The sequence below is a fragment of the Arvicanthis niloticus genome, chromosome 5, assembly GCF_011762505.2.
Source record: "Arvicanthis niloticus isolate mArvNil1 chromosome 5, mArvNil1.pat.X, whole genome shotgun sequence".
Classification (NCBI taxonomy): domain Eukaryota; kingdom Metazoa; phylum Chordata; class Mammalia; order Rodentia; family Muridae; genus Arvicanthis; species Arvicanthis niloticus.
Window position 1 is genome coordinate 85,874,260 of NC_047662.1, and position 72,089 is coordinate 85,946,348.

Consider the following 72,089-nt stretch of genomic DNA (forward strand, 5'->3'; position numbering starts at 1 on the left):
CCCTGGAACTGGAGCTAGAGATAATTGTGAGCCACCCCAAAGGGGTGTTGGGAACTGAATCCAGGTCCTCTGCAAGATTAGCGAATGTTCTTTAACCTCTGAGAAATCTTTCCAGCTTCCCACCCCAACCCCTGAACTTCCAACCCTGAAGTTCACTAATCTCAGAGATGGCAACTGTCACTCAGGGGGCTTATACTTGTGCCAAGTATTGAGTTTGATGCTTTACATACCCGATTGAGGCTAAGGTTCAAAATAATCTGTCAAAGTGTATATTGTTACCCTTCATTTACAGGTAAAGAAATGGAGACTCAGAGATTAATTGTTCATAGTCATCCAGTTAAGAAATGGGGCTAGGGTTTGTACTTGGGAGCACATGATACCTTGATTCTTCTGGAGCACTGTGGGAGGGAGGACCGATGAATCCCCCACTTTCCCACTGTTAAAGGCAGGAAGGTACCAGTCAATACCAGATGCACAGTCAAGGAGACCTGTGGGAAGAGGCAGGCTGGGAAGGAGATAGAACCATAGCTTCCAATGCTAGTGTCTGGTGAGTGGTGGGTGTCTCACGCACCATGACATCATACCCTTCCAGCTGGTGATGCTGAGGCTGACGATCCCCTCCTCTAGGATCAGGGTGGCTACTCCAACTCCGTAGGACTAGAATCTTACTCTGCTCCATTCCTTGGACTATCATCACAAATTCACAGTTCTCTCAGGAGAATGGTGCTCTCAAAAGAACAGACACTGACTGAGCCTGCCTCTTTAGATGAAAGGAGGTGAGTCCGAGTCTGTTTTACCTCCCCACCATGATGCTTTGATTTGGTCCTGATGTTGATTTTGTGGATTCATAATCACCCCCTAGGATTGCTCACATGGAGTCACTGTCAGAGCGGGTTTCCTGGGAGCAGCAGAGACACTGATGTACTAGGAACTGTGATCTTTGAATCATCCATTTATTACATAACTAATCGGTACCACAGAGCTTGGGTGTTCACTGTATGGCGCCATAGACTGGGGCCACGCCTCTTCATTGCTGCAATAGCTTCCCTGGCTGGCTCCTGAAGCATTTGGAGATACTAGCTTACCTGCAAGAACCTCTTGCCTAATGATGGCCATTTCCTACCTGTTGGTAACATCTCTCTACAGTGTGAGAATGTGCTCGTGGGCTAGTGTTGTATATTGAGAAATTACTGTGAATTTCTCTGGAGCCACCTTTACCTACAATGCTTCGTACTCATACCTAGAATTATACTCTGCCTATTATCAGAGGGTGAACCCCTGTCCTCTCGGGGAACACAGCCTCAATTATAGGCAGGGATCAAATCTTGACCCCTTTCAGGTCCTCAGAGGTTCGATTTATTTTTGGCATGATCATTTTTTGTTTCTGAATCATCTCCCTGTGTATATGTGTCCTAGTCCTCTCAACGTCATTCCACTACGTCCCACCTTTGCCATTCACATAAGGCCAGCAAATTGTCACAGTGTGACAGCACTGACCCAGCAGGAGGGGAATTAAGCACACCAAGGCTTGACTGACACCAAGCAGCACCCAACCGTAATGCTCCCTTTTAAGATTATATTCCAGCACGTGGCTGGGAAAATGTGAGTGTGTCGATAAAGAGGCAGCATGGGTTTTTATTTTTCTAGAACATGCTAATATTTCACTGGGATTCAGCAACCTCAGACTGTTTTGAAGCCATTAAAATAAAATCCTGGAAGCCAGGCAATAGTGGCACATGCCTTTAATCCCAGTACTCTGGAAACAGAGGCAGGCAGATATCTGAGTTCAAAACCAACAGCCAGGGCTACATAGAGAAACCCTGTCTTAAAAAAACAAAACTGAATAAAGCAAAGAAAGATGCTGGAAAGGAAAGAGGAAGGCAGGGTGACACACTAGCCCAAACCCACAGTTGATTCTGATCCTCAGATTCTCCATATCTCCAGTGGAGCAAGTTGGGCCTGGTTCTGTGAAGGCCGCTTCTTATCCCATTGCACAGTGCACCCTGTACCTGCATGAGACGCCTGCCCCTTTCTCTAGGACCCTGTTACTAAATGTCATGTATGGTGGGTTGATGTTGAGTCATGGAGGGGCTGAGGGAGGCTGGATCTCTAAATCACTAACCCAAGGGCTCATGAAGTATGCTGCACTGGGCCCCTGTCCTCTACTGTTAGAGGGACAACTGAGTTCTAAAGCCCCTCTCACTGCAGTAGTCTTTCTGCCTGAGACAATGGCTGGAGACACCTCCTGATGGTGCATTATGCTCCTGCGTTTCAAGTTTGACAGTGTTAAATGCCTCTAAGACCAGGGTAACCTGAGAGATGGCCTTTTAATCACTCCTTGCCCAATGTCTCATATTACACAGTCACAGAACTCCCAGCCTAGGTCGTTGTCAGGCTGAACAGTTGGTGAATAGTTCAAGTGCTTAGCCTGCAATCCATAAAGGTGTCGTGAGGTGTTCTCTGTGGCGTTCTATTAGAAAAATGAGAGGAGACCTGACAGGGGAGATACCATCTCTTTACTCATTCTCAACCGAGACAGGCTTGCTGGCTGGAACCTGAGTCATCACCTGTCACCTGATGTAGAGAATTCCAGAGAACACTACTTCCTCATTAGGTCATTGGTTCTGGATACTCCAGGGAGAAGAACTTTTTTTAAAACAGAGGTTTGCTAATGGCTGGAATACACCTGCAGAACAAATTCCTAGGAGTGGAAAGGTTAGGTCAAAGGCACGTACATTTATACTGTACTGCCTGTGCCACGTTTTAGGTCTACCAGCAGTGTAGATGAACAATTGCTTTTCTACACCTTTGCAAATAAAATGTGCCTTTTAAACTTGGCCCATGTCTAAGTGGAAATAGTAGAGTCAACAATGAGCTGTGACAGTAACATCCATCCCTTATCACTGGACACTGTCTGGAAGAGGAAACCCGGCTTCTGTAAATGTTGCCCTGGAGCTCACTCCTGCTGCTCTGGATCTTGAGGACGGAGCAGGGTGGAGGTGGGGAAGACGGGCAAAGGACAGTAAGGGGAAGAGGCAAGATGGGAAACAGGAAGCAAACAAAGGGATGAAGAGAAAGAGGAAGAGGAGCAGCAGAGAACTGGACGAACCAGGACAAAAGGCAGGAAGTTACAGTCCTTGGCTTCCCAGCCACACTTCTGCCTTCTCTCTACTTTACTGACCTCACCAGCCAATGTGTGCATTTCCACCAGGACTCCACTTCCTCTAAACAAGGAGTCCTGATGCAGACAGTTCATCTCCCCTGCCACTCTCACATCTCTGGTTATGAAAGCATCTGATGTCCAGGAAGTCTCTGCTAGCAATTTTGCCAAGAAGTTCCGAGTCATGGAAGCTGTAGTACGCCACAGTGTGTCACAAAGTATACCCTTTGTCCACACATCTTTACCCGCAAATGTTCATCGCAATGAACCATGGGTCTGTTTCAAGGCCCCTGGCTTCAGATGGGTTTTGTTTTATTTTATGGTTGGGGGGGGGGTTGCCAAGGTGGAAGGAGGGTACAAAGGGATGGGGAGATAAGTGGGATTGGGGTGATGAGGAGTTCATGGAGAATCAATACAAAGGTTTTTCTTTAAGTATTTGACAAACTGAGTCACCAAGATAGGATGTCTAGTATTCATGAGCTGTAACACATGCTAGTGTCAAGTTTTATGATAGCAATAGTTTTTGAGTCCCTTGTGCTCCTGTAAGCAACTCCTTCTTTCATATTCTGGTAAGGAAGAAGAGGAGGAAGAGGAGGAGGAGGAGGAAGAGAAGGAAGAGGAGAAGGTGGTGGTGGTCAGAGGGAAGGTGAGGTTTCCAAAGCTCTGCCCCAGCTAATGTAAGATGTAAGAAATGATCACACAAAGTCCAGTCCAATCCTAATACCACCCCTGTGCCATTAGTGACGGATTAAAAACTGTTAGAGCAGAAGAGATGGCCAAGTGGGTTAAGGAGCCTTCAGCCACATTGATGACCTGAGTTTGATCCCTAGACCAGTATGGTTGACAGAAATGACTCCCAGAAGTTGTCCTCTGATCTTTACATACATACCACATGTATCTACATATGCATACATACAAGATAAACACAATATAAAAACTATGGGATCAAAAATGTTGATAGTAATTTATGTATGCTATGCATAGTACAGCTGCCAGCAGAAAAGCTGATGTATTTGCCTCTTTGGGGTTCAGAGAGGCTTCTCCACATTACCCCAAGGGTTAGTAGTTTAAGAAGCAGTCTGTAAGGAAGGCCCATGCCGCCAGGTGACTACAGATGGAGAACTAGCACTCAATAACCTCACCCTGGCCTAGAACACAGGCCCGCTGACTAGAAGACAGCTGGTGGAGTTAAGGTGGGTCCTGTATCCACGTAGTCTCTACAGTTGAGGCTATACAGCTTCTCCATCATTTTGGTCTGACTCTTCCATCTTTTCTGAAACTACCTACAGCTCTACCTATCCAAGGCTCTTTCGTCTCCAACCCATCTCACGCCATCCACACACACATGGCTGCTGCACTAGGTCTTTCCATGTTGGCCCGTTGTTGGTGTCTGCTTGCCCCTGTAACCATACTTTCAGACGCCACATTTAAATGTAGTCTACATTGCCTCCAAAATCTAAAGTCTTATCAAATGATACACCTCCTTCTTCTTCTTCTTCTTCTTCTTCTTCTTCTTCTTCTTTTTTTTTTTTTTTTGTTTTTTGTTTTTGTATTTTTGTTTTTGTTTTTCAAGACAGGGTTTCTCTGTGTAGCCCTGGCTGTCCTGGAACTCATTCTGTAGACCAGGCTGGCCTCGAACTCAGAAATTCGCCTGCCTTTGCCTCCCAAGTGCTGGGATTAAAGGCATGCACCACCACTGCCCGGTGATACACCTCCTTCTTAATGGTAGGAACCCCAATGTACTTCTTCACTGAAGGTGAGAACTCAATCCCTGGACTTCACTAGATAATGTATGCTTCAGTGAGCTCATAAGCTTGGGCATTTTCAAAGATTCAGGGGATTTCTTCCCTTAACTGTACGTTTAACCACATACATAACCTTCTACTTGGAGAAGATGAGAAAGGGGCCAACAGCCACATATGTTCCATGGTACAACCATGGTACTATGGCATCTTTTTTTTCCCCTTGTGTAGCTCTGGCTGTCCTGGAACTCACTCTGTAGACCAGGCTGGCCTTGAACTCAGAGATCCACCTGCCTCTGCCTCCTAAGTGCTGGGATTAAAGGTGTGTGCCTACTCGTCTTAAGTGCTGCATGCTTCTTTCCTTCCTTTGGAGGGGCTCAGAGTCTCTGAAATGTGGGGAGCTAAGGCAGGATTGCACTTAGGGGCTCGTGAAGCCTCTTTTCACCTCACTTAGAATTCGGTGGCTTCATAATCAAGTAAAACCTTGTGGGCTGCTGCCCATTGCTTTGATTCTTATCTTAACTTTTTTTTTTAAAGGTAAGGTCTTGGCTTAGCCTTGACTGGTCAACCCTCTTGCTTTATCCTCCCAAACGCCAAGACAATACATGCACCACCTTCTCCAATTAATTCTGGATCTTTTGTTAATTAGACACCAACACAGAGTCAAATTTGACACTTTTGTCAATGATCACATTCGTTTGTTTGTTTATATTTTGAAGACAGGATGTCTGCATAACACAGGCTGGCCCTGAGTCTGTGATCTCTTGCCTTAGCCTCCTAAATGCTGGGATTAAGGGTGTGTGCCTCCTTGCTGGCCCAAGTAGCATGCCTCTAATAGCTCAGTGCTGTGTTGCCTCTGAGCTTTGGTCCCTTCCACCCTTGTAGGAATTGGGTGACGATTTCAGGGCAGGCTCTCCCATTTGCACCCTTAGCCTTCGAGGACTCACAAGGAGTCTGCCTTTCCGAGAAGGAGAATACTTCTCAATGGTTTCATAATATAAGTAAATCGTTAGTCTTTATGGAGGGTCGTGCATGTTGGGTTAATGCGTGGCATATGACATATCCTTTCTATAGTCCCGTTCTTAGGTCTTTGTAGTTCTTCCTGTACATTTACACCCAGAAAATCTTGGCCTGTTTGTGTCACTGCACTGCATCTTAGAGACAGCTTTTACTGAGCAAACTAAGAAACCAACACACAAACAAACAGATAAAAAACTAAAGCCACCCCAGCTGCTCACGGTAGCAACCGTATTGCAAGTATCCGGAAAGAACACACCACTGAAACTTTTAGCATAATCTTACTTGCGCCCTTCTGACCTTCCTCAAGCCCTTGCTCTTCCATATGGGGTTTGCTGATAAGAAAGAGCAAAGATTTAAATTTCCTTTCATGGTTTAGATTCCCTCTGGCTCTGCGGCTCTATGGTTAGTGAGTCTAATGTAAAGACAGCCTGAGAAGATTAGATGTGAAAATTGAGGAAAAAAAAAAAAGGATGAGAAAGAAGGGAGACACACATCATATCCAGTTTCCCAAAAGCCTCATGTGAGGTGCAGTTGAAGTAGCTGGTGTATTGTGGAGCAGTGCTAGAGCCCTCTCTTCCTCCCTCCCTCTCTCCCTCCCTCCCTCCCTCCCTTCCCTCCTTCCTTCCTCCCTCCCTCCCTCCCTTCTTCCCTTCTTCCCTCTCTCCCTCCCTCTCTCCCTCCCTCCCAATTCAAAACCATCAACCAGGCTTGCTCTCTGTTAGCTTATAGGCCATTCCACTAGGCCCCGCCCAGGGATCGAGCAAGGCTTACATCACCATCTACTGCCACTGCCTGCCACCGCCAGGTGCTTCTGGAGAGGGCAACTTGTAACAGGACTGCCCCCAACTCCAGCTCTCTGTGTTCTCATGTGTTTCTGCCTGGTCTCTCTCCCTCACTTTCTGTCCTTCTCTGTACACTCCAATCTCTCCTGCCCACCTCCCCACTCCTTTCTCTGCCCTCATTGCTCTACTCCTGTCTGTCTGTCTGTCTGTCTGTCTGTCTGTCTGACTGTCTGTCTACATCAGCCTCTACAATCTCTCCAGGCCCTCACTCTCTTCCCCTCCCCCAAATAGTTTCCCGTTATACCATATCTGTTGCAACCGGCACACTCACTGGGGGGTGGGGGCGGCAGACCTAGGCATGGTCCAAGGGGCCTGCAGGATATCCTGCCACCCCATTATATTTCATAACACTCTCCATTGTTATTTTTCCCTTTGTACTAGGGTTTGTGACAGTTTAAGATCTTAGCCAAAGCTATCAAAAATTTCACTTCTAATGAGATTCTGATTAAACTTTGTTGGGGGCCGACTTTTAGCAGAAAGCGGCTATCAGCTTTGCAGCCATCTTGAGCCATATACCCTGACATGAGACTTGGATTACAATAGCCTACAACAGCTGAGCACACTCCGATAATCTTGGTTTAGATACCTTGAGATTAAAGGTGTGTGAGATTAAAGGTGTGTGACTTAAGAGTGATTTAGAAGTGTAGAGATCAGATTTAGAGACAAGACCTAAGGGCATGATTAAAGGTGTGACCAAAAGGCATGGTTTAGAAGTGAGACATATAAAGGCAAGAGACAGACAGGAGAGAGATGAGAGAATCAGACACTTAAAGGAAATATACTCTTTAGGGAGACTCTTGAGAGAGTACAGCTAGACTTGGGACTTGGACTAGGAAGAGAGACTGAAGAATAAACGGGATTGAATCACACTCTGTCTGGTCTCCATTCTTCGAGTGTGTCCTCACTCTCTCTCTTGCTGAACCCCAACCCTCGGACCAGAGTGGCAGCTTGGGCCAGGATACAGTGGCCGCCAAACACGGGGCAGCCTGGGCCTCAACATTTTGCTCAGGCCGAGGCAAAACTTTAATTTTTTTTTTTTTTTGAGAATTTCATATATGAGTACTGTATTTGCATCATTCCTGGTTTAACCTCTAACTCCACCCTTGGCCCCCACTCCGTGTCAAATTCATGACCTCTTAATCTTAATGACCAAAATTTCTTATGATTTCATGTTACCTAATGGCTACATTGATTGTTACAAGGTCTGTCTGTGAGCTACCGATGTTTTTCCTTTTCTTTTTGAAATTGAGTTACAAACTGTTGTTTTCTTACATTCTTTGTCTCACTCACATGGCTGAAATTTTTGAGAGTATTTTATTGAGTACTATCTTGACAAATTCCTCAAATAGGCTACATGGGTAGTATTCCTTCAGCCCCCAAGTGCTTTCCTTTTGCCTGTAAATAATGGGATTTTGGCTAGAAAAAAAGATTTTCAGATCATAATTCACCCCTCCCCCAACAACGTATAAAAATGGCTTATCTCCCAAGAGCCTCTAGCACTGCTGATAGTCTCTTGTTTGTTTGTTTGTTTGTTTGTTTGTTTGTTTTAAAGACAGGAGCTCTCTACATACCCAAGGCTATCTTAGAACTTGCTATGTAGACCAGGCTAGCCTTGAGCTCAAAAAGATCCTCCTGTCTCTGCCTCCCTAATGCTGGGATTAAAGGCAAGTGCTAGCATGCCCACCCCCTAATAGTCTACTGATGGAAGTTCCTACTCACTTTCTTTATTAATAAGTTCTTTTTCTGGCCAATGAATGATTTACTTACCACTAGAGCTAAGAGATTTTGCCAAGATTTGTGATAGAAACCTGTAATCCCAGCTATATAGGAAGCTGATTGCAAGTTTAAGGACAGCCTAGGATCAAAATAAACAAGTTTAAAAGGGTCTAAGGATGCAGCTCAGTGACAGAGCACTTGGCTAAAGTGCAGGAGGCCTTAAATTCAATCCCTAGTAACACACACACACGTGAACACACAACACATACACACAGGAGACAGAAAAGATTCATAGAATACTTCTTTGCATTGTGTCTTTACATTAAACTCTAAACTGGATCTAAACCAATTTTTTCTTTCTTTAGTTTTGTGTTCTGGAAACATTATTATGAGATTAAGTGTCCATCTGGCAGATTCTCTATGTCCTCTACACATGTTTAGCCTATTTGTAGGTGTAGAGGCCAGAGGTTGACATCTGGCCTCCTCCTCTGTCACTCTCTACCTATTATTATTAGTAGTAGTAGTAGTATTTTGAGACAGTCTCACTATGTAACCCCTGGCTGGTCTGGAATTCACTCTTATAGAGCAGGCTGAGCCTTAAACTCACAGAGCTCTGTCTGCCTCTGTCTCCTGAGGGCAGGGGTTAGAAGCAAGCACCACTACCACCCAGCACTTCCTGTCTTATTTTTTGGGACAAGGTCTTGTCCTCATCAACTGGCTAGACTGTCTGGCCAGTAAGCCCCCAGAGATGTTAGGGTGTGTGTGTGTGTGTGTGTGTGTGTGTGTGTTGTATGCATGTGTGTGCACATGCATGCAAGAGTTCGTGCATGGGTGTGCATGGATGTGCATGGGTGGGAGTAGCATCCACACTCAGGCCGTCAAGCTCATGAGGCAGGCACTTTACCAACTGAGCCATTTCTCCACTTCATAACTTCATTTCTCATATCCAACCACATCTCTTTCAAAGTCCTCATCACGCTCCCCTAACTCTTCGCACCCTCCACTCTGTCTGAGGTTTGCTTTTGTCTCCCATTCACTCCGCCTTGTGTTAACCACATCCCCTGGTCAAAAGTGTAGCGTCTTTCTTGTAAGTCACACACGCCCTTCGTTTGCAGTCTTTCTGCCTGGTGGACATGTCATACCAGCTGTTAGAATTCTTCAAGCAGCCACGACCCAGCTGCCACAATAATTTGAACCAGCAGTCATTGGGGCTAGAAGCCAAGATTTTTCTTTTGAAAATTTTTGGTGTGTGTGTGTGTGTGTGTGTGTGTGTGTGTGTGTGTGTGTGCTTTCATATAAGAGTGCTAACCTTTCTTTCTGTGTCACTGGCATTGATAGAGTTGATCAGGTTTTCCCAGAGATGGCCATTCACTGTAAGGGAGTGAGGTGGCCAGTCGTGATCCCTTATCCCCTAGTGCAGAGCAAACTGCTCCCTCTTAACATTGTTGGTCTCTGCATTTGGAGGCTGAGTTGATAGAAACACATTGGCTTGTAGCTACACCTGCAGAGCCCCAGTGACTACACAGGTGGTTATGTTCCCAGAATTCTCCAGGGCTGGGCAGGTCCAGGCCTGCTTTCAATCAGTCTTGACCCTTTGTTGCCCAGGTTCCCTGTCTGTCTAAATTTTGTCCTATCCCTGTCTTTCTCTCCTGCAGCTAGAATCCTAGTCAGATTCTTCTTTTGTCTGTGATCTCGCCTATCCTCTCTCTCCTCTCTCTCTTTTTTCTCTTTCCTGCTTCTCTTCCTCAATCTCCCTCTTATGATATACTTTCTCTGCCTCCTTAACAAGATCCTGCAAAGTATAGTCCTGCAGTCCTTCTATACGCTGTAATTTTTTTCTAATATCAGGTGCTGACTGTCCTATAACAGCCATAGCCACTGCAGCCCCTCAGAGGTTGGATCAAAGGGTGTATATCGCCTATAGGCTTCCATCAACCTCTCAAGGAACACGGACGGTGGCTCAATGGGCCCCTGCAGCACTTCCCTTACCTTAGCCAAATTGGTGGGGCACCGGGCTGCCCCTCTCAGACCAGTTACTAGGGCCCCGGCAGAACACTAACAGCCACTCCCTCCCTTCAGATGTATTGTAATCCCAGTCTGGTCGGTTAAGGGGAAATGCAGCGTCGATCTCATTGGGAAGGTTAGTGGGAGTCCCGTTCCTGCTGGGGACGGTTTTACGGGACGTTTTTACGAGCCTCCAGCAAGATCCACTCCCATTCTTCTGTTGTAAAGAGGACCTGCAAAAGCTGCTGACAATCATCCCAAGTGGGCTGATGGGAAAACATTAAAGACTCTTCCAGTCCAGTCAGACTGGCAGGGTTATCTGGAAAGAAAGGGTGATTAATCTTCCAGTTTGGTCTGTGCCTTGTTCTGAAGAGGGCCAGGGCTCAGGAGCCTGGCTTCTTCTTTCTCACCCATGGTGGTGGATCTTGGACCAGGTCTTGTCACAGAGTAATGTATGGCTGTTGATTGGGATGTGACCCCGGTCCTTCTTGAAAAATAACAGTTTTAACTTCAAAAATAATAGTCAAGTCAAAAGTCTCTTCTGGCAGCCAGCCAACATCAAAAGTCAGCCACTCTGAGGCACAGAAAGTCTGTCACGGTCCTTTCTTGATCTCAACTGATAAGTTATGTGCTCTGGTTTTAACTTCAGTCCAATGGTCTAGGGTTAAACTTTAGTCACAGTCTGTCCCATTGTCACAAATAACATAAAACCCAGACAAAACAAACACACAGAGAGACTAACAAAAACCTGTCTCAATTGTGAGTGCCAGCCAGGAGGGATTCCACATCCTCCCTACCAGGAGGACCACCTTGTCCTCCCTGGCACCCAGGGCTACGGCCGGTGATTTTCCTAGCACGTCTGTCAATCACTCCATTTGTCTCCTCCTGAGACAGAAACAGCTGCAAACAGCTGCAAACAACCGAAAGTACTTTCACAAAACCAGCTTACTGAGACAATATAGACAAGAGAATGGGCCCGAAAACACAGAAACAGAAATCTTTCACTGAGACAATATAGACAACAAATTGGCCAAAAACACAGGAATCATACCTCCAAGTGGGTTCTTAGAGCTTAGGGCGGTTGCAGATTCCCGGTCAGGGAACCAAAAATGTAAGGCCCCCAACAAAGAGAGGACCTCACCCAAGCCTCAGGAATTCACGGCCACCCAATAACTCACAAGACACTGAACTTGATGCAATCAGCAAGAAGTATATTTAGATCAACATGTTGAGGTCAAGACCCGTAGCCCACGCAGGCTTTGGAGACAGAGAGAATTTAAAGCCAAAAACCACAACTCAGGGGGGAAACCACAACCCAGGGGGAGTAAAGGAGGGTTATTGGAGAGTACCTGTGGAAAGTCCCAGCCCATTATTCAGTTTGTGACAGGGTACAAGGAACAGTCATGGGGAACATTTTGTATGGGCTATTCTCAAAGAGCCTATTTGTAATCAACCATCTATCTTGTGGTCAGCCAAGTTTCTGAAACACAGAGCTTACAACCAAGCTGACCTGCACTCTTGGTTCCTCTCAGCCTGCTAGGAGTTTTTGAAAAGTTTTAAACCTTTCACTATGACTCCAGCCCTTGGGAGGGGAGGTCGGGAGAAGGTCAGGAGGTCAAGGCCAGACTCAGCTACAGGGAGAATCCTAGGCAAGTCTGGGTGACAAGAGACACTGTCTCAGAACAAGCAATAACAATAACAACAAATGGGGCATTGGTCTAGGTGTTCTTGAGAGTCGAGAGATAACCACTGGTATCACCTGTCACTTTGCTTTTAAAACAAACACAGAGGGCCAGAGTCACGTTAGGGAACTGCAGATTAAAACTACTTTATGATTCCACTTTATTCCAGACATAATGACTGTTATCAAGACTGTAAATGACAGACAGCAAAACAGGCATAAATGTGGGGTATGAGAACCTTGTACATTCACTGGTGTGTGTGTGTCTGAGTGTGTGTGGTGTGTATATGTGTATAAGTGTGTGTATATATATGTGTGTGAGTGTGTGTATATGTATGTATGTATATATGTGTGTATGTGTGTGTCTTGTGTATAAATGTGTGTATGTGTCTGTGTATGTCTGTGATGTCTGTGTGTATGTATGTGTATGTGTGTGAGAGTATGTGTCTGTATGTGTATGAGTGTGTGTGTAGTATTGAGACAGAGTCTTTCTATGTAGCTCTGGATGGCCAGCAAACTCACAGACAAAGGCCTGTTTCTATATCCTGAGTGCTGAGGCTGACGAGGTGTCCACCAGGCCTGGCTCCTTATACACTGGTATATAACCTGGTACAATCACTTTGGAAATCAGTCTAGAGGGTTCTCATAAAACAGAACTGGAACTGCCATGTGGCCCACCCTACATATGCCTAAAGGGCTCCAGATTTTGTTGCAGAGAAACCTGCCAGTCTATGTTCATTGCCACATTATTCACAACAACTAGAGAATGAGGTTGCCTAGATTCCCATCAAAAGAGAAACTAATGTAATGCACAACACACAATTTTACTCATCTGTAAAGAAAAGTGAAATTACAACATTCTTGGGGGAAATGGATGGACCTGGAAATAATTATATTAAGCAAGACAAACACTGCATGCTCCCTCTTGTATGGATTATAGAGCTTCAGGTTTTTATAGTTGTTTGCTTAAACTGGAATTTTTGAAAAAATCTGGAAGTGAAAAAAGTATCAGTGAGTGAGTGTGTGTGTGTGTAAGGTGGGAGTGTAGTGTGTGTATGAGGTGGAAGTGTAGTGTGTGTGTGAGGTAGAAGTGTGTGTGTTTGGGTTGAGTAAAGGCTTTAAGGATTGGTAAGATGGTGACTAAACACTTGTGGTATGAAAATAGAGAAGGAAGAAGCTGGAGAAATGGCTCTGTGACTAAGAGAGTTTGCTTCTCTTGCAGAGGTTTGGTTCTCAGCAGCCACGTCAAGTGGCTCACAACTTCAGGAGATCTGATACCCTTTTCTGACTTCTGCATGTGTTGTATATACATAGTATACTTTCCTACACACACACACACACACACACACACACACACACACTCACACACAAATAAAAATAATTTTTAAAATTTTTTAAAAATTACAGAGTACATTACTAGAGTAAATTACTCTAGTAATTACATTACTAGAGGTGGCAAGGTCTAACTAAACAGGGGAGAGAAGATGAAGTATGGGGGAGAACTAGCCTAAACTAAGGATATAAATAGTTACATGGAAGTCCACTACTTTACAAGCTAATTAAAAATATTAAAAAAAAAAAAAAAAAAAAAAAAAAAAAAAAAAAAAGACTTTGAGTGTAAGTCCCATGCTGATCCCAGAAGCCTTGGGTTATCAAGCAAAACTCCCAGTGCTGGGTATGAGGGGACTTCCCTAGGAGTCATTGAGCAAGAAGGTTCTCTAGGCATCCAAAATGCTACAGGTTATGGCTGTTGCTTGCGGTTAATAGGATATAGCTGAAGACACCATATGTTGGTTGCAGAATACAGAGAAATCCTGCTGTGATTGACCCGGAAGCTTCTCCTCCATTGTCTAGCATTCGTAATGCTAACAGTTGCTATGTAGCAGCTGACAGAACAAAGTCAGTAGTAGTCTTCCTCAGCTTTAGATCTTGCATGCTACTATACCAACTTGACGGGCAAGGGGATGCTTATTGGTGCAATGTTGGCACAGCTGTAGGTTATAACCAACTGATTTCTGGTTAGACCCATGGCAGAGTTTATATTTGGTAACTGTGGACATAGGCAAAAAGGCCCACGTTTTAGGAAGTCATAGGTCACTAGGGATCAGGCAAGTACTTTTGCCGCACTACTTGGACACATTGCCAACTTTTCTCTTAAATCTTTGTCTATACCCATAGACCAGCTCTGTCTTCAACTTTGACCAAAGAAGCTTCTCATTTTACAGTAAACAGAGATTAAGGCTGAGTCTCTTGGCTGTGTCAGGGTGCCGAGGACAAATTACTGTTGAGTGCTCAATATTAAATGAAACACTCATATCATTCCTCCCCGGCCTCAGCAACATCACAGGAGATAGGGCGGAAAGACTGTAAGAGCAGAATGATGGGGAAGTCCCATGGGAATGACCTGGCCATGACACCCAGGAACTCACAACTACTACAGTGGCTTGCATAAGACAACCAGTCAGAGGTGGGGAGAGGCGCTTGTGGGCCCTACCTTGCCCAGGGGTGCTACTGGCTATCAAGGCTGCTGTAAGAAAGGAAGTCATTCTCTTTGGTGGGGTAGTCACTAGTAAGCTACTCATGCTTCAGGGGATAGCTTCCCATCCATGCCTGCACAAGCAGCCCCGTGAAATCCAGTGGGTCCCAAAGCAAAAGCAAAGTCAAACCTAAAGACACGGAAAGATTGATAGAGACTTGGTGGGAGGGAGAGGGAAGGAGTGGGGATGAAGAGGAGAGAGAATGGAGGAACAAAGGTGACAGAGAGGTACCATACCCATGTATGGAATTGCCAAAGAATGAAAGATTAACTTAAGTCGTTTTAACCAAGCAGAAAAAGAGGGAGGGCAATGGGGCCAAAGTTCTCAAATAAACAGAAAAGTATGGAGGTGTCAGACCCAGGCATGTTTACAGATACATATCTTCAAACTTCTAAGGAACAGAGGATAGCTGATTTCTTTCCTTTCCGTTTGTTTTCTTTTTTCTTTTGTTGTTGTTTTTTGAGACATGTTTTCTCTGTCTGAGCCCTGGCTGTCCTGGACTTGCTTTGCAGACCAGGCTGGCCTCGAACTCTCAGAGACCCACCTGCCTCTGCCTCCCAAGTGCTGGGACTAAAGGCGTGCGCCACCATGCCCAGCTCTTATCTTTATTTTTTGTTTTTGAGATACAGTTGGGACTGTATATATCAGTGACTCTCAACCTTGCATGTGTGTTTGTGGTGGGTGTCTGTGTATGTGTGTATCTGTGCACAAAGAATTCTCCTTCTTGAGAATTCAAGTCAGAATCTTTGGTTTCACCCAGTATTGCTGGAACTCTGGGTGGAAAATGTGTCATTGCAAATTCTAAAGACATGTGTCATGACTTTCGTTTCTTCTTCATGCCCTTCTAAGCCCAAATGTTTCACTTCTGTGACTCCACCCTGCTGAATTTGGCCCCTAGAGATGCCTTTCTTTACAAGTTTCTTCAGCAGAAGAGGGGAGGGAATGGGCATCATCAGAAGGCAGAATCAGCTTTCAGCTCTGAATTCCTCCCTCCCTTTCTCTCTTATGAGATAAAATACATATTAAGAGAAGTCGTAACACAGGGATATTACTCCCACATGGAAATCACACGCATTGTGTGAGACAACTCACCATGAATGGAGATCCAGCCACACTGGGGATGGTACCTGCTTCTGACCTCGTTGACCTTGTCCCATTCAGTTATCCATGACACCTCCACCCTCAACCCTGTCCTTCTAAAATCTTTTCCAAGATACTCCTATGAGAATTTCATTCTTATTTGTAAAGAGAAAGGAGTGACCCATCACCACTTTCTATACCTCATCTAGTGAGTCCAGCCCAGGGGAGGACTTCAGTGCTCACCTTTGTATGTAATGATAAACTGGGTTTCAGAAAGATCAAGAAAGCTAACCAGAGTCCCAGGCTCACCAAGAAGTCCACATAACCTCAGGGTGGAAAGCTTATCTTCTTGGGTTTTGTAAATTATTTTGTATGTGTAAGTATTTTGCCTGCATGCATATCTTATTTCAGAGGCCAGAAGAGGATGTCAGATTCCCTGGCATTGGAGTTACAGATGGTTATGAGCAAACTACGTGGCTGCTGGGAAGGTTCTCTGGAAGAGAAGCCAGCACTTTTGTGGCTGAGCCATCTCTCTAAACCCTTCCTGGATATTTTCACTCTTTAGATATAAACAGCTCCCAAAGATTCTGTCCTGTGCTCTGTCTGTTGGCCCTGTAATTATGATCAGCACATTCACACTACTGAAATGACCCTCAAATATCTTTCACTCCAAGTATGCAAAATAGCATCTTAATATGCAGCCCAGGCTGAGCCTCAAACCTGTGATGTGTTTCAGCCTCCCAAATGCTAGAACCACAGGCATGGGCCATGATGCCAGGCCTAGTCCATCGTCCCTTTTAACCCTACTCCCTTCCCATGCTCCAGTGTTTGCATCAGAATCAACTAGACTTTGGCTGTCAGTCCTGAGAAGAGAGGTACCAAGCCCCAGGATTTGTGATTAGATAGGTCACATAATTACATTGGGAGGTGTGGTCTTCAGGAGAGGCTGGTGCACAGATCCTCAACCCTTCCAAGGACACCCTAAGTTGGTTAAGTCATGTAATTATATCTTCATGCTATTAACACGGGTGTCTTGATGACTAACAGTCTAAACAGCATAACCACATGAAAACATCCCCCAGACAGCTAGACTCTGCCAGCCTCTTCCAGAACTGAGGAAGGCTGTGTGAAGGCTTAGTACATACTGGTTCTTAGGCTTCGGCTCTGTATATTTTTTTTTTCTCAAGACAGGGTTTCTCTGTGTAGCCCTGGCTGTCCTGGAACTCATTCTGTAGACCAGGCTAGCCTCGAACTCAGAAATCCACCTGCCTCTGCCTCCCAAGTGCTGGGAAGCAGCTCTGTATTTTAACTACTAAAATCTCTTCCACAGAACCCAGTTCAAGTCTGTAGAATAAGGACATACAGGTTTATGTACTGAGAGGCAAAGTCTATGCCTGAACCAGGAAGTTGATTAGGCTTACCTAGCTAGCTAGGCAGCTTGCTCTGGGGAACACACAGACACACGACTTTTGGGAATGCCTCCAGCTTGGGTGAAGCCTGCTGGGACAGTGTGTGGGATGCAGCTCACTACTTCAGGCAGCAAGACCATTCCAGTCCTTCCTCAGGACTGATTTACCTTCCTTATCTGTGGAAGTGATACAATCTGGAAGGCAGAGTTCAAGAATGAGCTCCCACAGGGAACTCTGGGTCAGTCATCAAGGGGCCAGTTATTCTCCAAGTACAACCACAGCAAAATCCAGCCCCACCCAGAATGATTAATGAAGATGTGTGGGTGAGGTGCCTGTTCTTCATGTTCGCCAGCCCTGCATTATAACCTGTAACCAAATTAGGTTAGCCCCACTTTAAATCCAGTGTCACTCAAATGAAAGGGGAAAAAAAGTTTTTTAATCCCAGTACTCAGGAGGCAGAGGCAGGCGGAGTCTCTGAGTTTGAGGCCAGCCCGTCTACAGAGTGAGTTCCAAGACAGCCAAGGCAGAGAAACATTGTCTCAAAAAAACTAAGAAAGAATAAGGAAAAGAAAGAAAACCAATATGGCAACATGTCTGAGAGAGCGCGTCAGACAGGAAGTAAACAAAGCTGCAGTTACTCAAGTTGATTGTATTCAAATGTTTATTCTCAACAAAAAACTTAAGACAATGATTTTAAATAATAAAACATGATATATTCTAGACACTTAATTGTTTTCTTTTTAAAAAGACAGTTTATTATAAATTTGGACTCCTACAGTTCTGGTGTGGTGCTTTGACATTTACAGTATTTCTTAGTATTTTATCTTCACTCCAAACTTGCTAAACAAAGAGTTACTCTCTGCGCACTAGACACTTCGCTTTAAGGAAATACTTCATGACCACACAAAACACACACATACAGAACATTTGTTTTGTTTTTTTTTTTAAAAAAATATTTACAGAAGTCTGTCCAGCCATTTGGATTTTGTTTCTTTGCCCATACTGAGATCAACAAAAAAGCTAAATAGTCAGCAAGATTTCACTTCAGCAGTGCAAAGAAGGGCATCCACCAAACTCCACTAAACAAACCGACAAACGACTAATGCGCTCAGCGAAATTCAACTAGTGAGAGAGTAATGTAAAAAACAAACACGTAGTGGGTCATAACTAGACTGGTTTTCACTGCGCAGCTTTCCTCAGGGAATAATATCACCCATTTCACAGAGAAAAAAAAAAAAAACAGGAATATGCATCCAAGCCTTTGCTAATGAAGAAAATGCCCTTCAAACAAATTCATCATAAGGCAAGGGGGGTGCGGGGGGGTGGGGGGGGAGGAGAAAGACAGGGAAGGAAACGCCGTTTGGCCCAGAAAAATGTAAGTACATTGTGTATTTATAGTATATACACATTTACAGATATATTGCAATTTAGACTGTCTGTATAGTCATTAGGCAAATGGACTGGCTCAGTAAGATAAAAATGTTCTCTATAAATAGGAAGTTATTGCTAATAGGCTACACACTGTGTGCTGAGATGGAAGCCATAGTAACACAGGATGTGAAGCTGCCATAGTGCTGGGGTTAACAGCAAGCATCAGATGGATAACATGCCATCAAATTCAGAAGGATGAGCCAAATGCTACTTAAAAAGACAAGGGGGAAAAGGCTGATGATGCACTGTCCCTTACATTTTTGCTTATTTTAAACAAAAGTCCAGTTCACCACAAGGTAAGCACAGGCTGACAGGCAAGCTTAGCTGCATGACGGAGAGAGGGAAGCACAGCATGCATTCACAACTAGGCTGGCCTAGTCTACTGTCATACAAACGGAATACAAAAACCCAATTTAAATAAGACTAGACTGTTAAAAAAAAAAAAAAAAAAAGGAAAACAAAACAAACAAAAAACCCAACACATACACACACAGTAGACTTAGTCTGATACTGATTGATTTCAAGAGTCAACCTCATCATGTCCTCTAATTCTCTACTGCAATATATTTGCCAATAGCTAGAATATTTTACTCACTTAAAAAAGATATTAAATACGTGTATCATGAAATTACATTCTTATTAACAATACAGACATACTGGGTAAGAAAATAGCTCCTGTGTGAACGGTGTCTGAAATGCATTTTCCTTACAACTATAAAACATCCACTTACACTTGTACAAGAACCCCCCCCCAGGCCCCCCCACCCACCCCCGAGGCAAAAAGCTAAGGAAAGATGGGGCAGGCTGGGCAAAGAGCAGGGAAGGAAAGATTCCACTCTCCTAATTACAGCACAGTGATTAATATGGTTCAAGACAGAACCAACAATAGTTGGTCCAAAAGATGCCTTCAATTCATGGTTACCATTAAAAACCAATCTCAACCACTTTTGGTTCATTGCAATGAGACCAAAAAAACAAAAAACAAACAAAAAAAAAAAAACAAAAAAAAAATCCTCACAGATTTATATAAATACTAGACTCCAGCTCTTTTATTATTAATAATTTTTAAAGTTTTCCATTTGTTTTTGCAAGGCCTAGCTACCGTATTATGACTTCTAACGTCTATTTGCTCTGCAACAACTACAAGAGGTAGGCATAAAGCATGAAAAAGTTTCTCCATCAGCGCCTCCCTGTACATCACTCACTTCACAGGAGGCCGTGACCTGTCCCCTTCTCCTCTCACGGAGCTGCTGCTCTGCCCATACAGATCTCAGAGCAGCTCAGGTGAGAAACTTCCCCTACTGAAGGATACTGTCATAGTGTCTGCTGCAGAGCAGTCATGTATATGTGTGTGTGTATAGATATATATATATATTTATTTGCTTAAAAAAATAAACAACAACAACAAAAAAACAAACCCCACTTCCTAGAACCAATTGTCTTGATTCTCTACTTCCACAAAATATACTATTTGGCCAAGACTACAGACGTGTTTTGTTTTTGTTTTTTTGCTTTTCACAGATGCAAGTGCCATGCAAATAAATTAAAGAGCAGATACCAAAACATACATGTGAGAAACCACTGAAGGTAGGTCCTTGAAAGCGTCTCTATAAACATAATTGATAACACTTCCATTCTGTCCTGTGTCAGTCAGTCACAAAGGTCTCCTTACACATCCAGGATCTCCTCTGCCGTCCCTCCACAGCGCAGCCTGTAGCGACCAGTTCTCCAGCTTATCGTAGGGTCCCATAATGCCGACAAGAAAATGTAGATTGTCATGGATTCACGGATGAACCAAGCCACAGCATAATCAAGTTTTGAAAAACACAGTGTGCCACCCTGAGAGTTAAAAATAAAAATCAGTCGACTTCCTGTCAGGTTAAATGTATAGTCAAAGAATGACATTCTCAGGCTGCTGAGGTGGCTCCACAAGGAAGCTTGACAACCCAATTTCAAGCCCCAGAACCCACCTGGCAGGAGGGAGGACAAGTGTGCACATTTGAGCACAATGATCACAAGTGGGTGCGTGCGCGCGCACACACACACACACACACACACAGAGTCTGGGGGGTAGGGGGTCTATGAGCTACTGGGACCCCACTCTTGGCACCACTGAAATTGAAGCTGTCTCCTTGGGTGATTTAACTGCCTTGCAATCCTGTCGGTCTTAAAACACACACACACACACAACAACAACATCAACCACAACAACAACATCAACAACAACAACAACGATTATCATTAGTAAAAGCAGTGTGAAAAACAACTGCAGTCTCAGCTTGAATATTTCCCTCACATAATTTTTCTGAACTAACTCTAAGTCTCAAACTTTTCTTAGTTTTCTCTCTTCTGAAACTGAAGACTACTTGGTCTTTTTTTCAGCCTTTTCTAAACAGATATAGTTCTGGTCCCTCACCAGATTACTGAGAACCCTTTCTTGTGTATCCACATACCTGGACACCCCTGAGTTGAATGTAGTCAAATATAAACCATGCCAGGCAGTGACACATGAAGAAAACCATGATATCCCATCTGAACACATGGTGGGCTGCCCACCCAATAATTAAACTGGCAACGAAGCATTCTGAAATTGGCTCACAAATTATTGTAGCAGGAAGCATGTTAATTCTCAATTTGGTCCACCTGAAGAAACAAACAAACAAACAAAAAGGATTTTAAGACAACAGCCTGCTTACAAGACTAACCAACCAAGCCTCACCACCAAACACCCACACCAGCACCATCCTGAACCTCTACCTCTCTCTGTCTCTCTCTCTCTGTCTCTTTCTCTCTCTCTCTCTCTCTCTCTCTCTCACACACACTCACACACACACACACACACACACACACACACACACACACACACACACAATCAACCTTGACATAGAAAGACTGTCCTCTTTGAAATAGTTTTAATTGTTTTTATTTATGTATTCTTAAGACAGGGTCTCTCACATAGCCCTGGGTTAGCCTCAAACTCCTTATGTATGAAAGATGACTTTCAGTTCCTGATCCTCTGCTTCTTCCTCCCAAGTGTTGGGACTACAGGTTGGTGCCACCACACCCAGTGTATGCTGTGTGGGGGTGGGTGGGTGGCAACATCTAGGGCTGACTGCGTGCCAGGAAAGCAGTCTTTCAACTTAGATACATCCCCAGCCTTCCTTTCTCAGTTTTGCTTTTAGGAATCTCTTTTCTACTTTTATTTAGTAAATAAAAATGTCTATCCATCCATTTACACAGTCTATACTCTTGACCAGCTTAGTTTCTATCTCTAAAGAGTTTAGTTTCAATCTATTTTTAAATTTCAGTATTATCAAAGAAAATATATTTAGGCATTCAATTTCTCTTAATACAGAACAAATTTTTCTGGAAGCAAAGTAATCTCCCCGGTCCATCCTCAATACTCTATTATGTAGCTCTGGCTACCCTGGAACACACTGTGTAGACCAAACTGACCTTGAAGTCAGATTTGCTGGCCTCTTTCTCCGAAATACTGGGGTTAAATGCATGCACCCTGATGCCTGACATCATATGCATTTTAAAAATCATTATATGTGTGTGTGTGTGTGTAATTATATCTCGTAGCACATACACACGTCTCACACACACACACACACACACACACACACACACACACACACACTGCTTTTTAACAAAAATGATAAGTTTCCTAATTTACCTGATCATTCTGGATTGAAACTGAGAAATTGAGTACGAACCAGAGTTTTGCATGGCAACTTGAGTAGACATTGAAAACCTCCATCCTCTGAAAAGGAAGATAATTACAATATGATCTATGTTTATGTTGACGGACATATTCAAGCCTGACTGGTTCTGCATTCACTAATCACTGTAAGAGTAAGCTGCGGCTGGTATTCAGGACTTGCCCAGTCCTTGAAGATGAGCAAACTGATGCTATGAACGTTTCTCAGCGATTGCATCAGCCCTCAGTGGTATCACATTCCAGCTGCAAGGAACCACATGCCCTAGGTTTATAGTTTAAGAACTCAGGTGCAGCCATTCTTAACAGACTCACTCAGTGAGGAAGTTCTATACTAAACAGTTTGTTTCTGACCCATCTCCCTCTGTGTGTGTGTGTGTGTGTGTGTGTGTGTGTGTGTGTGTGTGTGTATGTTCAACAAGAAAAGTAATCAAGTGGCATTGGGTCTCACAGAAGACATAGGTGCCTGTGAACTTCTTAAACACATGTGGAGGAACTTCAATATACTCTTTATCAAAAAAAAAAAAAATTTAAATAAGAAATCACACAGAGCAGTGATCTCCTTTAAATTCAAACAAATTTTCTGTGACAGAGAAATGCTAAATGAGGAGGTGGCTTATTAGCAAAGTATGAAATAATGTGCTAGGATTTTCAAGATTTGGGTTAGAGAGATGGCTCAGGGGTTTAAGAGCAGTTGTCTTACAGAGGGCCCAGGTTCAGTTCCCAGCACCCACATGGTAAGCTCATAGCTACCAGTAACTTCAGTTCCAGAGATCAAATGTCCTCTTCTGACCTCCAAGGGGACCAGAGACACACACATGTTGTATACATAAGCAGGAAAACCACTCATGCCTGTAAACTAACTAACTAACTAACTAAATAAATAAATAAATAAAATGCAAAGTTTAGTTTCAAATGATACTTAAAAAACCCCACCTTATGATAACACCAAAAGCTTTGTTTTTTTTCTACAACACAGAACTTTCTACCTTCATTCTCTCAAAAGCTTCCTGTCAACCACTTCAAACTACAGCATCTGAAGGAGACGAAGGAAGGTGTTTATCAGCGCCTACGGATGTTGGCTGTAAAGGCTCTGCCAAAATGACTAACCTTCGTCTTCACCAGCAGAGCAGCGGAATAAAGCAGCCCAAACCCATGGCTGGAACAGAAGAAAGCCAACAGAATCTGCTAGATACTAAAAAGAGTTTCGTTTTCTTACCGGTCGGCTATTGCTTTGGCCATAAAGTAATCTTCAGCAATGTACTGAGCAAAGGCTATGAGCCCTCCTGCCTGGTCTAGCACATCCTTCCTCATGAGGCAGGACATTCCCGTCACACACTTGAAGCCAGTTACATTGGCAGAGATATAGGATCTTGGGTGTGAAGTTCCAAAATATACCTGCCCGAGAAAACACAGACATAATCAATTAGGTTTTAATGTTAAAACTATTAAAACTATGAAGCTTGTAAACTTTTCCTAATGCTGTCTGTTAAATATGGGCAAGTGCGTGTCCATTCTACCATGCTCCTAACGTGAGCTACCCGAAGGGAAAGCACACCACTGCGCTCGCTCCTGCAGTCCAGGCAGTCAGTGATTTGTTTGACTGACTACTCAGCTATCATCAGTACCAAGAAATATTTACCTTTAGAGTGAAAGCATATTCACTGGCCAGAAAGTAAACACTATCTTTTCTAAAACCAATAGATTAAAAGATAAATCCAAATAACATGGAATTTACATATAAAAGAGTAAATACTAACTCGTACATAAAGTATTAATGAAATTTAGTGTCTTCTGATTTTTTTTTTTTTTTTTTTTTTTTTTTTTTTTTTTTTTTTTTTTTTTTTGGTTTTTTCGAGACAGGGTTTCTCTGTGTAGCCTTGGCTGTCCTGGAACTCACTCTGTAGACCAGGCTGGCCTCGAACTCAGAAATCCGCCTGCCTCTGCCTCCCAAGTGCTGGGATTAAAGGCGTGCGTCACCACCGCCTGGTGATAGTGTTTTATTTTAAAACAGTTACCTGTAACTAACTACCAACCAGATATAGGATTAGATATGGCTTTTATGAAGCACTTTACCAACCAGATAACTCAAGATTTTAACACTAACAATCTCTTCCAGTAAGAGAAATATTTCCATGGGCTGGTGAGATGGCTCAGTTGGCAAAGTGATGGTCACAAAAACATGATGACCTGAGTTATATACCCAGCATACACATAAAAGCTGGACATGATATGCCTATAATCCCAGTCTTTGTGGAAACTGATGCTGGAGGAACCTTGGGGCTTGCAGGCCAACATCCCCAGTAAAATTGGGAAGCTCCAAAGTTCAGTGAGAGACTCGAAAACATGTTTCAAAAAATAAGGTGGCAAGTGACTGAGAAAGAAACTTAATATTGACCTCTGACCTCCCCCTAATATGCATCCTCACTCTCCTACATGAACAAGCGTTTATGCGTGTCAGAGAGTCAGAGAGATTAAACTGCCAAAGGTCAAATCAAAGTCCTAACACCAATGTGCCTTCACCCTCGTGGATCTGTGGCAATTAGAATCGAGCCAACATACAGAAGCACAGTGTGCTGAAGAGGAAGTGGATACATCCTCTTCAAACATCAAAACTGATACCAAGAGCCTTTCCCTTGTGACAGACAAGCCTTGCTTTCTGTTTAACAGTATAGAATTAGATATGACTTTTATGAAGCTTTAATATGGGGAAAGCTTATGAAGTGATAAAACTAATACACACATTGTTTTTCACAACCATGGTTTTTTTTTTTTAATTTTTTTTTTTTTTTCGAGACAGGGTTTCTCTGTGTAGCCTTGGCTGTCCTGGAACTCACTCTGTAGACCAGGCTGGCCTTGAACTCAGAAATCCGCCTGCCTCTGCCTCCCAAGTGCTGGGATTAAAGGCGTGTGCCATCACCGCCCGGCTCACAACCATGTTTTTTAAAGGGCACATAAAAAAACATGCTGGCAAAACCAAAACAGTCACAAGTTCCAAAACTGGTCAAACAGAAGTGAACCTTCATTGCCCTGATCAGAGTGTGTGTGTGTGTGTGTGTGTGTGTGTGTGTTTCCATTTGGGTGTGGGGGCAGCATGCTTCTAATTTTCATTGCCCTGATCAGTGGGGGGATGGGGGGGTGTTTCCATTTGGGTGTGGGGGCAGTGTGTTTCTTCTGTGTCCCCACAATTTATCATTCCCTACAAGACAAGCTTGACTATAACCCTGAGGAGAAAGGGCTGCAGATGTTGCCCGGTGGTGAAAAGCTTGCTTAGCACGGTTATGTCCCTGAGTTTGATCCCAGAATTTGCAAAAAACAAAAGACTTCACAGGGGAGAAAAGAAGAAGAGGCAGGAAGACAGGAGAGGGGAGTCGAGAGTCAACAAAATTATGTATTTCATTTTTGCCATAAAGGAATCCAGAGCTTTGTAATTAACTTCAAAAAAGAAAAATGTTTAAGATATTTATTTAAAAAGAAAATCAAGGATTTTTTCTTTTAAATAGGACTTGCATGAACTTCAAAAAAAAAAAAAAAAAAAAAAAAAACTTTACAATATGTCACCAAATACCTTTCAGTTGAATAGAACATTATGTAAGACAATAGTCTGGGGTGAACATCAAGAATTCAGTGAAGATGCTATCTTCACTGTACATTCAGCTAAGGGCAGGGCCACCAGACATCCCCTATATACAGCCATAGGGTGGGGGCAGCTCAGAAGTAAGTGACCCCAAGGACCTGAGAACTTCCTCCTAGGATCCAGGGTGCTGTGCTCTCAGCAGGATCCCACATGGGCAGCAGAGCTGAGGTCAGGCAGCCAGTTCTGAGGGAAGCACTGCTGTGACAAGCATGATTTGTGAGACCTGCACTTACCTGCTCTAAGGTTGCGGCAAAGCCTTGTCTGTCCGCTACATATGGCAGCCCGTGGACCAACCCCACTTTCTCTGTCATCTGATTGACCATGTCAGTTAAGGTGTCTGGAATGACTAAAATTTAGTGGGGGAAAGGTGAGAACAGAGAAAAGGGGGAAAAAAAAAAGAGAAAGAGAAAAAAATTTTTAGTAAAATGTCCATTGATGTAATTAAGTTTTGTGAATTGTAATTAAGTTACAATAAAATATATTGAACATTTGGATTTAATAAATATCAATCACTTATTCTGAGGATATAAAACTTCAAAAAGCTACACATTTTTAGCCCAGGAGACAAACTTCTTGCTATAATCATCTAAGTGAATTTTTAAAAGTACATGAATACTTTTGAATAAATTTATGTATTTTAGGAACCATGTTGATTTGACTCTTCTGGTAGAATAGTGTATTACAGAAGCCCAAAGGATACAGAATGTCCAACAAATGAGGAGTGTTACACTGGAGAAGGGCTGTAGACCAGATAGTGGTCATCACTATGTTTTTAATGGTTGAGATTTTCTCTTCAAAAAAACGCAAAGGTTTTAATACATGTATCATCTAGGTTAGGTTAAAAGAATTAAAATCTTATCGAGTATACCTAACATATTACAATACATGATGATGAAGTAAATTATCGGGCAAACTACAGACTGATTAATAATATATTTTTAAGATGTTTTGTCGGTCTATCATCAAATGAACAGTTTTATAAAACAGGACAAACCTCACCTCTTATTCCACTATCACAAATCCATATGAGATCATACTTTGCAACTTCATATGCTGGCATCAAATTATTAATTTTAGGATTAATCCCAACCTTTTTGCCACCTAAAAATGCAAAGGCACAACAGTAAGACATTCATAGAGCTGGAAATGCTAAAAAAATACAGGATGGAGAGAGAAATTGAGTCCAGCCATATTTCATAATTAAACAATCACCCATTACTCATAGTAGAGATTACTGCAAAAATTACTCACTAACAAAATGTGAGTTTCTAATTTCTTTGACAATCTAGTCTCTGTTTTCTAATTTGCAAATTCTTCCACTAATACTATGAACTGACACCTAATAATTGTACAGCACAATGATACTGTAACAGCCGTGTTCGGAATACTTGCACAGTGCTGAGATTCCTCATCACAAATCAGTATGTTAAGTATGCATGTTAATTAATCCGATTTAGCCATTTCACAACATATACATATTTTAAAGTATCATGCTACATAATATCATAAACACATTTTATTTAGTGTAGGGAATAAATGCAGACAAAACCAACAAACAAAAAAGTCCACAGGACTCATTTTGAAGTTACAGTAGTTACAACAATAGGAGAAATTGACTATCAGAGTGGAAAACAAGCCACACCCACTTTTATACAGAGAAAAGACCATAACTGAAAACACTTTAGAAACAGAAACAATACGGGAACACAGAGAGGGGCAGCTAAAACTCAGGGCCATTTGAAGGGCTGTATGGAAACCTAATGCAGTGGAAGCTCCTTCAGATGGATAGATACATGAAAGAAATCTAAAGGAATCGCCAAATAACTGCCCCAAGCAGACACGTCTCAATACCAAGTGGAACCCCCAGTGCAGGAATGGGGCACATCTAATCATAAGTTGCTGGCCAAAGGGGCCCCATGAAATACCCCAAACAACCTAGGTTACTGCAAGGCTATTGGTTGTTCTCCACAAACTGATGGTGAGGCCCCGCTGTTGAAGACACCACCTACAGTAACTCAGTGAACAGGAAGAAGAGCGGGTGCCTACCTAGAGCCTTCCCCCCTGCTGGTTAGTGTTCACGTACTGGAAGTTACTCAGAGAACTACCAGAGGCAAACACTGGCCTGTAAGGTGCGCTGACAGAACAGCCCGGCACAAAAGTTGTGAAAGTAATCAAGTATCTGATTGTAACTAAAGCATACTCTATTAAGACCTATTGAGTGCCCAAGAGCCTGAGACTAGACAAACCATAGACCAGACCGAGGGGAAAATCAAAACAGAAAAGGGAAAAGAAAAATCAGAAGATAACAACTACTACTTCTACTCACACCTGACCAATAAGTAAGATATTATTTTTGTGTGTGTCATTTGGTAGCCAAGACCTTTTTTTCCCATAACTTTCCTTGAAGGAACAGAAATATCTTTTACCCCTCCAGAAAATACATTTAAAGCAAGCATGCTGTCTAACTTTATTGAGTGCCTTGAATCCTAATCTAGAGTTTAACGCAAGAAGAGTTACTGATATTTTAAAACTACCAAAGGAAAATGGCTAACATAGACGTTGTGACTTACCTATAAATAATCTAGCATCAACATTTGGGTATTTTCCAAGCAGTTTCTTACATACATCAATGGCTGGATCATCATGATCTTGTACACAAAGGAGTATTTCATACTAGTCAAAAGAAGATATTTAACATTAAGAAATCCCTTGTAATATAAGCACACACTGTTAACATTTCTAGAGTGATCAAAAACTAGATGAAAAGGCTGGGCAGTGGTGGTGAACGCCTTTAATCCCAGCACTTGGGAGGCAGAGGCAGGCGGATTTCTGAGTTCGAGGCCAGCCTGGTCTACAGAGTGAGTTCCAGGACAGCCAGGGATACACAGAGAAACCCTGTCTCGAAAAACAAAACAACAACAAAAACTAGATGAAAGAAAAAAATGTGTAATTGTGTACATAGAGTTTAAGAGTTTAGGGAGGAATCCTATGGGACCCAGATGCTTATGACAAGCGTTGCTTGGGCGGAGACAGCTTCTCCAGGCCAGGGACCTGTCTGCCAGCAGCAGAGAGTCTGGAGTGCCTGAGGTTGACATCTGTCAATTCTCTGACTGGCCCTGTCCCAGTGACAACCTGCGTATCAAGTTTGTTCACAACCTGCACCACTTAACATGCACTCAAAGATTACAGGACGCGCAGGAGTGTAAACAGCTACACCGAAAAGGAGCAAAACCAAGCGCACTCCTCCAGAAACTCTGGCCTGGAATCTAGCCCTGCTTCATGAAGGTGCTACAAATGGTAAATTAAGCCCAAAAAGGACACAATGTGATTACTTTCTTTCTTTTTATTTCATTTACTGTTTAAAATTTTTTAAATAAAGTAATATGACTGAACACTTACCACCATGAAAAGCATGCTTCACTGACCTCATATGAAAACTTCCAGAATTTCATTTTGCTCAATGCTATGCTTAGTTAGAAAGGCATTTCTGAAAGCTTAGATGGCTCTGCCAAAACCATCCAGTAACTTTTGAAGTGTTCAAATCACAGGGACTGATTCAAGCCATGGAAAAGCCCATTCTGCTTACTTACTTCTATTGATAAGTATATAAAAGCAAAAAGCAAAAACAAAATATTCATAATGCCTCCAGCATGCATCTTACCTCACCAAAATACTGGTAGAAAAGAAATCTGTGGTTGAACACAAGAGCACCAGGACTAAAGTCAAGGAAAGGTTTCGTCAATAAGGTGGGTTTTTTTTACAAAAAAAAAAAAAAAAAAAATTAATAAAAAGTCTTAATAATAATTAAGCAGATGGTAAAAACAAGGGGTGGGGGGTCATGTTGTTATGTCGTCTACCACTTGCTATTCCACTTCAGTGATGACTGATCAGAAGTGCTACTCAAGAAGGGTTCAGCCAATTATACAGTCCTCTGGCCTCAAAAGACCAGATAAAAGTCTGAGAGAGCAAAGGGTGCCAATCCTACCACACCCCTGAAACTTCCCAGAAGGCTGAGTCTACCAGCAGCCCCAATGTCTCAGAACACTTAGTGGAGGAAGACTGTGTCCTTAATAATGGCAAGTAGGAAGGCTGAGTGACTTTATAAAGGGTGAAATAACAGCTAGCTTTCCTCCTGTCTACTAAGTCACACAGCCAGGCGCACCCTAGAGAATTCCTTAATGCTTTTATAGTATGCACTGCTCAACAGGTATGGACAGCAAGGAGGAGGAAAGTGCTTCTAAACACTACGACTCTGTAAGACACAGGAGAAGGCTTATTGTGGCTTCCTCCCCAAGCATGACAGAACTTTATATCTTAAGAGGAAAAAAAAAAGATTAATTTTTCACCGTGTATGTATCTCTCTGTGTAAATGTGACTGTGTATGCACAGGTAGTGCCCATGGAGGCCATAAAAGTCTGATTTTTCCAGAGTTAGTTCTGGGCAGTTGTGAGCTGCCTGATGCTGGAACCAGGAATTAACCTTAGGTCTTCAGCAAGAGCAGTTTGCTCTCTTAAATACTGAGTTGTCTCTCAAGTTCCATACCAAAAGTTTTTGAAGGGAGATAAGAGAGCTCATCTTTGTTCTGTCACAAGGCTTGGAAGGTTCCAATTGTGATTACACCTTTCAAACTTAATTCCAAAATTCAGAACAAAAATTACTTAATTAGCCACCCTGCAAAGAAAACTCAATTCACATTATCCAGGAGCAGATACTTAAAGACAGGCGTTAAAAACAACAACAACAACAACAAGAATTCTAGCAAATTTAAGAAAGAACCACTCTTAAGTGTTTTCTGAAGCATCATATGGTAATGAGGCATCACCTCTGTGTCTTCATGGTGTGTGACAGAACCATTTTATTTGCTAGGAATCTCTGCACAGAAACAGTCAAATCCCTCTACTTATAACTGGCTAAACACTAGATGTAGTTAAAAGCTTTCCTAGTTAATACACAGAATAACTCTTTACGTGTATTTTTATATTCTAAAAGGTTAGACTTACATACATATTAAAAATACAGTACATATTGTACATAAATATACCTTTGCAATATTTTTATAAAGACTGGTTTTCTAAATCTTCAGGAGATGAAAGAGCTAGTGAAATCCTGTAACTGAGCGAACTGAACTACTGATCTAGACCACACGCGTGGGAGGGGCTGGCAGCCCAGCAGCCCATGCGACTGCAATCTCTTTCAGCTTCTCTTTTCAAACTGTGAAACGTCCAAAGGTGAAAAGCAAGATGGGGAACCACAAAACACCTCTCCAAATTAATAATACTTAGTCCTTGACACTTAAGAACTTAACACTTGAAACTGCAGTACCAGGAATGCTACCCCTTTTTTTATTTAAAAGTAAATTTAGGTGCAAAGATAACAATTTAAAAGTGAGAGAGTCTCCTCATTGATTCAAACCTGCAGACATTAGGAACTCAAACTTTGTCTACAGTAAAGAGGACAAAATGCCATTCTGAACTGAATTCCTAGGGTGGTTCTGGGAGCTGAAGCCAGGGCCTTGTACATGCTAAGCACACACTCTTATTACCAAGCTATGCCCTAAGTCGTGAAATGTGCTTTAATATATGAAATAATAATGCTGTGTATAAAACAAAAATACCTCCACCACCACCACTCCTCACCGCAATTTGCTTCAAACTTTCTGTGTAGCAGGGACCATGTTTTGAGAGCTGTCTCTCCACCCCTATGTAACCTGGTGATGGATGGATGCCAGAGCTTCATGCATACCAGGCATGTGCCCTACTGGGGTACATTCAACCCTTCGAGTATAAATATTTTAAGTTACTATTTATAAAGAACTACTTTGGCCGGACAGTGGTGGCGCACGCCTTTAATCCCAGCACTTGGGAGGCAGAGGCAGGCGGATTTCTGAGTTCGAGGCCAGCCTGGTCTACAGAGTGAGTTCCAGGACAACCAAGGCTACACAGAGAAACCCTGTCTCAAAAAACCAAAAAAACAAACAAATAAACAAAAAAAACCCAAACAAACAAACAAACAAACAAACAAAAAAAACCTACTTTACATACCAGGTTTTATAGAAAACCTTGTATTTGAATTAAATATTTGTTTTCTCTACTCAAGAACTAGATCGTTTTGTGCTACATTTACCACTGTGTTAATGTTTTTAAAGTAAAATACTGTCTGAACAAAAGTTTCCCTTAGATGCAGGAACCCGACAGGTCTCTCTGGCTCTCTGACTCAGAAGCTAACCTATACTATGGAAGACCAGAAACCGTCTCTGGCATATGCTGACACTCATTTCATACTGCAGATCAGCACAGTGTTTTCTTCCGCCAATGTTAATGCACAAGGATGTGACAACACAAAAGACCCACAGAACAAGGTCTCTGAGCTGTGAGATGGGCTGATGCAGAGGAACCAAGATGTGAGATTGCGGTGCACATCAGAGGCACGTGGGATCCTGAGGGACAGGCTAGGGGGTTCATAATCAACACAGGTACTCTTTCATCACCAAAAGTAGACTTTCTCTTGCATTCACTTACAGAATATGGGCTGGAAAAACTCCCAACTTTGATGTACATAGAACATATCAGGGCTTCTGCAGTGTTCTATACAGTGTTGAAATTTCCAAAATAAGTAAACCCACGAAGTAGTCTATTCTCATGGGTAATCCACTATACTTACTTTGGGATAATCCAGTTCAAAGAATGTCTCCAAGTTGTTGATTAGGTTAGGATCCACCCCCTTCAGTGGTTTCAGAAGAGAGACCCCAGGGAGCTTGCTATACGGCTGTTTGTCTGTTGCCTTCTTGTTGAGGTGTAACCGGCTAAAACACAAAAACAACACATGAGTTATTTCTAGAGGATGTGCTGGTGCTAAATCAAAAGGAAGCACATACTACATCACTTAATCACTAAACAGAGTTGGGTTAAACATCTTAATAAAGGCTTAAACACAAGAGTCAGGAGAGAAAGAGAGGCAGACAGAACAAAGCCAGGCAACTCAAAAGCATCAGGCTGGGCACCTCAAGGGAAGGTGTGTTTGTGTTTTGGATTTTTGTTTTTAAGACAGGGTCTCATACAGCCAAGGATAATCTTGAACCTTTAACTTCCCCCTACCACCTTTTAAGAATCAGGATTATAGGTATGCACATCCATGCCCAGTTTGTGGGATCAAACCCAAGGCTTCTTCACACATGCTGGGCAAACCCTCTGCTAACTGTGCAACAAAACCCCAGCACTAACAGGAGAACATCCAAAGCTGACATCTTTCTGATAAGGAGAGCTGAAAACGGAAGAGAAGACAAACCAAACGAGCTTCCAGTTTAGGAAACCTGGAAGGAAGAATGCAGAATGGCTGTTCCAATGCTGGACAGCACATGGATGCTCCCTGCATGTTTATCCTTCACTGCTGTGCTTGCTCTCAGTGCTTAGGAACCACAGGGTCAGAGCAGGCACTCATAGACATATACTGAGGCAATGAAGGGCAGGTTTGGGGGGAGGGATAGCTCACTGGGTAAGATGTTTGCTATACAAGCATGAGAACTTGAGTTCAGATCCCCTCATGTAAGAAGCTGGGTTTGGTGTGTGTAATCTCAATGCTGGGATGTGGAAACAGTAGGATACAGTATCACCAGCAAGCCAGTCTAGTCAAGCAGTGTGCTCCAGGTTGGGGGAGGAGAGCCTGTCTCAGTAAAATTGAAACTGATGAGATAAGATACCCAAAGTCAACCTCTAGCCTCTGCAGATACAGGGAGGGACACACACACACACACACACACACACACACACACACACCCCTCCCCTGCCCCCAAAGGAATCACAGTATTTGCCTACATGACTACCTTACTTCCCTACTTCTCAAACTTCTCAAAGCCAAGAAGTAACCAAACAGCTATAAAAGTCGGTAAAACCTTTATGTGTACTATACGGTGCCAGAAGAAGATAGAAGTGTGATGAGCGCACGTTGAGAACGGGATAGATGATATATCTAAAGGCAATACGCTCAGGCTGGCAGGGCAGGAGAGGGCTGAAGGAAAAAACAAATCCTCAGATTTAAAAAAAAAAAAAAAAAGTGTCTTAAGGACACCAGAAGATATACCAGCACCACTGAGCAGCTGGCTCAGGTTCACACCCCTGGTCCATGCCTAGGGTACTACAGCTCCTGATGAGGGACAGAGAAGAGAGAACTTGCTGGCATTTCTCCCTCTCTACTTCTACAAAAACAGAGCAGGTCCCATCTCATCAGCCAGTCTCCAGGCAGTCACAGTAATCAGCTGTGAGAGCACTCCTGGATCTGTCTGCGAGGAGTCCTGGGATCCAGGTATCTCCATGCTTTGACATCTCTGGAATCAGTGGCATCTTAGAAGTGTTCCAGCCAGACGGCAGTCCTGCCAAGACTGTGAAAACCCACTGAGATCTTCCTCTAGAAGAGCAAAAGCCCATTAGTGTCAGCGCATCTGCAGTTCAAAGAACTGCACTACAAATGCTGCAAATGTGTCAAGTACACATTTGGAAGTGCACCAGTCAGCTTAGGCTGGCTCCCGGGGGATGGCGGAGTGCACCTCAGCAAACACCTGTTTCACTTATGGCCACAGAAACCTCTTTGTAGAAAAAGCTACGTTACTGGCAATAAAAAAACAAACAAACAAAAAAACAAAAAAACAAAAAACAAAACAAACAAACAAACAAACAAAAACCACAGAAACCAACAAGTTTGAAGAGTTAAATTCTGATCTACAGCAGCAGAAGCCAGGAGGTGACAGACCACTACCCAAATGTAGACAGACTGACTGGCCAGGTGCTTTACTGTTTTGCAATGAGAAGAAATAGAAGAAAGTCTTTCAGAAAACTTAAAGCACAGTGATTTGACATTACCATGACACCCAAGCAGGTGACCAGCAATCTATTTTTCATTGTAGTGACATGCCATAACAGATTGGAACAATCTCAATAATTTTTATTTCTTTGTCACTGACAGTTTGGAAAATATAGATCTACAGGGTACATCCACAGTGTTAAACACAACCAAAAGCATAATCTAACACTAATGATCACAGACACACATTTCGAACAAAATAGACTATAGATGTCTGCAGAAACTCATCTGGCCAAAGGGCATCTGGATTGTGGAAGCAATAGAAAGTCTACATTGCAGTTCTGTTGCCTGAACCCATACCATGGTTGAAATCACAAAAAATGAGTGCCATATATAGACCCCTGCCACCCCCACCCACCCCATCCAGTCCAGAGTTTACCAGGCTCATGTATTCTTCCTTATCCTTCCAGAGCACAACACCGCAGTGCTATGTAGCACAGCCTGGACTTGAACTCCTGATCCTCCTGCCTCAACCTCTGAACAGTAGAGTACAGGCCTAAGCCACCAATATGGTCCCTGAGAGATTCAGAAAATGGAGTTTTGCCAGGTTGTGGCAACTCATGGCTTTAATCCCAGCAGGAGGATCTCTGAGTTCCAGGTCACACTGATCTACAGAGCAAGTTCCAGGACAGCCAGAGCTGCACGGAGAAATCCTGTCTCAGAGGCAGGGTGGTGGTGGTGGTCGGGGGAGTTTTAAACTGCCACAGGAATACACAGAGAGAACGCACTTGGTGTAAATAGTGAGGAAGAACTCCTCAGTGACTGCAGGCTGGAACCCAGGCTTGCCTTGGAGCTCCCAGTACTATACTATACCTTGCCAATCAGGAAAGAAGCCTGCTGCAAAAATTTGTTTTGACACCCTTGTGTCTGGAATTCTTGAAAGACAAAGCAGAACACTCTAGGCCCTGAGAGGAAGTTGGAGACACTGCTTATCTTAGATTAGTTTTCCTAGAAAACCTCTCTTCTCCAGGTCTTGGGCCTGGAGAAGGAAAACAATGACACTGTCAAGACAGCAAGAACCAAGTGCAAAGCATGCTCCTGTGTCTGCAGTTCTCAACCTGTGGGATGTGAGACGACCCTCTCACGGGGGTCACCTCAGACCATCAGAAAACACAGACATTTACACTATGGTTCATAACAGCAAACTACAGCTATGAGGTAGCAATGAAATGATTTTATTGGGGGGGGGGGCGAGCGGTGTCACCAAACATGAGGAACTATTAAAGGGTCACAGCCTTAGAAAGGTTGAGAACCACTGGTGTATATGCCATTACCAGCTCAAAGATCAGACAAGACGGAAGACTACACACAGCAGTGGAAGATAGAATTGGGCACTGGATTTTGAGGAAAACTACCCCAAAATGCATGAGAGAGAATAAAGCGCCCCCCCCAAACCCACCCAGAAATCATGAAGAGAATATGACGAAGATAAGAGGACAAAAAGGTCTAAGGCTAGCAACTTACTGGCCCGTTTTCACTTATCAAAAACCAAAACAAAACATGTTTCTATCTGGACACCATGTACTTTAACAACAGTTACTACTCCCACTATTCTCTCTCTTGTCCCTCTTTCTGCCCCTTTCTGCCGCTAGAATCCCCATTTCTGTTTTCATACCTTATTACTGTTAGGTCTCAGAAAGTCAGTCAGAATGTCCAGAAATGTGCTCAGGCTGGACTATAGAAGGGTTTCTGGAGATTAGATAAAAGCCAGCATCCCCAGGAACTTGTGAACCAGGCTCCCCATCCCCAAAAGGGGTCACTTTCTTTGCTTCTGCAGAGAAATGCACCAGTGGTTGCATTTCAAAGCCCTTGCTGGCCTCCAAGTTCCCCCAGTCTCTGCTCACAGGTACTTGTTACACATTTCAAAGGCTGGTTCTTCTCAGCTCAGGCTTCTCTCCTTTCTGATTCTCACTTGGTCTCCATATGGTGGCACAGACCCCACCTGCCTCCTGCCACTCCCTGATCCCTAGGTCCACTACTCTCAGTGCTCAGTGTCCTCTTGCTTCTGGCCATATCCTGTCGTCTAGGTTTATGGGTAAAAAGAACTGATAGGGGCCATATCGGAAATTTCTCACAAAATTAAAACCGAACCATATTGCAGAACCTCAATCATGCCCTCTACTACCACTTCCCTCTGCCTAACCAGTCCTTGGTACTTCCTTCTGTATGCCCAGGGATCAACATGGAGTACACTCTCCCTACCACTTCCCTCTGCCTAACCAGTCCTTGGTACTTCCTTCTGTATGCCCAGGGATCAACATGGAGTACACTCTCCCTAGAATATGCAATCCCACTTTGGAGAACACTTGAGTTTATGTGATACAACTGACAAAGCTCTTTGGTGTGGGGTACTTGAAATAGTTATCAAAAGCACAAAAAAAAAAAAAAAAAGTCCATTTAATCAAAACCATGCAGAGTTAGCATCCCTTTATTGAACAGCAGATTCTGAGCCCCAGGGAAGGCTGGATTACCGTTTGTACTTAAATACAGACACACACGGTGAGCACACACATCTACTGTCAGAGACTTGTAGTTTAAAAGGGGGAACTGTACAAATTCCATACAACTCAGACATATCAACCAAACTAGAGCTAGGACACGGTCCCTTTGCCTAGTACACCTATTGCACACAGAAAGAACTCCTTAGACAGTGACCAGTGTATCAGAAACCAAGTCCACAGTCACATTTTTCAAAATAGTGTAAACAGACCACTTGCTTGGTGTCTCAAAGGTGGTCTCAGTGGTTGGCAGGCAGCATGGATTTGGATCTTGGAGCAGGTGACTTGCTTGTTGCTGGGACTCTAGATGGCACTTTTCCCTTCCAGGCTTCATGCTGGGAATCCAGTTCTGCTGAACCACTACTGCATATGGCTTGTCCTTGACCTTTCTTTCACACAGTTTGTTTGTTTTTTATTGGTAACTACTGTAAAGTGACACATAAATATACAACTCAAGGAGTTTGCTAAGGCAAAACTCCCTGCGGTCTGTGCCCAGGTCATAAACAGTGGCATTACCAGACCCCCTCTGCGTGTCTAGTTCCCCTGTGTATCGGGCTTCTCTTGTTTAACAGTATGTTAGAGTGAGATTTGTCCACATTAATGGTTTATTGGTCATCTACAGCTTACTCATCCTCATTATACAATCCCTTCTATTAATGTGCTCTTGGTACCTGGCTGCCTTTGGTGTATGGCTATTATTACAAACAGCACGCAGTCTCTCTCTGTTAACTTAAAGCATCAGAAACCCAAGTCTTCCTCTGGACTTTAACTTTTAGACAAAATAAAAAAACACAAATTGGATTTGCTCTCCCACCCAAAACCATTCTGACAAAACCTGGGAAAGGATGGTTACAAATGCTGGGCAGTAGGTCAAGGATTCCAGTGTGCACGAGACACGGAGCCAAGGTGAACGCCACAACCTCCCCATTACTCCTTTGAGATCACATCCTGGTCACATGCCAGCCCGGGAGCCCAGGCGCAGTATAGCAGACTCCTCTAAATGCAGGGACAGCTCGGAGTCCAGGAAAATACCCAGAACTCAGGAAAGTGAAATTCAAAATGTCTCCATCTTGTAAAAATGGCCAGGCATGCGAAGTCCTGGGAAAACACAATGGGCCGCTAAATCAGGATGCTGAAACCAGCCTGGGAATGTCACTGGGACTAGAGCTTGTCCTCCTGGACACTCAAGGTCGGCTTTTCATTTTCTCTGTGCTTCTAAGACACCAGACTTCCCGTGTATGCTTATCATCACAGTAGTTCCAAGTGCTTTGAGCAGGTATTTCTCACCTTGTTCAAATTAGTGCTAGAACAGAGTACCAGCAAAGCAGGCTTAAACCACCATGGAGGAGGGTGAAGGACGAGGCTTTTGCTAGGTATGGCCGGAGTGTGTGGTCTACACCACTTGCCCCCACCATTCCTAACCTCTGAAATAGAAAGTAAGTTTTAGCATATCCCAACGTGCTGGCCTATGCCTCTTCCCTACTGTGAACTCTGCTTCCATTTCACAGGCAAGGATGAAGAGAGACACAGGCAAGAAATAACCAGGGAAGACATGAATCAAATGACTGGGATCATGTTTGCTTTAAGTTAGAAGAGCAAAGTACAGGGCAGGGGGGATGGGAGGCCGGGTAAGATGTTCTAACCACCGTCCAGAAGGAGAAAAGCAAAGAAAGGCTGCATAGTTTAAAACACCAGTAGTGGGTATACAGGAATGGAAGACTTCGAGAAAATGCAGATTAAGACTCCACAGGGCTGCAGGGCAGTGGTGGTATACACCTTTAATCCTAGCACTTGGGAGGCAGAGGCAGGCAAATTTCTGAGTTCGAGGCCAGCCTGGTCTACAGAGTGAGTTCCAGGACAGCCAGGGATACCCAGAGAAACCCTGTCTCAAAAAACCAAAAAAAAAAAAAAAAAAAAAAAAAAAAAAGACTCCACAGGGCTTGCCCAACCCTGGAGGAGGGATCACGTGAGCCTGATGACTTAGGGTCGGGCTCCAGGAACTCGTGGTGACCGTCACAAGATGAGCACAGCACTCACAAAACACTCGGGCACGCACAAACACATAAATAAAAACAAGTGTTGCCGTCTCTTTGAAGAACAGCAATAGATGCTGCCAAGGAGACAGATCAGGAAGTGAAACGCTCTATATTAAGGATGCAAAGCAGCGAATCCTGAGCACTGTGAGCAAGCAGGCATCAGATGCAGCCCAGGAGTAGGCAGATGTCTAAAAGCAGATTTAAAAAACGTAGTATCTGGAGCCAACAAGATGGCCCAGGAGATAAAAGGCAATTATTGCTAAGACTGCCAGTCTTGGGTGCGGACCCAGGGGCTGCACAGAACAAAGAGAACTGACTCTTGGAAGCTGCCCTCTGACCGCCACACGCTTACCATGGCACTGCCAAATACATATGGCACTAAGTAAATACTACATAATCAAAAAAAAAAAAGTTACAAAAAGTAAAGTAAATAAACGGGAGGTGACACATAACAATAGAGAAACTGTTGAGTTCCCTACAGCTACAGAATTGAGAGGAAGGGCCCAAGAGAGGCTGGATGGGACAGGAGGACTTTCCTGGGGTGATTTTTAAATAATATCTGCATATACAGATTAAGGGCAAAGAGCTAATCAGAGGGTAAAGAAAAAAAAAAAAAAGCCATTGGCCTAACAGGATCCACAACACAAGCCAAGATCCACAAACAATCGTAGAAGGTGCAACAGACAGCTAAATACAGACACCAAGTGGTGCCAGACAGGGATCTGAGACCATGAATGTGAAGTAGTACTTGTCCACATGGCCAGCCACCACCCTCTGCAGGATCCTGAAATCTGAGGAGCTAAAGCCACAGGATGGATCCAGGACAACTGGACAGACTGATACATGATGCCAAGCAAGGTGAGCCGAGGCAAAGGGCGAGGGCAAACTGTGGGTTCTGAAGTCAGTGGAGAAGTGAAGGACACACACACACACACACACACACACACACAGAGAGAGAGAGAGAGAGAGAGAGAGAGAGAGAGAGAGGTGTGACAGGTGACAGGTGCAGGACACATCGGTGGATAAACAGCCACCAGAGGCTGTTTATCAAAATCGCCCAGGGAGTTAAAAACTTCTGGTGCTGAACCTCTAGGGGTAAGACCCAGGCAACTGAGGTTTCTTAAGTCCTCAAACAGCTCCCTGCAACTCCAAAGTGCAAAGCAGAGAACTGTAGACCTCAGAGACTACTAGGTCACTGTAAGAAGAAAAGGCAGGAGGTGGAGCTTTCACAAAGAGCAGCAGTTGCAAGACAGACAGACTAGTCTGGGGGACAGTGCACATTCTGTGAAAAAGGGAGGAGCATGTCACCCATTGTCAGAAATGTTCCCTAGCCATCACGTGGCCTACTTCAGTTCACTTCCGGGTTATTTTTAGGTTGCCTCTGGCAGTGTGCAGCTGAGCAGATTTAGAAGCATGAGCTGGTGGCACGTTGCCAGGGTTTCTAACTCAGAGCACTAGCAGTGTGCCCTTGGGCAAGTTGTTTCTTTATGTGTGCATAACAGTGTCTACCTTGCAAGGTAGTTCCAGAAATACAGGCTGAAAAAATAAACAGTCAATGACAGCTAATACCAAATACAACTCAAACAAACAAATGGAAAAAAAGAAGTTAAAAAGAAAAGGACTAGTGTTGGTGTTCAAGGACATTTTCTGCCTCGGGCAACTTCTCTCAATTACCAGGGTTCAGAGACTTAAATTTAAGGATGGCAAAGAGTGGAAGAGAGAAAAACAGAAATTAAATAGTGAGGGGGGGAGGGAGGGAAGGAGGGAGAAAAAGAGAGAGAGAACATGATTAAAACAGAGTAAGTGAAAATACAGTCTAAAACACATCTAACACAGGGTTTAAATCATATCTAAGACTCAAACAAAAGGACATGTGCCTGAAATCCCAGCCCTCTGGAGTCAGTGATGTTGAGATCCCAAGTTCAAGGCCAATGTGGGCTACACGGCAAGCACCTGAAACAAACAAATGAAAGAAAAAACTTAAAAGGAAAAAAAGAAGAAAAAAAGAAAGCCAGTATGTAGACTGGTGTAATATCGAAGGTGAAAAAATTATGTCAAACATTTAGGAAATATAAGTTTTAGGGGACATAGCTCAGGGGAAGTGCATTTACATAGGTGAGGCCCCAGGTTCAGTTCCCAGCACTGCAGTAAACAAATGTTCTATGGATATCCAAAAGTGTCACAGTACAAGCATGGGACTAAGAAACATTGACTACTGTAACAAGTTATTACGAGTTAAGAGCCTACTAATGCCCTCTGGTTTGCTTGGTTTTCGCCAAGATCTTCTAAGATAGATGAGTTTTCCACCAGACAGAGGCTCTGCAATCCTTCAAACCTGTCTCAGCTGCTGGGTCCCCAAACCAGAAGCTCCCTCATTTACCCCGGGTAGGTGAAGAAGCTGAGACACAGGCAGGATAATATCTGTTCTGTAGCAGATACAATATTCAAAGTAATTCTTCACTAGTGTGCAATTCCAAGCTAACCTCACCTTGTAAAGGATATGGGGAGAGAGATTGCATATCCAGTCTAGCACAGTCCCCAGGAGCAGAGGCCACCCACCTGTGTTCTACTCCACTTAAGGTGAAAAAGGTGAGAACCTCTCTCAATCACTAGTTTAATACCTGAGAGACTAGAGACTAGCTCTTGCTTAGGGGACGCATGAGCTTTGATTGAGATTTTAATAATATTCTTTGATTTCTCAGAGACAAGGTTTCTCTGTGCAGCCCTGGTTGTCTTTGAACTCACTCTGTAGAACAGGCTGGTCTTGAGCTCATAGTTCCACCTGTCTCTATCTCCAGAGCACTCGGATTAAAGGTCGTGCACCACCACTGCCTGGCTTTTTAACAATATTCTTTATTCTAGTGAAGTATCTCCCCTCTTAACAAATATATCCATTCAATATTCATAAATCAGCTTTTATTACAACTTCAAGAATACACTGTGCACAGAGTGAATAACCCTATTATATGGTTAGGCTTTAGTTTCACTATTGAGCAAACTTAAGTGGGCAATTTGGGAGAGCTATTAAATGCAGTAAATTTTCTATATAAAAAAAAGTATGCCGGGCGGTGGTGGCGCACGCCTTTAATCCCGGCACTTGAGAGGCAGAGGCAGGCAGATTTCTGAGGCCAGCCTGGTCTACAGAGTGAGTTCCAGGACAGCCAGGACTACACAGAGAAACCCTGTCTCAGAAAAACCAAAAAAAGTATACTTTTTCAAGAGAAATTATTTTCAAACTAAAAAACTAAAAACTAAAGCTTCCAACTAGGAGCCAGTGTCACCCTCAAACAATAACAAAAGCATTCCGGTTATATTGAGGCAAGACCACTGTCAAGTCAAGGCCAGGAAGAGAGAGGTGTTAATAAGCGCTGTGGGCAAGGAAGGCTGGCCCTGCTAGCTGCAGGCTGGTGACGCTGGAGTAGAGTCCAAACATTATGAGCAATAAGCCATGGGCAGAAAGAGAACGGCCTTTGAGGTCCCACCTTCTCCACTGAACTTGAGTGTATCTCTTCAGAGAAGCAGGTAAAGGAGTGGCAGGAGACACGCAGGACTTCTGCAGGAAGCTCCCTGTGACTGAGAGGGAGGGCTTCATGTCCGCCTCACCCTGACATCCTAGTCTCTGGAAAGTGGGGCTGAAGCTTTCATGGTTTTAACCCATCCTTTATGCAGTCCCATCTTTCAGGCTCACTCACCAACAGCTCTGACTTGCAATTTTGTTTGGGCTAAGCTGTGGCAGAAGAGAGGGAGTGGCCTCTGGGAGATAGCAGGCTGAGCAACTGTGGCAGAGAGCAGGGCTCACCCTCTCCAGTGGGCTGGCTGCTGCCTTGGCAGTAATCTCAAACAGGGTGAGGCATCAGGACTTTACTTAAGGCTTCCTACAGTATATAGCCTGCAAGGGCAAGGGCCACCTTGCTTTATAGCTCCAGACTATGCTTTTGTTTTGTTTTGTTTTACAAGTTGTGCTGTGTGATTCCAATAAGCCAACTGCTCCAAGGCCAGAAATTTCTCTCCGGTGTTCCACACCATGCTTGTTAATATTTCATATCAAACTGGGTTGACTGTGGGATCAGCTTGCCCATGACAGTTATCCCCAATGATTAGTGGCCTCCATCGCTGCCACATATAATTGGACTCTGGAAGGCTGTTGTTGTGTTTATGATCAGTGTGGGTTGGGTTGTGACTCATGTTATTGCCATGGAGCTCTTAGCATTTCACGATGGACATCCGAATGCACTTCAGTAGCAGCTCAAGCCTACCTTAGTGCAACTGTGACTTTGCTGACACAAGGTTCCCGTAAGAAAGACAGATAACCGGGAGTTAGCTAACCGTATAGGAAAGCACAAATTGTCTCCACTTGACAATGGACTCAAATATCACAGGAATATAAAAGAATCATATCACCACAGGAAGCCAGCAGGAGATCTCAATAACAGACTCACAAACACACAAAACTAACCCACTTCGCTAACCCTCTGGTGAGGCTACAATTAACTCTGGTCCACAGAAAGCAGAGAGAGATGTTTTGCTGATGGCAACCAGCAAAGGTAGCTCATAGAAGGACCTACCAGATAATGCTAAAAACTACACAACATCCATGAGCATACCATGAAGGCAAAAGCCACCGGAAGTAATGTGTCAGTATCTGGGAAACATTGTGAATGGAGAGAGAATAAAAACCCACTCTGACATTTATATTTGTGGGCCAACCCTGGCTGGCCCTGGGCTCTACATTCACTAAAGAACAGAACTGAATGTAAAATTATATTTAGCAAGACAACTGATCCCTTAGGACATCTTTTGAGAAAAATTTTAACAGCCTGATGTAAACAGATTGACATGGATCAGTTTCTGTTTCACCTGCAACTGGTTTAGACAAAGTGAGAACAAGATTTCACTTGGTCCAACTTTATTTTTAAAAAAATCTATGTCCAATAAATGCATCCCAAATTTTGACCATTTGCCTTAAACCGCAATTACCACCAGAGATGGAAATAATGGCTATGTATCCATTATATACAATTTTATATAAATATTATATGAAACCCATGTGTGTTTATGTGTGTGTATATGTGTATACAGCTATTAGAGAAACTCAAAAGATTATACATTCATTAAACAAGTAGTGATTTAATGTTTAGTAGATTCTGAAGACACAGTGGTAAATGAGTCAATATCTGTATCCTCAAAAACTTACAATGTACACAAAGAGGAGAAAAATCACTCTGCTTAAATGAGCAATACCCCCAAGCCCCAGGATGACATGAGAAGTGACACTCCAAAGCACTCACAAAACTCCAGTCTTGAATTGACTTGAACTAGTATGGAGAAAAAAAATATTTTAAAGAGAGAGAGCAAGAGAGAGAAAAGGGAGAGGGAAAGGAAAAGGGAAGGAAGGAGGGATAACCTTGGAGACAGAACAGTGTACCTTCCACAGTTCCAGTGCAGGAACCAATGCAGTTGAAGAAAGGGGCAGGGTCCTGGCTCCACTCCCAGTGAACTGTGACAAGAGGCTGAGTTTTAACCTGAAGGCATTGGGACTCTCAAGCACATGACCCAGGATTTCCAAATGATGATTAGATTACAATTTGACAAATGAAGCAGAAAGGGAGAGATGAAGATGAAGGGAGTCAACTGTAAGGAGAACAGTGGGCGACCAAAATCGAGCCACCGCTCAACAGTAAAGCTGGGTTAGCATTTGTAGTTTTTTCTCTGGGATCATCAGGATCCTAGGATTAATCCCAGCACTAGGGAGGCAGAGGCAGGCAGATCTGAGTTCAAGGTCAGCCTACACTACAGAGTGAATTTTCCAGGACAGGCAGGGATGCTTGCATACACACACACACACACACACACACACACACACACACACACACACACACAGACAAAAAGACTGTAACACCAGACCCTTCTGGCCTTTATGAGTTCCAGTGATACATGTGCTATATAAATATACATGCAGGCAAAATACCCATAAAAGAAAACATACCCATAAAGGTTAATAAATAAAATAAATATTTTTTAAAAAGCACTATTCCCATGCTGGCCCATCACTTTCAATCAGTTAACAAGGAGTATCTAATGCTAATCAGTAGGGCATCCACACAGGGGAAAGGCAATCATTAGACAGAGAAGGAAAAGAGAAGAGAGAAGAATGGATGGGAGAGAGATCAACCATCCAAAAGGATGGCTTCCACATGGATCCAGGGGAAGAAAACAACTTCTTTCAGACCTTTGTATGTCTTCATTTCAGTTCCCAACTAGGAAACCAAACTCACTGAACAAAAGGAAAAACAAAATAACCCATAAAGACCACTTAGCTCTCACTGACTGCTTGAGACTATAATCACCTGCTATTTTTAGAAAATCAAAAATCTGGAAAATAAGACCCTTCCCATAAGTATCTGCCATCTAAAATAATACTGTGAAATGACTGTGCCTCCGTTTGGTATTAAAGTTAGAGAGGAACAAAGTGGGTGGCAGAGATATCCATCAGTAGAGACAGATGCAAAACATGGGAAACACCTGTTTCTATTTTATGGACAACTACTCTTTATTGGGGGGAGGGGTGCTTATGGGAGGGATTGGGAGACCTATGAAATCAGAACAAATAACTTCACTGAATAAGAGACAGTCAATGTGTTAATCAAAGGTTAGCTCCACTGTTGAAAATACAGGCCAAGACTTTTCTCTAACTGTAAGAAGATACAATACAACAGATCCAGCAGGTGCCATTGATACACTGTATCTAATATTTTTTAAAAGCAACTTTCCAAAATATCTTACATTTTTGTATATTGTATCTAATATTTTTTAAAAGCAACTTTCCAAAATACTTTACATTTTTATTGCAATATTGCTGTTCCTCATGCTTCTTTAACAGTTGGGAGCTCACCATCCTGCTGACCTGACACCTAGTACGAAGTTAATGTTTAGAAACCTGGCAACTGCTAGACAACCAGCTGCAAGCACAAGTTTTCAGGGAAAAGGCACTAACATCTGCTTACATCTTTGTCTTACTTTAAATGGACAGCAGAGATACAGACAGAATATGCATTCAGAAAATATATTCTTTTATTAAAATAAAGATGATTCCGCACCAAATACCATTTCCATGGTTCTTGAGCCTTGTTAAATTCTGAGACTCAACTGCAATTTTTCATATACAGTTAGGAAAAGGCAAGCAAAAACAACAACAACAAAAAAAACAACCTTGTTCTTCACTTGAAAACAATTCCCAGCAAACTAGGAACTTTTTTTTTTTAAGGAAACCATACATGCAAAAAAAAAAAAAAAAAAAAATTGACAGCAAGACCAGACTGAAAAAAGAAAGAAAGAAAGAAAGAAAGAAAGAAAGAAAGAAAGAAAGAAAGAAACTTATCAAACAAACAATAAGAAAGAGTATGGCTGAATCTACACAAATTTGTCTGCTAGTTATTTGTCTTTTAAGTTTTTGTTTTTTGTGGCACAGGGTCTTATTATATAAGTTATTATATAACTTAGGCTAGCTTTCACTGCAATCCTCCTGCCTCAGCCTTGTTGAATGCTAAAATTACAGATGTGCACCAAGTATTATAGATGTTAATTATGTTAGTCTACTTTCTTCTACTGTTGTGAATTTTCCTTTTTAATTTTCACATACTATACCGTGATTTTTTTCTCAGCATTTCTCTTTGTTGATTTTGTTTTGTTTTGTTGGGTTTTTTTTTTGTTTTGTTTTGTTTTTTTTGTTTTTTTTTTTTTTGAGACAGGACCTCCCCATTATGTAATGCTGGCTGTCCTAGAACCCACTATGAAGACCATGCTAGCCTTGAGTTCAGAAATCCACCTGCCTGTGTGCCAGCACACTCAACCTCCTGGGCATGTTCTTGTCTGTATAAGGGTAATGAAGCAGGAGATATGGCTCAGTAGGTAAAGGTGCTTGCCACCAGGCCTAATAGTCTAAGTTCAATCCCCAGTCCCAAACCCCCTTATGGTAGAAGGAAAGAACTGAACTAATTCTTGAAGGTTGTTTGTGAGGATGTAACACACACACACACACACACACACACACACACACACACACATACACTTTTTTAAAATTTAAAGGTAATGTCCTTGAGTATAAAAAAAATAATTACAAAGCTTTTTTACAGCACTTCAACAAAGCAAATATTTGTACTATGCTCAAAAATGTAAAATTATAACTAGGCATGGTTGGCACACAACTTTAATTCCAGAACTCTAGCAGAGGCAGATGGATCTCTGTGAGTTCAAGGTCAGCCTGGTTTACATCATGAGTTCCAGGATAAGCAGAGCTACCTAGTAAGACCCTATCGCAGAAAAAGATTACTTTTTAGGGTTCTAGATCTCATTGTATAACAAAAAAAAAAAAAATGCTGAGAAAAATCACGGTGTAATATGTGAAAATTAAAAAGGAAAATTCACAACAGTAGAAAAACAGAGGAACTTGGCAATAGACTACAGTGTAGGCAAAAGACTATATCCACATAATGTATGACTAAATGAAATCATCATATACATAGCTGAAAAGCTACTCAGGGGAACCAATAACTAAGTGGATGAAAATCAAAACAAAAGAAACAGTGAAGAATAAGGGACAGGAAAATACCCATCACCCAAGACCGCCAGGACTATGAATAGCTATCACATTTTATAAGGCAACATTGTATCAAAGATTAAAAGATTTATTATCATTTCTGGTCCAATACTTTTTCTCCCTCTGAAATGTGAACTAAGGAGATACATGTATAAGAATTTATCACCAGAGAAACCCTCTTTCGAAAAACCAAAACAAACAAACAAAACAAACAAACAAACAAACAAACAAAAGAATTCATCACAGCCCAGGCAGTGGTGGCCCACGCCCTTAATCCCAGCACTTGGGAGGCAGAGGCAGGCAGATTTCTGAGCTGGAGGCCAGCCTGGTCTACAGAGTGAGTTCCAGGACAGCCAGGGAGGGCTATACAGAGAAACCCTGTCTCAAACAACAACACAACACCCCCCCCCCCAAAGAATTCATCACAGGAACTAGTACTATATCTTAACAATAAAACACTTGCCCAACATGCAGAAGGCCCTGGGTTTGATTTCCCACACACAGGAAGAAGTTAAGAAATACAAATATAACCATTTCTTATTAAGTGTTACTTAATTTTAACTGGAATCATATGAATTGCCTACCAAAAGCAATAAATGAATATTAAAAGCTCAGAAGCTAAAACACCATGCATCTCCCTAAACCAATGGAGAGAGCTCACATATTTGTTGATGAGGAAAACAATGGTCAGGTTACTTTGCAGGCAGCTGCCTAGCAGCAGCCTGGGGTGTTTAGTTCTTCATGCTTAATTTCTAGCACCTAGAACAGTGCCCTGTACTGCTTCTCAAAAAACCACTTATTCAGTAGGCGAGATTTTAAAGCAGGCTATAGAACAACAGTCAAGCCATGATACAGTCTCCTCTCTCCTCCTTTGCCTGCCCTCTTCATAAAAAAAAAAAAAAAAAAAAAGAAAAAAAAAAAAAAAAAAAAAAAAAAAAAAAAAAATTGGGAAGGTAGGCAAAAAAGGTAACATTTTGGAATGTGTCATAACTGTCTTCTTTATTCCTTTCTGTACTGTCTAAATTCCTGATAAAGTAACCATTGCGTTTTTTTGTTTTTGTTTTGTTTTTTTTTTTTTTTTATACAGGGTTTTTCTGTATAGCCTTGGCTGTCCTGGAACTCACTCGGTAGACCAGGCTGGCCTCGAACTCAGAAATCTGCCTGCCTCTGCCTCCCAAGTGCTGGGATTAAAGGCGTGCGCCACCACCGGCTGGCACCATTGCGTTTTAAAGAGCCCATGTAGTTAAAACTAATACAGCTTGAATTTCTAAACTCTGAACGGGGTACGGTTTTTTTTTTTTTTTTTTTTTCACTTTCAAAAAAAAAACCTCGGTCTGCTTATCTTATACAAGTGTCATTTTTCTCGGTATCAGGAAACTGCACACCAAAGGGAGAAAAGCACATGTTTTCTATAGTGGAAAAAAAATCTAAAAGTAATTGCTTAACATCCCTCCCTGTTTGTCATTAACATACATCCTATTATTCTAGACTATTCCTGTTTGGTAGTTAACACCCCACCCCACCCCCCCGGAAATACACAAACACACACACACTTTAAGGCTAAAATGCCAAATGAGTTCATCTCTACACATATTCTTTTTTTTTTTTTTTTTTTTGGTGTTTCGAGACAGGGTTTCTCTGTGTAGCCCTAGCTGTCCTGGAATTCACTCTGTAGAGCAGGCTGGCCTCCAACTCAGAAATCCGCCTGCCTCTGCCTCCTAAGTGCTGGGATTAAAGGCGTGCGCCACCACCGCACAGCATCTCTACACATTTAAATAGGCTTTATTTTAAAGACATTTCATTGATGGATCAAAACTGAGCCACTTATATCTCTCTCCGCCCCTTCAACCTGTTCTGTTTTAGTCAGAAGCTTTATAGGGAATAACCCTTATTTAGATTTTTATCATGTTTCATCCTTCTAGAATGTAAGCTTCACGAGGGCAGGAGTTTTGTCCTGCTCTCTCACCTGTGTCCCCAGACCAATACCAGGTGGTACCTAGTAGGCCTTGGGAGGTACCTGTCAAATGAAAAGATATATGTGGAAAACAGAGGGAGAGTGCAACTCCAAACAAGCCAATAAATAAAGACTTGAAAAAAAAATACAGAGATGATACTGAAATGCCACCCTGACATTGACTTGAAGCTATAACACAGGCTCAGAGACGGACGTTTTCCAAGCGGACAGGTGCTCCACACCTATCTAAGCACACAGCTCTTCTAGGAAGGAGGTAATCCACTGGGAAGTCTCAGGGTGGTGGTGAGCACCTCCCGGAAGAGTGTAAAGGACCATCTCCTTAAGAGAGACGTGGCCCGCGCGGAGGGAGGGGAAACCTCACCATATACCATACATCTTCGCCAGATTGGGGGGGAAAAAAATCACACGAATCTCCTACACAATCAGACCAAGCTGACAACCCTCCACCAGACAGAGAAGCAGGCTCCTCTCCTAGAGCTCTGCAGTCGCCTGCAACCCAGGAGTCCGGTCGTGACTCCAGCGCTATTCCCTCTCCAGGACCCCGCGCCGCACGGCCCCAAGGAGACCGACTGGGGGGACCGTTTGGGAATCAGCTTTCTCTATTCCCGCAGAACGCTACCATCCACCGCACACACGCCTGCCAGCCCAGCTCGTCCCCGAGGCCCCGACCCTCCAACTCACGTGTAGATGATGGACATGAAATGCATCAGCCACAGCACCACGAAGAGCACGAAGCCGAACAAGGCCATTCCCTCCTGGGCCAGGTCCAGCAGCGCCATCCCCCGGCCCGCTGGCCCGGCCCGGCCCGCTCCGGCCGCCGCGGACAGCGCTGCCGCGGGAGGAGGACGCGGGGTCCGCCGGGTGCGGGGCGCGGGCCGCGAGTGGAAGGTGGGAGAGGAAGGGCCGGCGGGGCGGCGGGCGTGCGGACGGAAGGGGCGGGCAGGGCCTGCGCGCCCCCGGCCGCTCGGCGCGCGCTCGGCACCACGCACCCTTTAGCGTGCGCGCGCTGGTGTGTTGCGAGCGCAGGCTGACCGCGCTGCGCGCTCCGGGCGGCCGTTGCCGCGCGCTCAGGCTCCGGTGGTTCAGACCCTCCCGGCTGCTGCCGCCGCCGCCGCCGTCCCTCTCGCTCGTCGCGGCTCCGCGTTCTGGTCCGTGCCCGCTGCCGGCGCCCGAATCCCGGCGCGATGCGGTCCGCCCCACCCCGCCCTCTGGAGCCCGGTGCCCGCCCCCCCCGGGGGCGGCGCCCTCCCGCCTCGATGCCGGCCCGCGCGCCCACGGGCGGAACTGCCCCCGCGTGCTCGCCGCCCGGCAGCTACCAACCGCTGCCGTCGCCCGCGCCCGCGCCCGCGCCCGCGGGTTCAGTCTCCGTGCGCACCCCCCACCCTCCGCACGGTCTCTAAGCAGCACGCGCCGCCTCTACACTTTATCTTGGCCAAATCCGGAGGAGCCAAGAGACTGTGTTATTTAAGGAATCCCCAAACTCAGAATTGGAAGAATCGCTTGGTGCTGAATTCGCGCAAGATTGTACGTCCTCTAGGGCAGCTGAGTGTAACTTGGCTAAGATGTAGCCAAGAGAGTTACGGAAATGTAGTTAGTTCGAGCAGTGCTGGGCTGTTCAGTGTTGCCAGTACACCGCTGACAATCTCATTCATAAATCTTGTGTTATTTGCTGGGATGATAGATTTTAGATATATTGTGTTAAATTACGTTACTCCTTTTTAAAAGGCTGTCAAATGTTGCTATTACCAAAAAGTTTAATTACGCATGTGGACGATACTGAAACATGGGGAAATAAAGGCTAAGCACTGTGTGAGAAGCCTGTATGTAGCCTAGTTACTCCTGGGACTGAAGCAGGAGGATTACCTGAACTTAAGCACACATTCCAGGCCAGGCTGGGCAAATTCAGTGAACCGCTGTGGTGGAAAAACAAAAGTGTATTTTAATTTTAAGTCAGTACTGGGAGAGGCTAGTAGCAAATGTTTCTTTCCATTTGTTTCTTCAGCCTGGATACATCTATTGTTTACAATTGTTCTGTGTTTAAACTGTTTATTACTCAAATTACTTTTTAAAAATAATCCATGACCTCCGTCAAGGGATCGCAGAATTGAATTCAGGTTTTGTTTTGCTATTGATTGTAGTTAATAATAATCGGGCGGCTTCAATCTGTGATTTACATGATAAACTACAATTACACGAATATAAAAGGTTTGCGATGTTCTTGTTCTACTTGTGTAATATCGGGGAAAGAGCCGTGCTTAGAAATTAATCTCCAGTTGTTGAGAGTTACTGGTTAATAGAGTTACAGCAGGATGGAATCCATATATGGAAATAATAACACAGGGTTTTAAATGCCACTATTGTGATTAATCAATTCTAAGGCCCACTTTTAAAACATTCTTAACTTAGCATTTTTAAGAATCCAAAATGGAAATGCAACTCACACTCAATGAATGATATCTTACAAATAAAAATAGGCTAGGTTTCTTTTTCGTAAAATGTGCTCGTTAGTCATATACATAACAATGCTGTGTGTTATCAGTACTCCCTTGGACTTAGTCAACGATATGAATTTCTCAATTTGAGCATTTTGTAGCAGTTTTCATTTTTCCAAGTCTTTCCTAGACCCTTACAGCAAAGGATTCCATACAGTATGGTGGGTAACACAGAACAAAGAAAGTTGGTGTAATTGGGTATAACCTAATAAAGATCAACTATGTTGCACTTCATCTTGGTTAAATTTAGTCTGCTCAAACCTGGCTTTCCAACCAGAGCTCTGGGGGCTGGAAAAATGGCTCAGCTATAAAGAGCACTTGCTAATCTTTCAAAAGACCCAGGTAGGACGTGCATGCAGTATCCATGGAGAACAGAAGAGGGCGTCTGATGGCCCATCTGATTTCCCCCAGAACCAGAGTTACAGATGGTTGTGAGTGCCAAGTAGATCTTGCCTTGCACAGGTCCTTTGGAAGAGCAGCCAACGCCCTTAACTGTTGAGCCACCCCTCCAGCCCAAGGAAAATATCATCTTTAATGAAATTTCTCCTACACCAACCTAAAAAGTCAACATACTTTATGATTTCAACACTGATACTCTGAGAACAGCAAAGTTAAAAAGAGAGAGAGACGGAGACAGAGAGAGAGACAGAGATCCCAGTGATTGCCAACTGTTCTATACAGTCCTATGATGTTCCATGTGACCCATGACATACATGTGACCCGTGGGTGGGAAAGTATGCCAAGAGTGGGTGTTAATAGTGTGACTTCCGGTGATAACAATATGCTGCTTCTCTGACTGTAGCAAATGTACCACACCAATGTGAGATTTTTGACAGTAAAGTCCTGAAGAGAGAGGGATATAGTGGGGTGTGTGGGAATGCAGGATTCTCTGTTCAGTTTGGCTGTGAACTTAAAACGACTCTAAAACACGTTTTAAAATAGTGAGTGCTGCCATACACATATGCTATATAGTATATTATATAAACATATGAATTGAATATATTCAAATAGTTAAATGGAGTCTCATGAATTATGTATTATGAATTATGTAAATATACGTAACAGGAAATGATGTAAGGGTCTGACCTAAGATCAATGAGATCCAGTAACTCTTCCTTGTAAGCACTAAAATACTTTGTTCATTGCATAAATGAACTATTCTACATTGACAAAAGTCACTAGTAAATTTGCTCAGATTTCTTCTTTGTTCTTAAGTTTTTAAAAAGTAGTTTTAGGTCCATGCAGTGGTGGTGCACACCTTTAATCCCAGCATTTGGGAGGCAGAGGCAGGCAGATTTCTGAGTTCGAGGCCAGCCTGGTCTACAGAGTGAGTTCCAGGATAGCCAGAGATACATAGAGAAACCCTGTCTCGAAAAAAAAAAAAAAAAAAAAAAAAAAAAAAGTAGTTTTAGAAAGAGAAAAAAAAATTTAATCATCTCCTTCCTCCTCCCTCTTACGAAATTAATCCAGAGAATTGAGAGAATTGAGTAAAGATATACAGGCCCTAGAGGCATAGCTCAGTGACTGGTCAGCTGCTTGTCAGTCTCAAGGTCTTTAGTCTAATCCCAGCATGGGCACGAAAGACTGATGTGTGACTTTGCCTAATTAAACTCGATGACCCATCAGAAACCCATTCTGCGGGTATACAGCACTCCTGACTACATCTCTGTCTTTGTTTTGTTGTTTTGTTTTTCTTTAACCTTTCAGTAAACATCTTAAAAATCACAGTTCAGAGCTGGGATTGTGGTGCACGCTTGTAAACCTAGGATTTGAGAGGCAGAGGCAGGAAGATGGTGAGAGGCTGAACTGGTTACACCCAGTCAAACCTGGTCTTCGAAAACCAACCCTAAATAATGGTAGCAGTAATTAAGTTCCTTAATGTTACTGCGTTAAGACATGTATATTGTGAATTTTCATCCCTACAAAAGCTTTCCAAATTTAAGTGCAGAAAAGTTATTTCCCAGACAAGGGGTAAATTTGAAGTTTCAAAGCAAGCTTAATTCCTGATGCTAATTGACAAAAGAAATAATATTTTTCTTTGTTCTAATTGGAATTAGAAACTGGTGGACGTAGGTGCAGCTGGGGTGATTAACATACCTTTGTTTGCTAGTTTGTAAAGGCCTTTAGATCCTGGAACTCTTAGGTGACCCTGAATAGCTTGCAAATGTTGTTGCAAGTAAATTGTCGGCTCTGGTCCTGCTGATAAACTGCAGGTTGTTTAGTGGGTGTGGTCAGGGGAGTGCCCACAGATCACTAGAGTTCAAATCCTATTCAGCTCCTCCATTCTTGTCTGAACACCTAGCTAAAAATCTGCTTTATTTTACTTACTTTTAAAGTTTTCATATTTGATCTTACAATGTATTTTGCTAACTCACAGTTTGCTAGGTCAAAACATTAATATGTGTTCTTTACCATTTAGTCATATGTCTCCTACAAGAAGAAACACATGTTGGTATTTTCCTAAATTAGTTTGAGCAGAAAACACTTTTTAAAAATTGTGTGTGTGTGTGTGTGTGTACACAAGAGTGTGCTTGCTTGTGTTAGTGTTTGGGGGGGATTAGATGTCAACATCTTCCATTTCCTTCAGTCTTTTTTGTTTGGTTTCAGACTTCAGGACTAGGGACTAAGGCACATATTTTACGCACATATTTTACAAGTCAAAGCAGACCTGGCCTCCAGGTTTTCTCAGCATCCCTCAGTTCCTACCTGGCATACCCTGCCCCCAATCCTAAACTTTCCAGCTGAGCTGCCCTTCCCCCAGAGGCTCTTACCTCTGGTCTCCTTTTGGTCTCCTCTCAGTCCTTCTCTTCTTCTCTTACTCTTCTCTCTCTGCGCTCTCCCAACCCCACCCCCAAATCCCCATGGCGACTTTCCTGGTCTCCTTCCTTGAGGCCAGTGAATTTGCCTAAGAGCAGCTTCCCAATAAGCCTGCATTTAATATATTCTAATCTGGTTTGAATTGGCTTGTTTCTCCGGCAGAGAAACAATTTATCATCTTTTCCATCTTATTTATTTATTATTGATTGAATAATTGAGACAAGGTCTTTCATTGAACCTGAAGATTACATTTTCAGATAGACAGGTTGTCCTCTTGTGTTCAAACCCCTCCTCGTCCTCACCTAGCACTGGGTTTATAGACCCTAACTGCTGCTGCCAGATTTTTACATGAGTTTTAAGGATCTAAATCCAAGTTCTCAAAGCACTTCACCCACTGAGTCATCTCCCCATCTCCTGGTCTTGAACCATTGACCACCGTGCCTCAACCTTTGGAGTACTAGGATTACAGCCATATGCTACCACACCTGGCTCAAGAAATCACCTTTGAGAGACAGCAGCACACTCTTGATTCTTCTACTTGTTGCTTGCTCTCTAAAGTGATCATGTTGAAATTCCTATTAATTTAAGTGAATGGTACACTTAACAGAAGGACCACAGTGTTTGACTTGCAGATGCATCTTGGCATCTGTCAATATATTTTGCTACATTTCAGATGTTTAAACTAATATGTATATAATATTGTTTAGCAAACTAAACAATATGAGACAGAAATCTACTTTACAAATGGCACTTGGAGGAGTTAACATCTATTATATGACATTTAAATTAGCTCAGCAAAGTGCTTATACAGTGACTTTTCAGCCTGACCAACCTGGATCCAAACTCCGTCTCCCTCACTTATCATATCAGGTATATAAGGCAGATACTTCACTTAATCTTTTTGGCTTCTAATCAAATATCCCACGACTGCTATAACAATATTTTATATTTAATATTTATAGTTAATATTTTAAAAATATCACCTAGCACATAACTTCTACTTCCTGTTTTATTACTTTAAAGAATTACTAAAAATGTAATTAAAATGTGATTTTTTTTTTTAAAGCTGGGAGTCTTATTGTGTGTTCCTGGCTGACCTGAAATGCTCTATGTATACAGACTAGCTGGCCTAAAACACATAGAAATCTGACTGCAGTTGCCTCTCAAGTGCTCACATTAAAAAGGCCCAAGCCACCAAGGTCAGCCACACTTAACTTTCATTGAGGAGCAAAGGCTGTTGAGATAAACTCAGTTTGGGTTTAAGCACTCTACCAATTAAGCACAAGTATCTTGAAAAATCAGACTGGGTTTCGTTTTTAGTTCCTCTACGTATTTGCCATGTGGCATGAAAAAGTCAGTTACCTCAGTGCTCTTTGTCTATAAAATAAGCCTGGAGTGTTGTATTATCACACACACGTACATATACATGTGTGCATGATAATAGTTCCAGAAATATTATATTCTATGAAGGTTTATTTTTATTCTTTAATAGGGATGATTCATCCATCAGTCTCATTTTATCTAGATTATTGGCTTTTGCTTTACTTTTTAACTGTTTTCTACCTATAAAAATTATAAGTTGAGAAAAAGTGGGGTGCCCCATGCCTTTAATACTAGCACTCAGGATATAAAGGCAGGAGGAGCTCCATAAATTTGTCAGCCTGTTACACTTCCAGATACATAGCAACAGCCTGAGAGCCTGCTTGTTTGCTTATTTGTTTTGATACAAGGTTTCTCTGTGTAGCCTTGGTTGTCCTGGAACTTTTTCTATCAGGCTGACCTTGAACTCAGAGATCTTCCAGCCTCTGCCTCCTAGTACTGGGATTAAAGCATGCATCAACACTACCTGGTTGGGAGCCCTGTATGAATGAATGAATGAATGAATGATCAAATACATGAATAAAATGAATGAATGAATAGATAAATAAATGAACAAACGAAAGAACAAATACATAATAATATGTATGAATAAATAATGAATAAAAATGAATGAATGTAGTAGAATTTAGCAGAGCCATTGTATCTGTCATGACTTCTGGAATGATGGCACCTACACTTTCAAATAGCCTGTGTGAGTGATTGTTAAAGGTTTTTTGTTTTTGTCTTGTTTTGTTTTAGGATTCTCAGGGCCTTTGCATAATTGCTTAGGTGATGGGTCTTTCAAGACAATCCCTAGATCAGATAAGAACTTTGGGCTGGGTGGTGGTGGCGCACGCCTTTAATCCCAGCACTTGGGAGGCAGAGGCAGTCGGATTTCTGAGTTCAAGGCCAGCCTGGTCTACAGAGTGAGTTCTGGGGCAGCCAGGGCTATACAGAAAAACCCTGTCTTGAAAAACAAAAAGCAAAAAACAAAAAAAAAGAACTTTGGTAAGGATTGTGTAGCATTAAAAAAAAAAAAAAAAAAAAAAAAAAAAAAAAAAAAAAAAAAAAAGAGTTTTCTAGGATGCTGTTGCTGTTCAGTGTTCAGTCCTGGAAAGGCTGATCCCTCTGCTGCTTGAGAAGCCCAGATTCATCCTGCAGTCTCTCTTTCTTCAATCAGTCTTTCAGCATAACCCAGAACACCAGTAAACAAATAAATACTCTGAGATATGTATCTGTCTATTCTTTGGTTTGTGTCCCCCATCCTCCTTGGTCTCTCTGTATAACTGCCCTGGCTGTTCTGGAACCTCATTGCAGAATAGGCTGGCAAACACACAGAGATCTACCTTCCTCTGCCTCCTGAGTGCTGGGATTAAACGTGTGTGCCACCAGGCCTGGCTAAATTTGTTTTGTTTTGTTTTTTGGCTTTTGTTGTTTTGTTTTTCAAGACAGGGTTTCTCTGTGTATTCCTGGCTGTCCTGGACTTACTTTATAGACCTAGCTGGCTTTGAACTCCATGAGATCCGTCTGCCTCTGCCTCCCAAGTGCTGGGATTAAAAGTATGTGCCACCACGCTGGCTGCCAATTTTTTTTTTTTAACTTATATAATTTTTCTTTAGGTGCTTAGTGGAATTCGCTGGTAATGTCACTTGGGCTTGGGATCTTCCTGTGGGCTTGGTGTTTTTAAAACTTGTTGATCCGGGCAGTGGTGGCACACGCCTTTAATCCCAGCATTTGGGAGGCAGAGGCAGGCGGATTTCTGAGTTCCAGGCCAGCCTGGTCTACAGAGTGAGTTCTGGGGCAGCCAGGGCTACACAGAGAAACCCTGTCTTGAAAAACAAAAACAACAACAAAAACAACAACAAAAAAGACTTACCGATTTATATTTTATGTTTATTTTTCCTGCTCGGGTGTTTATGAATCACATGTATGCATCACCTGCTGAGGCCAGAGCAGGGCACTGACCTCCTGGAACTAGAATTACAAACAGTTGTAAGCCATAATGTAGGTGCTGGAGATCAAACCTGGATCCTCTGCAAAAGCAACCAGTGCTCTTACATCGGGACAAACCAGTTTAAAATAGTTGTTTAAAATTGTCATTTATTGATAAGAAATGACGATATTTTCTCTTGATACCTCAGGGTTTCCAGCTTAAAATCTTTACTTTTTTTTTTTTTTTATTTAATTGAGAAAGAGAAGGACACAGCAAGAGAGGGAGAGAGGGAGAGAGGGAGAGGGAGAGGGGGAGAGAGAGAGAGACAGAGAGAGAGAGAGAGAGAGAGAGAGAGAGAGAGAGAGAGAGAGAGAGAGAGCAGATGTGGTGTTCCACAGAGGATGCAGAGGACGGAAGGAGTCAGATCCTCCTGAGCTGAAGCTCTGGGTGGTTTGTGCTGCCAGACCTGGGTGCTGGGTACTGAGCTTGAGTTTTCTAGCCAAGCACTTTTAACCACTGAGCTGTATTTCCAGCCCCCTGTATTGTTTCTTACTCTTCTCAGCCCCTTAGCTCTCCACTTCCACCTTGCAGGAAGATCAGCAGGATTTAAACTGATAATGCTTCCCCCCCCCCCCCCCCCAAGACCACTATGCCAAGGGAGAAGGACTAGTTCTTCATAATCTGGGTTGCTTCTCCTCTGGTACACAGACCCGCATCTCCATCAGGACGACTCTCTGCGCAAGCCTCAAGCATAAGCTCGTGGAGCAGTTTTCTGTTTTAACCGCCAATTTCTAAATTGTTAGACACGTATTTACTTTTATGTGTATAAGTGTTTTGCCTGCATGTATGTCTTTGCAGCATGTGTGTGCAGTGCCTACAGAGTCCAGATCCCCTGGAACTGGAGTTACAGTCAGTTGTTAGCTGCCATGTGGATGCTGGCAATTGAACCAGGGTCCTCTGGAGAAGCAACCAGTGCTCTTAACCACGGAGCCATCTCTCCCCTTAACTGCCCACCTTTAGAATAGTCTCCACAAGGAGAAAATATCATTCCCTACAGTGGAATGCTGTGCCCCTCCAGACACATCATTAGTCTCTGTTCAGTCCCCAGTAAGTTGTTATCTTACAAGTGAGATAGCTCAAATGCATTAAAGTTAGATTTAGATATGTAACCACTTGCTGGTGAAATGCATGTAGAGAATTGCAGAGAACCCATAGAATAGCAATTAGCAGGTTTTCACTGGATGCTGTAGTGACAACAGAGTTCTTTTAATAAGGCAAGGAGGAGTTAAATAATTTACAGGAGGCCAGGCACATTGCTAATAAGTAGACTGCTTGTAATTTGAATGTGTGAAGGGTGAGCAAAAGGAGTGTCTTGTTTCAATGACATCGCTGCTCCACCATTGGGATCCCTTGGAGTTCACTTGGGCTCCTCAGTCCTCCTTGCTGCTGTTCTAGGCCAGGATTCTGAGATCTTAGTGTGTGCATGCATGGGCCAGGCATCTTGGCAAAAATGCAAATTGCAATTCAGTGAACCTGGAGTGGAGCCCGAGAGTCTGAATTTTTAATAAGCACCCTGGCTGTGCACACAACCTGCTATACAGATCCTAAGTGGAGCAGCAAGGCTCCGACCAGCTGTATCATCCACATCTGGATTCACAGAAGTGGTCTGTCCTCCGTTAACTAGGATAATTTTACAGTGTGTTTGCTTGCTTGCTTTTTCAAAGTTCTTAGCTGTGTCCACTCAGTCCTACTCAGACATTTCAGTCCCTCCTCCAGACTCCAGTCCCTCCATAGTTATGGTATGTTAGCACTACAAGATACCCTTACTCCCTCTCTTCCTACCGTTTCTCCCCTCCCCAATTCCTTTTCCTTGGTGGTTTGGGGATTGAACCCAGGGCCTTTCACAGGCTAAACAAGCACTTCTTTGAGCTACAACCCTAACCCAAAAATTTAATTCTTTATGTTAACTTGAGATATTTTACTGGCTACGTGCCATGTATATTCACCGGAAATCAGGCTGAGTCCCAACCACACTGAGGAGGAAAGGGAACTTTTCACTAACTTTTATATACTCTTGTGTTACAATATCGTTCACAGTCTTTTATAACTTGCATGAATGTCTAGACCTTGGCTTTAATTTACTCCATTTTTCATGTATCTATTTACTTACTTTTCTGGTTTTGTTTTGTTTTGTTTTTGAGACAGGGGTTCTTTGTGTAGCCCCGGTTGTCCTGGAAGTTGCTCTGTAGACCAGGCCGGCCTGAAACTCAGATCTGTCTGCCTCTGCCTTCCAAGCTCTGGGATTAAAGGTATGCACCACCATACCCCACTTCAGCCTGCTTTTTTTGTAGAACCCAGTGCCACCAGCACAGGGATGGAACCACCCGTAATGGGCTGGACCCTCCCTTATCAATCACTAATTAAGAAAATGCTCTACAGGCTTGCCTAGAGCCAGATCTTATATGAAGGCATTCAGACTTCCTCCTCTCTGATGATTCTAGCTTGTGTCAAGTTGACATAAAACTAGCTAGCACACCACTCTTATGCCATTAAGCACATCTTGCCTGACAAATTGATATTGTAGCACATGGGGTTCAATGCAGAAAGTAAGACTATTGAGATCTTTTCCCCTCCAGCAGATTACGTAGCACCTTCCAGCACTATGAAAGATAGTTAGCTGGGGGGAGGGGGGGGGGGAGTTTGAGATTGGTTTCTCCATGCCCTGCAATCCAAGTGTGTGGTTTCCTCAGCAATGGGTTCTCTCCATCTACTTCTTGTGGGCAACAAGGAGCAATGAGAGTAGCTAGTGTTGTTCCTGCAGATCTATAGGATCTCAGTGACCATGGCTTTGCACTCATAAACTCACAGATATTTGTTGTTACCTCCCTAAACAAATAGTATTTGAGCCTAGAGCTGAATGAGATAAGACAGTCAGCCATGCAAATGTGTAAAAAAAAAAAAAAAAAAAAAAAAAAAGTAGAGTTTGGTGTACAAGATCAAGCCAGTAAATTCCAGCTCGGATGAGGTGGGGAGGTTCCCACTATCCTCAACCCAAGCTGGGAAGACTGGCTGTTGATGACAGGTGACAGAGAGAGAGCCACTTTTCTTTGGGGTTGAGGCCATTGTGGGTTGCCCATGCTCTAGTGGATAGCCCCATACCCATGCATATAAAAGCAGTATTAATTGGTCACAGTGGGTCATTAGAAACTACAACAGAACAAGAGGTCATGAAGCTGGGAAGGGGGCATGCAGGGTGGTCCAGAGCAAGCTGGAGGGGAGACGTGGAGGAGGCTATGATAATACTTTATATGCATGTATGAATTCTCAATGAACAACAGAAAAGTGTCTAAGATATATATGTAAGAAAGGGTTAGGAAGTAAACTAATATCCTAGAGAAGGAACAGGAAGAAAATCCTCGAGTTATGTTTGGCAGCTCACAGTTCTTCTAAGTGGGGCTACTATTAAAGAGGAAAACGAGTGAAGTGTATGCCTTTGCTGATTTGTGCTTGAATCCATATTAGCCAAGGTGCTATGCTACACTGACCAGACTACTCTGGGGATTTTGTTGAACATCTCCTGGATTCCTACGTGGGAGCCCCCTAGAAGCTAAGCAGATACATTCATTCATCCATTCATTCATTCCACAAATACTTATTCAAGACCAATTATGTCATAAGTATTGTTTTAAATGGTGGGGAAACGGCAGAAAACTAAGTTCCTGCTGTCAGGGAATTCACACCAACAACAAAATGATTGAGTCCTGTCAGAGAGGAGACAGAATAAATCGACGTGTGTGTGTGTGTGTGTGTGTGTGTGTGTGTGTGTGCTGCTGTGACCAGTAGAGTTTCCCAAAGACGGAACATTTGAGCAATACTCTGAAGGAAGTGAGCAACTCAGCCGTGCATTAAATGTGTAGAGGGGAGCATGCTGTGCTCCGAGAAGCTGCATGTCTAGTATCCCTACTGAAGAGCACTTGATTGCTCTGACAGTGATAGTCATAACTTTGGATTTTACTTAAGAGATATGAAACCACTGGAACATGCAGTTCATGCGATGGACATGACTTGACTTATGTTTTTAAAAGATTTATTTATTTATCTATTTTATATATGAGTACATCATACCCATCTTCAGACACATCAGAAGAGGGCATCAGATTCCATTACAGATGGTTGTGAGCCACCATGTGGTTGCTGGGGTTTGAACTCATGACCTCCTGAAGAGCAGTCAGTGCTCTTAACCGCTGAGCCATCTCTCTAGCCCTGGCTTATGTTTTAAAAAGATCTCAGAGCTCTGGAAATATGACTCTGGGGTTAATAGCATTGGCTACCCTGCCAGAGGACCTGGGTTCAATTCCCAGTAACCACATTAGGCAGCTCACAATGGGCTGTAACTCCAGCGACAGAGATCCAATGTCGTTGGCATCTGTGGTACTTGCACTACATATCCATAGTTACACACAGAAACATAAGTAAACATGCCATTAAAAATAAAGTAAATCCAAATGACTTTAAGTCAAAATCCTTTTCTTTGGGTTTGAACTTCTTGATTTGTTTCATGTTCTTTTTCCTACATAAACCAGACATAAAATGTATTTTCAACATTTTAATCTTTAATCTTTAAAACATTATTTATGCTGGAGACTGGAGAGGTGGACCAATGGCTAAGAGCACCTGCTACTCTTACAGGGGACCAGGGTTTGGTTCCCAGCAGCCCATATGGTGGCTTACAACTACCTGTAGCAACTGCAGCTCTAGGGGTATCTGGAGCCCTCTTCTGGCTACCTCAGGCACCAGGCACAGTTGTACATATAAAATAAAAATAAAATTAAAACAAAAAACAAAGCAAAATAAAAAACAACCAACAACAACAAAAACAACAAGAACAACAAAATCCCTAAGTTTTTCTGAGTAAATACAAACAACTTTGAAGAAACCTCAGCATAAAATACTTTTTGAATTTTAAGTCCTCCCCCAAAATTTTTAGTTGCTTCTCTTGGAGCTAATTTGATAATTCTGAAAAAAAAAAAAAAAAAAAAAAAAAAAAAAAAAAAAAAAAGGCTGGAGAAATGGCTCAGTGGTTAAGAGCACTGGCTGCTCTTCCAAAGGTCCTGAGTTCAATTCCCAGCAACCATGTGGTGGCTCACAACTGTTTGTAATGGGATCTGATGCCCTCTTCTGGTGTGTCTGACGACAGCTACAGTGTACTCAAATAAATAAATAAATAAATAAATAAATAAATAAATAAATAAATCTTTTAAAAGGGGGGGGGAGAATGGTTGTCTTTCCCATGGCTCTTTATATGAGCTTATGGAATTTCCTTCACTCTGAAGAAATTAATGTAAATCAGATTTCTATCAGTCTTAAACAAAGATCACACAACTTTCTACTTCCTGTATATTCATAACAAGGTAATTCTGGACTGCAGATTTTTAAATATTCAATATAAGAAAGACTGAAAAGGGTTATTCTAAATTTTATGTAGACTCGGGGATGACACCAATATTGAAACTATTAGACCGCCAGACTTAACCTGAACACTAATTCTTAAAAGATAACCATTTAAAGACTAGAGAAAGGGGCAGGTAAGGTGGCTCAGAGGGTAGAGGCACTTGGTGCTTAGCCTCATGACCTGAACTTGGTCCCCAGAACAAACAAGGTGGAAGAAGAGAACTGACTCTAGCAGGTAGTGCTCTGACCTCCACCCATAGGCCTCGTCCCAATAAACACATAAAAAATTAGCAAATGAAAAAAAAAATAAGCAAATGTAATACATTTTTTGTTGTTAAAACAAAGAATAAGAATTCTTAGAAGTTCTGAGGATTGCAAACTTAAAGGAAAGGTGTCTGATTGGTTCCACAGAACCAGGACACATGTCTGTGGGTTAGTTTTCCTGAAGGGAATTCATGGGAAGTGATTTTAAATACAGATTTGGTTTTTGGTAGTGGTGGTGGTGCTGGTTTTTTTTTTTTGTTTTTTGTTTTTTGTTTTTTGTTTTTGTTTTTGTTTTTGTTGTTGTTGTTGTTGTTGTTGTTGTTGTTGGTTGGTTGGTTGGTTTTGGGTTTTTTTGCTTTGTTTTTTGAGTTTCTCTGTGTAGCCCTGGCTGTCTTTGTGGACCAGGCTGGCCTCGAACTCACATAGATCTCGAACTCACATCTGCCTCTACCTCCCAAGTGCTGGGATTAAAGGTGTGTGCCACCATGCCTGGTGAGCAGTGCTTTTTAAGAAGGCTATCTTTTCCCTTTCTTCTGTTTCTCAAAAACAGGGTCTCGTGTAGCCCAGGCTAGTTTCAAGCTCCTTATGTTTCCAAGGATGAACTTCTGATCCCACTGCTCCTGCCTCTGGAGTGCTAGGGTTAAGCACGTCTTGCTACACATGTGTGGGGATATCTGTGGACACCAGATCTCCTGAAGGGAGAGTTATAGGCAGTTGTGAACCAGGTAGCATGGGTGATATGAACCCAACCTGGATCTTCTGGAAGAGCAGGAAGTTCTCTTAACTGCTGAACCATCTGTCACTGTGCCCATTCACATAAAAACTAAAATAAAATAAAAACCTGGGTGTGGTGGTGCATGCCTTTAATCATAGCTTTCTGGTGGCAGAAACAAGTGGAACTCTGAGTTCAAGGCCAGCCTGGTCTACAGAGTGAGCTCTAGGACAGCCAGGGTTTCATAGAGAAACTCTGTGTCAAGCAAAACAAAACAAAATAACCAAACCAAAGAATTTAAAGACTAATCACTTTCATGTTAAAAAAAAAAAAAAAAAAGTTACAATTTCCAAAGTGTTAGTTTAGAAGTTTCCCCTTCCCTTGAGGGATGGTCTATCAGTGGGAGTACGATTTTGGAAAAGGACTTCTGTGTCCAATAGCTCAGTACCTGATGAGAATTTTAGGTAGCTGAACCTGCAGTGTAGAAACTTCAAGAAGGTAAAAGATCATAGTGAGACGGTTAGTGAGTACACTTGAGGCCATATTGAAGCAGCCAGGTAGGTTCCTATCACACTAACCCACCCCTGTGAAGACACTCAAACACTCGGGGAATAAGAAGAAAGCTCTTTGATAGCATTCATCTAGTTCTGGCTAACACCTTAAGAGAACCCAGTCCCAGCAGGGCATTTTAACAACTTATAGAAGTCTTAGGATTTAACATTACCACATATCCTGCCATCTTTAAATTTCTTTCAGGTTCCAGCCCCATGTTACACTTTGAGCAACTAAAAAGAACCCACCCGGCAAGTCTGTCCATTTTGGATTAGTGGGTGGTTTACCTAACAAAGATGTTGTCACAGCCTCTTTTGAAGTTGACTGGTGCTGTTCTTTTCTAGCAACTCTTCTCTAGGGATTACCCAGGGCCATCCTGCCCGTCAGACAGAATTAGACGTATCTTCATAAAGGAACCATGATTTAATGGCCAACCAGGACTTGGTAGGTGGCTGTTACCCAGCGCTGTCCCCTTAGAGCTGCCTATTAGAGGTATGTTCTTTGATTTGGGAAGAGGGCCTAATAGTCAGCAGTTTACAAAACAAACATATTCTCAGCAAGCCTAAATTTTAATCGTGTTGGGGGCACCAACATTTTCCACCGTTTCTAGCAGGCCTGCTAGTCGCTGCCTATTTTCCAGTTATATTAGAAGCCATGCTCCTTCACCTAGATCCGTCTTACTTTGTGAAAGTTAGTATTTCTTAAGATTGTTTATGGGTAAATACTATATAACATCAATGCATTACTTTCAGTTCTTCCTTCTCTTCACCTTCATAGATGCAAAAAAACCTCCTTCTAAAGTCTCCCAGTCTTCATCCAGCCTCCTTTTGGAAGCTGAGCAGAGGAGTCTTCAGCCTGTCCTAAGAATGGTAGATTTTGTGGGCCATAAAAAAAGAGTGTAGGCTTCGGTGTGAAGTTGAGGTTACTGGGGCATGGTGCAGTCAGTGGGGAGTCTTAGATGACCTGGCCACGGTGAAAAGGCTAAGAAACAAAGGGCGTTATGACAAGACCACCATTGCAGCCTCTGAGTGTAGCAGTAGTTACTCTTGTTTTAATCTCTTGGTGGGTGTGTCTTCTGCACCCGTCCATGAGTTTTGGATTTATGCATGAAAGACATATATACGTGGGCTTATTTTTAGTATGTCCTAAGCAGCATAATGGTTGGGCACTTTCAAACCACCCCATGGCTAACACACTCTCTTGACCAAGCCAGCTCAGTCAATCCAAGTGTTCTCCAGGGAGGATGTGAGGATTAAAAAGAAAAAAAGACAATTAGACAACACTGTAGCATGACCCCAGCCAGTTCTGAGGCTGAAGCGGGTTTATTCCCCATCCCCAGTCTGCTTTTATACCGTTTTAATTACATGCAAGTAATAAGGTCAGTTCTAGGTTAAGGAACAAGCAAGACAATAAACAAAGTTCTGTGATCATTGTTTCTAAGGGCTTATCAGGATGACCAAGATATCTGAGCCTACTTCCCCCATCCTAGCCCAAAGTCAAATTCTTGCTTGAAGCCTACTTCTTTGTTTTAGCCCCAAAGTCACATTCCTGCCTGAGTTTACTTCTGTGTCCTGGTCCAATGTCAAATTCCTGTCAAGTTTCAAGAAGCAGCCCCAAAAGCTCTCTACACTCTCCCCTCTGATATCTCTGGATTATTACTTATTAAATGCATATTTTATCTTTGTTGCCCATGGACCCTTTTGGGGAGCTATTCTGGGGCCACCTTTTCCTTTGTACCTATATTTTGGTCATCTTTCCCTCTTGTATTTTTTGGATGTGGTCTGTCTCTTATGCCCTTGTCGTGGAGGAATCCCCTCTTTTTCCTCTGTGTTTTTTTTTGCTCTGAAATCCTAAAAGTCCTGCCTCTGTCTTCCTGTCCAACTGGCCATTGTGGCAACTTTCTCAATCAGAGCCAACTGGGGGCAGGCTTCTTTTAGCCTATGTGGGAGGCACTGCAAACAGGTTTTTTTGGGTAACATAATTGCATGAGAGCATAAACTGCTACATTTCCCTTCTTTTTGTCCACTAAAAAGGCCTTTTCTTTTAGATATACATTGAACATAATTATAAGTCATGTAAACTGTGAGGTATGATGTATACTAAAGGCATCCAGTCCATCTGTTTTGTCAGTTTAGATATATTATTTTATCATCTATCCTGAGTCTATAGTTCTATACTTGAATTATGTTTTTGATATTGACTTGCATTACTATCTGAAAATTATCATTTCAAATCTAGATGTTTCTAAATGTTAATCAATTTAGGTTTGATTATGAGACTATAATTAGTCTTCAACTTTGTCAGAGATCCCAGAACAAATTAATTATTACCTGAATATGTAGGAAGCACAAGGACCTAGCTTTCAAAATTATATAATTTGGAGAGAGAGAGAGCTGTCTGTCTGAACAGTCCCTTAATTTCTTCTTTTTTCTTTTCTTTTTTTTTTTTTTTTTTCCGAGACAGGGTTTCTCTGTATAGCCCTGGCCATTCTGGAACTCACTCTGTAGACCAGGCTGGCCGCAAACTCAGAAATCCGCCTGCCTCTGCCTCCCAAGTGCTGGGATTAAAGGCGTGCACCACCACTGCCCGGCTAGTCCCTTAATTTCTTATAACGTTGGAGCATCTGTTTTTAGCCTTCTGCCAAACCATCTGGCAGACCTTATATGAAGCAGGAAATATGAAGGACTAGCTTACCCTGACTTGGCAGAATTAAGCTGTCAACTATCTTGTATGTGTGTCCTTTCTTGGACAGTATTCTTTGTCTGCAGATGAATTAGGGCAATTTCTGCCCACAATTAAAATTAACCTTGCCACAATTAGCAATTCCACCTGGAGGTAATGATATCCAATATCTTCTTTGAACTGTAAAGTGGGTACTTTCAGGAGCAGATATGCCTTGTAGTCAAATAATCTTTAATAATGAAATAACATTAAATGTCATATTCTGTGGATTTCTGATGTTTTTGAAAACTATCTATCTATGTAAAATATATCTGAACTATTAAACCTTAACTACTCTTAGCTATTTTTATTTGAATAATATTGAAGACATTTTATTATAGTTAAATCAGAATCTAATATAACCATGAGTTTATTATCTGGCCTTTAACTTGTATTACTTAATAATCCTAAATTCTATACTTACATAAGAAATTATAACTTCAATTTTTATCAATTATAAAGATTTCTATTGGGAGCTGGTAGATGGCTCAGTGGTTAAGAGCACTGACTACTCTTCTGGAGATCATGAGTTGAAATCCCAGCAACCACATGGTAGCTCACAACCATCCATAATGAGATCTGATGCCTTCTTATGGGTGTCTGAGGACAGCTACAGTGTAATTACATATAACAAATAAATAGAAACCTTTAAAAAAGATTTCTATCAATGTAAGATATGGCTGCACAATGTTTTGTTCAAGAATAAATTTAATAATCCATCTCATCTATTTCCTTCCTGTTTAAAATTATGACATTTCCAAATTATCCTTTAAAATGACAACCTATCTATAATTTATAAAATAACCATAACCAGATACTCGAACCCAAGGGATTGGGATGACGACTCTCCACAATGTTTTCCTGATGAATAGGGGCAATGAAAGATTCTTTAAAGGAGTGGAGAGGGGTAGGAAATTAGAAAAATTGGTTAGACTTAAGAAAGCTAGCTTTAGTATCTGTTATTCAGTTGCTGTACGTTTAGAAGGCTCAGGACTTGATGGAAGTTTTTGACTGGATCTGTCTGAAAGGTTGGATGAAATGATGCCATCTGGAATTACCAGCTATTTCTGAAGCTGTTTTGGAAGCAATTCTCTGGAGATAGTTTCAGGAGGCAGGGGATTGGAACAGCAGGTCATATAAGCATCCCCAAGGATGAATCCAGCCAGAGCTGTGCATTCTGCAATATATGAACCTTACAACCAAAATTTTAGTACTATAAAGATATTTGTATGGATTGATGCATAGATAAGTTAAGGATGAAGTTTTGCTTCTTGTTTGAGGAGGTAAAAAACTGTCTTTTTATGAGTTAATTTGATTAATAACCAATTGTAATAAATCTTTACTTATGCCATATGAAGGATGGCATGAAGAATCTTAGGGATTCCATAACCAACAAGATTTATTATCTATTTTTAGCTGAAGTTTTGGTTAGAGACATTTTTATGTCTAAGCCAGTTAATGGGCTGTTCCCATGTTAAGGAATCAGCAAATCAAGTTACCTGCCCTGTTTGATGTTCTCAAATTTTTCTTTTCTGTGGCCAAGATCTTCAGGAGGTCTTCCCCTGTCATATCTGATCCATATCACCCTGGAAGGGGTCCAGAGCCCTTTCTTCTTTCCTATTAACACAAATACAGAGCCTCTCTCCCAAAACAGCATGGCTTTGGTCCAGTAACCTGAAATCATCAAAGGTATAGATTGATTCAATTTAGTAGCTTGACCTCTCTCCCAGAAGATTTTTTTAATATAACCAAACTCATAACCACACACTGAGTAGTAGGCAAGATAGGGTAATGTCATGGATTCGGGGACAGTGTGGCAGAAGTGAAGATGAGATGACAAAATCTAAAAGCACTTAGGCTGCTTAGTCAAAAGCACACGCTGACCATATGGGAGTGACAAAAGAGTTGGAGATGACATCTGTACTGAGCAACTAGTGATGTCATGTTGTCTCCAATTGAAGCTACAGTTCCTAAAAGAGAAAGAGGACACCTACTTGTGAGGGCATCTGGGCAATTTCTAGACCTTGTCTGTAACAACTTTCTCCTGCTCACTCCTCATAGGATGTACATAGCCAGCCTCTCCCTCCCCAGCTCAACTACCTCCTCACCGCCAGAGAAAAGTGTGAGAACCAAGTTCAACTGCCAAGGCCTCCAACACATGCACACAGCTGCTTATGCACAAAAAATAGAGTTACCAAATGTATTTAAAAATTGAGAAGGAACATTAAGGCACAGAGGTTAAAAGGCATGTATGTTGGATAGAGCTGGTCTACACTCAAATTTTGCTCCTCATGCTGGTATGGGAAATAAGACGCCCACTCTCAAGAGACACAAGGCAGTTTTGTTTGTTTGCTTGCTTGGTTTTTTTTGTTTGTTTGTTTACAAACAGGGTTTCTTTGTGTACCCTGGCTGTTCTGGAACTAGCTCTGTAGACCTGACTCACTGTCTCAAACTCACTGTCTCTGCCTCCCAAGTGATTACTAGGATTAAAGGTGTGAGCCACTACTGCCCAGCTAGCACATGAAGCAGCTTCTAATACACCTATCTGCAGAAAGGGACACTAGTATAGAGAAAAGACAAAAGACAGTAGTTTTTAAATCTCTGCTCAGGAGAAATGTCTGTCCTTTATGAAAGCAGCAAAGGCTGGGACTTTAGAGACTCCCAATCTAGCAAAACCCTCTTCCCAAATGCCTCATCTTATTAGTTTAGATTTAAAAGCCTTATCTGGTGGATAACTTGGTACTGCCCCCTTAGTTAGTGGGGTCAGTCATGCAGCTGATGAATGGTAACGTTCCAATTCTCAGAGTTCTAAGACAAGCAGACACCAGACACCAGCTCTGCCTGGCTTCTTTATAGCTAGTTTGGTCACTGAAACCTGAACTTAAATGATCATGGTGTCATCCATAAGTCTGATGAACTTTAAACATGCCTCACATTGAAAGAGACCATAACAATGTATTTCTTTTAATGGTGAGAGGGTTTGGTAGGTAAAAAGCTCACTGCACAAGTGTGAGGACCTTGAGTTTGAAACCCCAGAACCCACAAAGAGGCAGGAGCAGTAGTGATCATCTGTAATCCCAGTACTCCTACAGAGAGGTGAGAGGTAGAATGAGAAAATCCCTGAATGCTTGAGGGCCAGCTAGCCTGGTTACACAGCAATAAACGTCAAGAGAGTCAATCTTAATCTCAGTACTTGGGAGGCAGAGGATGGTGGATCTCTGTGAGTTTCAGCCAGCTGGTCTACAGAGTGAGCTCCGGCCAGGACTACACAGAGACCTTGTCTCAAAGGAAGAAGAAGGAGGAGGAGAAGGAAGGAGGAGAAAGAGGAGGAGGAAGAAGAAGAGGAGGAGGAAGAAGAAGAAGAGGAGGAGGAGGAGGAGAAGGAGGAGGATCATGTCTAGCATATAGTAGCCACTTAATATACACTTTGTATCGCTTCTGTAAATCTCTATGAAAATGGGAGTTTTTCTTTTATTTTCCCTTGTTGTTAGGAATAGTGCCTAACAAATAGTGTCCTATAATAAACATACAAGTGAGACCCTTGATGACATAATACTAGCCATCCTCTCAACATGGAGCCTTTTGTGTTTCCCTAGTAACAGAACCCAAATCCTTAGCACCAGTATTGTCTTTTGGCTTCTTTATAGCTAGTTTGGTCACTGAAACCTGAACTTAAATGATCATGGGACTTTCATAAAGGTGGTGTCTTTTCTTTTCTCTGTTTTCTGTCCTGAATCTGAAGCTGTCGTCTTGCTGCACAAGAACAAGCATGGAGATGGGAGACAGACAGACAGTAGATTGAAGCCCTTTGTCCCCAGAGAGCTGCCAGGCCAATCTAAGAGCTTTTCCT

The 72,089-nt window shown here is 42.6% G+C and overlaps 1 protein-coding gene across 1 annotated transcript; it reads right to left on the reverse strand.

Moving 5' to 3' along the window:
* Positions 1-17,834: 17,834 nt before the first annotated feature.
* On the reverse strand, positions 17,835-51,120 carry Ugcg (UDP-glucose ceramide glucosyltransferase). The gene is made up of 9 exons (XM_034502967.2): positions 50,620-51,120; positions 32,641-32,782; positions 28,551-28,653; positions 26,980-27,081; positions 26,214-26,326; positions 23,563-23,741; positions 22,302-22,388; positions 21,076-21,265; positions 17,835-20,461 (listed from the first exon to the last, which is right to left on the reverse strand). The coding sequence occupies exons 1-9, from the start codon at positions 50,715-50,717 to the stop codon at positions 20,291-20,293; spliced, it is 1,185 nt and encodes a 394-aa protein (XP_034358858.1). The 5' UTR covers positions 50,718-51,120; the 3' UTR covers positions 17,835-20,290.
* Between the last annotated feature and the right edge of the window lie 20,969 nt (positions 51,121-72,089).

Coding starts and splice junctions, on each gene's coding strand:
- Ugcg (XM_034502967.2), bottom strand. CDS start 50,717: ATGGCGCTGCTGGACCTGGCCCAGGAGGGAATGGCCTTGTTCGGCTTC. Junction 32,783..50,619: donor TTCATGTCCATCATCTACAC/GTGAGTTGGAGG, acceptor TTTGTGTTTTAG/CCGGTTACACCTCAACAAGA. Junction 26,327..26,979: donor TTGTGATAGTGGAATAAGAG/GTGAGGTTTGTC, acceptor ACTAAATTTTAG/TCATTCCAGACACCTTAACT.